This window comes from Sorghum bicolor, chromosome 7, assembly GCF_000003195.3.
Source record: "Sorghum bicolor cultivar BTx623 chromosome 7, Sorghum_bicolor_NCBIv3, whole genome shotgun sequence".
Classification (NCBI taxonomy): Eukaryota; Viridiplantae; Streptophyta; class Magnoliopsida; order Poales; family Poaceae; genus Sorghum; species Sorghum bicolor.
In genome coordinates, this window is record NC_012876.2 from 48,623,691 (window position 1) to 48,695,779 (window position 72,089).

The 72,089-nt window shown below is 45.3% G+C and overlaps 1 protein-coding gene across 1 annotated transcript; it reads left to right on the plus strand.

Moving 5' to 3' along the window:
• Nucleotides 19,037-31,157, plus strand: LOC8073076 (alpha-soluble NSF attachment protein). Its single transcript, XM_002444205.2, has 9 exons — nucleotides 19,037-19,408; nucleotides 20,093-20,142; nucleotides 20,246-20,318; nucleotides 22,908-22,987; nucleotides 23,219-23,370; nucleotides 24,865-25,024; nucleotides 25,109-25,156; nucleotides 25,280-25,360; nucleotides 30,736-31,157. Exons 1-9 carry the CDS (start codon nucleotides 19,264-19,266, stop codon nucleotides 30,814-30,816), a joined length of 870 nt encoding a protein of 289 aa, XP_002444250.1. The 5' UTR covers nucleotides 19,037-19,263; the 3' UTR covers nucleotides 30,817-31,157.

Below are 72,089 nucleotides of genomic sequence, written 5' to 3' on the forward strand. Positions count from 1 at the left end.
TTAAGTCACCTTTCTTGATCAAGAAGGACGACCCAGGTGTTCCAAGCATTGAATGCACAATCAATGGATATTCCTTCCAGAAGACAATATGCGACACCGGATCGGGCGTCAACATAATAGCCGCAGTCACCCATCAACTCCTGTACAGAACCATGTGTTGATGCAAAAACTAGTCTGCAAACACAAAGGGCTAATACCCGATTCAAACGTTAAGGCGTGCCAGCCGATTTGACCTTACTATCGGCAAAGGTGATAACTCGAATACTTTAGTCCTGACAACAGCGATGCGCCCGGATGTCACGGCTAAGAGGTACTCACGCGGAACTTGAGGATACGCCGAGCTTGAGTCGACGAATTCCTAAGAACTCGTAACAAAAAGAAAACGTATGACGAAGTCGTCGAAAAGTAAATGCTGGAATATGAGTAAAAACGTGTATTTGATTGGTTGATAGATGTTTGATTACAAGGTCCTAGGGCTTATATTTATACCCTGCTCAAAGAGCTATGACCAGACACGATTAGAATTCGAATTCCAAATTACACGGAACCCGTATACAAAACGATGCGAATAACTAAGGAAATAATAAAACCATCCTTCGTGACAAACCGAAACTCCTCCACATGACAACTGGCAGCTTCCGAACTCCTCCTTCGCGTCATCGGCAATTCCCTTGCCACAGTCATCGGCAGACCTTTTTACTTGGTCATCGGCACCATATTACTGCCTGAGGACTTAGTCACATTCAACCTTTCCCTCATCGGCAACCATCCTTATCAGCAACCCGCATCGTACTGCCACCCTATCCTGCCATCCTGGACACGTGCCCAAAAATGGTGTCAACACATGCCCCCCAGTTTCGGAGTATAAAACTATTAATGCTCTGAAATTCTGTGCAGTAATGATGTCTTCTCCGCAATTAATGCTTCTAATCTGGTAACCGACAACCTCAATCTGGACAACTCTGATCCTAATCCTCCGCAGATCCCTCGAAATCCCCAACTTCCTAAACGGGCATCTCTCTTAGTCGTACATCGGCAACAATACCGTTACAAAGATCTGCCGATGCTCTGCCCAGGAGATTCGCAAAAACGGTTACCTCCCCTCTATCCGCCCATCGGCAGGATGACCGTTATAGAATATCACCGATGGACCGACCAGGAGATCGCGCACAGTAAAATATCTTTAGATAATGACCGCCTCCTGTCAAATCACCTGCACAATCCCTGGATTATCGTGCGAACAGTTACCATATCCACTTGAATACCCTCGGGCTTCTCGGATGCGGCAAAGAAATAAGTCAGATTTGCCCTTGTCCATCTTGTCCTATAAATAGTTCCTTCTTGGGTACTCCTCCCCTATTGCATCATTCTGCCATCCAACTTCACTTTTCCAGCGGCGGCGCCATTCTCAATCCTCAAGATCTCCGACAAGCATTCTTCTTCATCAACTCCGGCGCCCTCCAGCGTCCTCTTCACGACAAGATGGCCGTCGGCTTCGTCGTCCCTGAGGTCAGACTTCCATCTCATCTGCTGTACCTTTTTCTTGCATTCCTGTTCATCTGCGATTCATTCTTACCGAATATTTTCCTTTTCCTTTTTCTTTGTATTTTTATTCCCCAAAACACTAGGAGTTATCCAACAAAATTGTCATCCCTACCGATCAACCACATCTTCAATGCCTCGGCCCTCTAGGGGATCCAGATCCAACCGACCTTATCAATGCAGAAACCAACAGGATTCCCTTTAGAGCTGAAAACTTTGCTTTAGATCTATGGAAAGACACCTTTCGCTCTTGGCCCAGCCCTACTGTAGGGTGGAAAGACTGGTTCTTGAGGGTCAGCAACTCTTATGAAGTTCAATGGGGTGAGAGGAAATTAGCTCAATGCATTAGGCTGTCCATTGCCGATATGCACAGGAACGAGTCATTGCTGATAGCTGCATCTTACTTTTGGTCAGACACTCTCAACGCTTTTGTTTTTGGCCACGGCCCTGCTTCTCCTACCCTTGCCGATGTAGCCATGCTTACTGGGTTAGATATATCTTCTGCCGATAGCACCCATTTTTTTGATACCGCCCCCAGTGCTAAAGTGGAGACTCGCGCTATCGGCGGTTGGTCAGGGTACATCCAGAAGTACCGCGGGAGAGGGCCTGTCACCATAAAGGAGCAAACCACCTTTCTGAACATGTGGCTAGACAAGTTTGTATTCTGTGGTCGATCGGCAGGACCGACTTCTGTCTATCTATCGGCAGCAGAAAGACTGGCTAGCGGCGGCCAATTTCCTCTCGGCCGTTATTTGCTCGGTGCCGTTTATCACCTTCTTCATCAGGTAGTCCAGAAACTCCTGCTTGGCCAACCTATCGGCAACTTGGGAGGTCCTTGGTAGTTTATTAATATGTGGCTCAATCTGCACCTGCACAAGCGCCTTGATCTCAACTTGTTCTCACAGCACTTCCCAAGAGATATAGCCGAGAATCATGTGTTGGGTGAAGAGGAATCGGCAACACGTGCCCCCCTGAACTTTGGCGAAGCTGTTATAGTCTTACCCGGTTCAGGGAACACTCCGGATCAGATCGGCCGATTCTTCGAGACGCTGTATGAGGGTCTGGCCAGAGATGAACGACCATGGCTGGCTTATGACGACCCAGACAGCATGCTCCCTCTGACCTTCAATCCATTTGATGAAGCTCTTGACAGGGACAATGAGGTGATGATGGCAATCGTGACCCCCAGAGCCATACCAGTGAATTTCTTCGGCAGCACGAAAACCTCTCCCCAAACCTATGAATTTTATAATCCATCGGCATTAGCTCGCCAGCTAGCTTTCGGCCAATTGCCGATTGCACTTCCTTATGCCGATGTAATAAAGCCCAGAGAGCCCATCGCCAACCTCCTCGAGTGGACTCGAGTAGCCCAGCTACCACCAAATGCCGATACGGATGTAGATCTGTCAGAATGGGTTCCAGCCGCCTTTATCACTCAGGCATACAAGCTATGGTGGGCAGAATGGAAAGAGAATGTGTTCTGCAGATCAGCCCTCTCATACCGCGGCATGATCGACCCCGAATATGAAGTCCCTGATGACACTGTAAGTATTTTAAACCGATGTTTCATTTTCCAATACCACTCCCATCGGTAACTTACCCCTGTATTCCTTTTGCAGATTGACAACACCCCCCCATCAGTTAGTAGGAGTGGCAAGCCGATCGACTTATTCCCATCAGGCCCGATCTCCTCAATCGGCCATAATGCTCCCACTCTGGCTTCCATCGTGCACCGGGGTGCGCGCCTCAAGAAAGTTACCACCAGGAAAACTCAGACATCACCACCGGTAACTGCTTCCACTCTGGCACAAGCTTTCAAGGCAATCTGTTAAAACCCTTTTTTCATTTACGCTGACTTATCTTTGTATCGGCTATCTGTACTCATAAACTCCTTTTTGTTGTTGCAGCAAACTGGTGCATCGGCAAAAGTCAAACGCCAAGGCGCCGATGCCCCCCAGTCTAGCCAGCCAAAGAGGAAGGGCATCCACGGTGCTAAGGCTGGAACAAAGCGCCAGAAAGTGGCAACTCCTCCTCCTCCTCCGGTGTTTCCAATCCCGGTGGAATCTTCCCCTTCTTCTCCAGACGTCCAGGCACAGCAAGTACTATCTCCACAACCAACACAGGAAGCACCACAGATGGAAGAACCCCAGCAGGAAGAACCTCAAACGGTAGGTATATCAGCTGATGTAGGTGAACAAACAACTGGCCCGGCAGGTACAGTTACATCATCGGCGGTTTCCTCGATTCAGGCAACTGTTGTTTCTCCTCCGGGTAACATATCTCAACAATACTCCTACCTATAAACTTATTCTCATTTATTCTTATAATCCTTCCTGTCTTCTTTCAGGCGATATCGCTCTATCGGCAACATTTGCCGATCAACCTGCAGCTCCATCGGCCTCTCTGAGTCAAAGGCAAGAAATCGCCTTGAAGCAAGTAAGTCATCCACTTTTCCATCAGTATCGTCTGCCGAAGTTTTGACCATAAAATTGACCTACTTCATTTTTATTTTCAGGAACAAGATTCTCCCAACAGCTTGTTCTCCTTCGCTATTGATATCTTCGAAGAAGAAGGCGAGGAAGCAAGCTCCTCTCGGGCAGTTGGAATTGTATCGGCAGAAGCCAGAGCTAAGCTGGAGGAGCTATCGGCCATACTCCATCAAGACACAACTCAACTGGTCAACGATTCTGACCCAGCCAAGGCCCTGTTCAAGACCCTTAGAGGCCAAATTCCTGCCGATGCTGAAGAAACACTCTTCCATGCTGCACATCTAGAAAGCCGCCAGCTACAGTACCAGAGAGCTACTCGACGCCTTGCCGATAGAGCTGCTCAAATCCAGCTTTCTGAGGAGATGATGAAAGAAAAACTCTTAGCCGATGAGAAACATAAGAACATCGGCACCTTAAAGTCCTCAGGTGATGCACTGAAGCAGAAAGTGTCTGATCTATCGGCAAAAAGAGAAGCTCTACTGGCTGAACTCAAGCAAGTAGAAGACGCTCTGTCCCAAGCCCAGCAAGAAGAGAGTCAACTGCCAGAGACCATCAAGCATCTTGAACAAGAACAAAACGTCCATGGTCGCAAAGCGCTGCAACTGAAGAGGAAGCTGAAGCCGATCGAAGGTTCTGTCGATGATGATATCAAAGAGATAGAGACAGCCAACCAGATTCGGCTGCGCGCCATATCAGCAATCCAAGCGCTGCTGAGCATCTGAAGCTTTCATCGGCGACACACCTTTGTTTTTCCGCCTTCAGCTTTTAGTCTAGCCGATAAGACTGTTATCGGCATCTTTTGAAACATTAAGTCTGCCCTCGAACATTTAAATCCAGCCGATAGGAGTGTTATCGGCACTTAAACTTTTATGCGTCGATCCATATGCTGGGGTAGTACTTCTTCAAATATTTGCCATTTAATGCTCTGGGAAATTCAACTCCTTCGAGAGTTTCTAGAATATAAGCATTACCAGGAGCTGAGTGTCTTATCCGATAAGGACCTTCCCAATTAGGAGACCACTTCCCAAACTTCGAACTTTTAGTCCCGACTGGCAAAATCAACTTCCATACCAAATCCCCATCGGCAAACTCCTTAGTCTTTACTTTTTTATCATACCATCTAGCAACTCTCTTCTTATTTTCTTCTATACTCATTAAGGCCTTTAACCGATGTCCTGCTAAATCATCTAACTCATCGGCCATCAAAGTGGCATAATCATCGGCAGCCAATTGATCTTGAAAAGATAATCGCCTAGATCCAGCCTTAATCTCCCAAGGCAATACTGCATCATGTCCATACACCAATTGATAGGGTGACACCTTGGTTGATCCATGGCAAGCCATCCGATAAGACCACAGTGCTTCATTTAACACTGTATGCCACCGCCTAGGGTTTTCTTCAATCTTTCGTTTAATAAGCTTGATAATTCCTTTGTTAGACGCTTCGGCCTGCCCGTTGGCTTGAGCATAGTAAGGCGAGGAATTCAACACTTTAATTCCCATACCGATTGCGAATTCATCGAACTCCCCTGACGTGAACATGGTGCCCTGATCGATAGTAATCGTTTGCGGAATCCCAAATCGGTAAATAATATGCTCCTTCACAAAATCAATCATATTGGCCGATGTGACTTTCTTCAAGGGAATAGCTTCGACCCACTTAGTGAAATAGTCAGTGGCAACTAGAATGAACTTATGCCCTTTGCTAGATGGTGGATAAATTTGGCCGATCAGATCGATGGCCCACCCCCGGAACGGCCAAGGTTTTATTATAGGATTCATAGCCGATGCGGGTGCTCTCTGGATATTACCGAACTTTTGACAACCTTGACATCCCTTGAAATATTTAAAACAATCTTCAAGTATGGTTGGCCAAAAATATCCATTCCTTCGAATCATCCACTTCATCTTGAAAGCTGACTGATGCGCTCCACACACTCCTTCATGGATTTCCCCCATTAAACTTCTGGCTTCATCATCACCCAAGCATCGGAGAAGAATTCCGTCGATAGTTCGATAATACAATTCATTTTCAAGGAGCACATACTTGGTCGCTTGAAATCAAACCCGTCTTCCAACTTTCTTAGATGGATCTTCTAGATAGTCGACAATCTCTTTCCTCCAGTCACCGGCACTGACTGCCGATGTTGCATTAATCATTGGCTGATATCCTGAGGCATGCTGGGCTAACCGATTAGCGTCCTCATTATGCAATCGGGGAACATGCTCCAATCGGAAGTTCTTGAATTCCTTTAACAGTTGCATACTTTTCTCGAAATAGGTTATGAGAACTTCACTTCGGCATTCATAGCTTCCGGCCAATTGATTTATAACCAACATGGAATCCCCGAATACCTCAACAGCATCAGCACGAACTTCTCTTAACAACTCCAATCCCTTGATCAGAGCTTGATACTCAGCCTGATTATTTGTTGATGTAGCAACAATCGGTAAGGAAAATTCATACTTCCTCCCCTTAGGAGAAACTAACACAATGCCGATTCCTGCTCCCCGGTCACAGGTAGATCCATCAAAGAAGAGCGTCCAGGGTGCAATTTCCAAGGTTTCCACTAGGCCGCAATGTTGAGTCACAAAATCGGCCATAACCTGCCCTTTGACCGCCTTAGCCGATTCGTAACGCAAATCGAATTCCGACAGCGCTAAAATCCATTTACCGATCCTTCCACTCATAATTGGCATAGATAGCATGTATCGGACTACGTCATCTTTGCAAACAATAGCACATTCGGCCGACAATAGGTAATGTCTTAGCTTGATACATGAAAAATATAAGCATAAGCACAGCTTCTCGATGGCTGAATACCTGGTTTCAGCATCAATCAACCTCCTACTCAAATAATAAATTACTCTCTCTTTCCCTTCAAATTCCTGAACCAAAGCTGAGCCGATAACCGATCCATCGGTAGATAAATATAATTTGAAGGGTTTCCCTTGTTGAGGTGGAACTAAAACTGGAGGATTTACTAGATACTTTTTGATTTCATCTAGAGCCAACTGCTGTTCTTCCCCCCACACAAACTCCTGATCGGCTCTCAATTTTAGAAGAGGACTGAAAGCACGAATTCTCCCAGATAAATTCGATATAAATCTTCTGATAAAATTCACTTTGCCGATCAAAGATTGGAGCTCGGTTTTATTGGTAGGGGCCACTATTTTATTGATGGCATCAATAGATCTTCGACTAATTTCAATACCCCTCTGATGTACCATGAAACCAAGAAACTGCCCTGCCGATACACCAAATGCACACTTGTTGGGATTCATCTTCAATCCATGCTTCCTTGTGCACTCCAACACTCTTCGTAAATCGGCAAGATGCTTTGAGAAATCTTCAGACTTGACCACCACATCATCAATATAAATTTCTACGATCTTGCCGATGAACTCATGAAATATAAAATTCATAGCCCTTTGATAAGTAGCACCAGCATTCCTTAACCCAAAAGTCATGACTATCCATTCAAATAGTCCAACATGACCAGGACACCTGAATGCGGTTTTTGGAATATCCTCTTCTGCCATGAATATTTGATTGTAACCCGCATTACCATCCATGAAGCTGATGACCCGATGGCCAGCCGCAGCATCAACCAGTAGATCGGCGACAGGCATTGGGTATCCATCCATCGGCGTAGCTTTATTGAGATTCCTGAAATCAATGCACACCCGAAGCTTCCCGTTCTTCTTGTAAACCGGGACGACATTGGAAATCCATTCGGCATACCGACACTGCCGAATAAACTTAGCTTCAATAAGTTTAGTGATTTCGGCCTTAATATCAGGTAGAATGTTAGGATTACATCGGCGGGCTGGTTGCTGATGTGGCCGAAATCCAGACTTGATGGGTAACCGATGTTCAACAATTGATCGGTCTAAACCAGGCATCTCTGTATAATCCCAAGCAAAGCAATCTTTATATTCCTTTAACAAACTAGTTAATTGCCGTTTACACTCAGGATCTAGTTTAGCACTAATAAAACTAGGCCTAGGCTTATCACCACTACCTATATCTACTTCTACCAAATCATCGGCCGATGTGAATCCCTGGCCTAATTTTCCATCATCGGCGAACCTATCCATTAAAAACCGTCGTCAGAACCGACTGCTTGGATCGGTGGAATCTCATAATCGGCAACTTTGAGAAAATCTTTCTCCCAAACTTCTCCTGAAATGCACCTAGTCTTTTCATAAGTATCCGCTTCTGCCGATGCGATAACATAAGAAGAATCCCCTGGGACGATCTCAATCTTGTCACCTACCCACTGAACCAAGCACTGATGCATTGTAGATGGGACACAACAATTGGCATGAATCCAATCTCTCCCCAATAATAAATTGTAGGCACCTTTTCCGCTGATCACGAAAAAGGTTGTCGGCAAGGTTTTGCTGCCGATGGTCAACTCTGCACATATCGCCCCCTTGACCGAAGACACGTTTCCCTCAAAGTCTTTGAGCATCATATCGGTCTTGGTCAAATCTTGATCCCCTTTCCCAAGCTTCCGATATACTGCATACGGCATAATATTAATAGCAGCTCCACCATCAACTAGGATCTTAGTCATTGGCTGCCCATCAACCCTTCCTTTGAGGAACAAAGCTTTAAGATGCTGCCTCTCGTTATCGGCAGGTTTCTCAAAGATAGCCGTCATCGGATCCAGAGCCAACTGAGCTATCTGATCAGAAAATCCCAACTCATCGTCACTGGCTGGTGCAAGAAACTCCATCGGCAACATGAATACCATGTTGACGCCTGCCGATGGACCTTCCTTCTTAGTGTCTGCCGGCTGCCGACTTTCAGAACTCTCTCCTTTATTTAACTCCTCTTGCCTTTCTCGTTGCAACCTCCTTTTCTGTGTCTTGGTTAATCCTTGAGGGCACCATGGAGGAAGTGGCCTTTGCCTTACTGCCGGGCGTCGGTTCTCCCTTGACTCCATATGATGTGTGTTAGCATCTCTGCAAAATATGAACTCATCGGGAACCCGTGCATTAGCCATTTCCTCAAGCTCTTCCTGGTTCCTGGGAAAATACTGGACACGGTCACCGAGCCGATCGCGAACACTAAGCCTGCCCCCCAGCCGATCATGAACTGACGCCCTTCCTCTGATTGGCCCATTAAATCGCCATTCATCATCATGATAACGCCGATCGTTTCTATCGTACCGATCATAACCGTTGCATTCAGGGCAGTCTCTGACAGTAGGAAGCTTGATATTTTCCTCCCAACAATGGATGAAGAATGGGCAATTCCAATGATCCCTGTGCCGATTCCACTCCTGTCGGCGTCTTTCTTCTTCCCGTTGATAATCTTCCTGCTGGCGCCGATATCGATCTTCCCGTTGTTGCCATCTCTCTCGAGGCCTTCTATGAGTTATGACAATACCAGACCGAGGAAGTCTTCCTGAGCTAGCTCCTTCCTGGACCAAGCCCTTACTTCTTGCATCGGCGGTAGTAACTTGATGCTGAGGATCTACCGATGCACTCTTCTCAGCTGTCTCCGACGTTAAGACCTTAGCCTTCCCCTTAGCGTCCAACATGTTTGTCGGGAAAGGATGTTGGTCTATCTTCATCGGCTTCTGGGCTTTAGAACTGTCAAACTTGACTCTCCCCGACTCTATAGCCGATTGCAGCTGTTGTCTGAATACTTTGCACTCGTTGGTGTCATGTGAAGTTGCATTATGCCACTTGCAATATCTCATCCTCTTCAACTCTTCTGCCGACGGGATCACATGGTTAGGTGACAGTTTGATTTGACCTTCCTGAAGTAGAAAGTCAAATATCCTATCGGCCTTGGCGGTGTCAAAGGCAAACTTCTCTGGTTCTTTCTGCCCAAAAGGACAAGACATCGGCTTCTTGTTTTTTACCCACTCTGCCAAACCGATTACTGGTTCCTCGTCGGAATCTGAGCTTGTTGCTTCGTCAACAAATGACACTTTCTTATTCCATGCCCTCCTAGGCTCGAAAGGCTTGATGTCTTGATCAGATATCCTCTGCACCAAATGACTTAAACTCTCGAACTCTTGAGATGCATACTTATCCCTGATATGTGGCAACAAACCCTGGAAAGCCAAATCGGCTAGCTGCCGATCATCCAGAACCAGGCTATAGCATTTATTTTTGACCTCTCGTATCCTCTGCACAAATCCCTCAACCGACTCATCATTACGTTGCCTCAACTTAACCAAGTCGGTGATCTTCTTCTCATGAACCCCCGAGAAGAAGTATCTGTGGAATTGCTTCTCTAGATCGGCCCAAGTAATTACTGAGTTGGGAGGTAACGATATGAACCAAGTAAAGGCCGATCCAGACAGTGATGACGAGAATAGACGAACCCTTAATTCGTCCCTGTTACCAGCCTCTCCACATTGAATAATGAACCTGTTGACATGCTCCATGGTTGACGTGTCGTCTTGTCCGGAAAACTTTGTAAAATCTGGTACCTTGTACCGATGTGGAAGCGGGATCAAATCATACGCTGGAGGATACGGTGTCCGATAAGAATAAGTGTTGACTTTGGGTTTTATCCCAAATTGTTCCCTCATTACTTCAGCAATCTTATCGGCCCAATAAGCATCGGCATCTTGCCGATGAGGCGGCTGCGGATCCGGCACTTGGTGGCGAACCTCCACGTGTCTGTTTGGGATGTGACCTGTATGGAACATCGTATTGGTCACCTGTCCTCCAATCTGCGGACTACCAAACTGCTGTCCACCGATTGGCTGTCCTCCGAGTTGCTGTCCAAAATTTATTGGCTGGTTGGGAATTCCCTGACCTTGGAACCCGGGATAAACCTGCCCTTGCTGGAACCCCGTAGTCTGATAACCCTGCTGGGGCGACTGTGGAAAGGCTTGCTGTCCAAGCCATCCATTATTAGGGTTCATCGGCATAGGTGCTGCCGATGATTGGTAATTGGGTATCGTCGTTGGATTGACATACCCCGACTGGGCCATAGGCCTCTGTTGCATCAGCATTGACTCTGCCGATGCGTTGGGCATCTGGAACATTGAATCTTGAGGATTTCCAGTGTGAGGCCTTGCAGTAGTAGTTGTGGTATACCGAGGACTCTGGTTCACCGGCACATTGGAAGGTGCCGATGTCATAGGAGTTTTGCCCCTCATGTCAGTTATCTGTGATGTTCCCGGCGTCAACTCTGGAGGCATACCATAACCCCACCAGTTGGGAGGAAGAGTTAACCCCGACATTGCCGATGCCAATATATCTGTTGTCAGTTTATGCTGCCCAACTGAAATTTGTGGGTTGGTTGCCATCGGCATAGATAGTGCACCAGTAGTCCACAATGTACTTGGAGGGACGGCAGACTGTGCACTTGCACTCGTCAAGGCAGCCGATGGAGCCGTGACCTCTGGTGCCGTGGGTTGATGATGGGAAGGGCCCACATAATCCGGCGGGATTTGTCCTTCCTTGAAGGTTCTTGCCACGGCGTTGAAAACTGTATTAGACAGTACACCAGCTTGGTTAATCAGCGCTCGATTGATGGCATTGTCAACCATGTCTTGAAGCTTGCCAGGATTGGCGTCAAAGGTGACCTGCCGTGGTGCCGGCAGTGCATCTTTCTGGACCACTTCGCCGCTCCTGTTTATGCTGAAAGACTTCAGGCATTGCTGCTTGAACTCTTCCATGGCTTGGGCAATAGCTTGCTTCTGCTCATCCTTGAGGTTGGCTTCCGTCACGGGGATGACGTTGTCTTGATCGAGGTCAGAGATCGACATGTTGATCTTGGTCTTGAATCAGTCCCACCGAGCGTGCCAAAAGATGTGTTGATGCAAAACTAATCTGCAAACACAAAGGGCTAATACCCGATTCAAACGTTAAGGCGTGCCAGCCGATTTGACCTTACTATCGGCAAAGGTGATAACTCGAATACTTTAGTCCTGACAACAGCGATGCGCCCGGATGTCACGGCTAAGAGGTACTCACGCGGAACTTGAGGATACGCCGAGCTTGAGTCGACGAATTCCTAAGAACTCGTAACAAAAAGAAAACGTATGACGAAGTCGTCGAAAAGTAAATGCTGGAATATGAGTAAAAACGTGTATTTGATTGGTTGATAGATGTTTGATTACAAGGTCCTAGGGCTTATATTTATACCCTGCTCAAAGAGCTATGACCAGACACGATTAGAATTCGAATTCCAAATTACACGGAACCCGTATACAAAACGATGCGAATAACTAAGGAAATAATAAAACCATCCTTCGTGACAAACCGAAACTCCTCCACATGACAACTGGCAGCTTCCGAACTCCTCCTTCGCGTCATCGGCAATTCCCTTGCCACAGTCATCGGCAGACCTTTTTACTTGGTCATCGGCACCATATTACTGCCTGAGGACTTAGTCACATTCAACCTTTCCCTCATCGGCAACCATCCTTATCAGCAACCCGCATCGTACTGCCACCCTATCCTGCCATCCTGGACACGTGCCCAAAAATGGTGTCAACACCATGCCCCTACAACTAACATACACGTAGCTCTAGATGGCAGACCAGATATTTCGCAAAGTCGAAGGTATAATAACTAATGTCCCTGTCAAAATCAACGACCATTTTATTCCAACAGATTTCCAAGTCATTGACATGGGAGAAGATGAGTATGATCCACCCATCATCCTTTGGAAGACTGTTCCTCAGCACCGTAAAGCCATCATGTACATTGGAATAGGAGAAGTCCACATGCACTTCCCCTCTGAGAAGGTACGTCGCTACTTTGATGATTCTAACTATATATTTGAGATTCTAAGCAGACCAGGATGAGAAGAAGACAACACAACCGCAACCAAAGGAGGTAAATCATCAAGGACGAATGGGCGGACTACGAAGGAGAGGTAATAAGATCTGAAGATATACATATCTTGAACAGGTTTGTCTTGAGGAGACCGTAGCACCAAATCAGGTACGAAAAGGGAAAAGAGTTGTAATAGAAGAGGAGGCGCCGTCGGAACCACCGTCTAAGCCATCCAACGAATCCCAGGACGACTAAGCACATAAGGAGTCCCGTTCGGAGGACTTAAAAGCACTAAACACCGTGCCAAGAGATAAACTTGGTAGTTATCACTTTTTCTTTTATTATTTACTTTCCTTAAATAAGCTTGTTTAGTTAATCATGTTCATACTACCCTGAAAAGAAAATAAAAATATTAAAAATGACAAAGCCCCATATGAGTATGCTAGTGGCATAAAACCCATAAGTACATTCACTGTGGTGGTATAAAAATAAAATAAATATATTCCTATTCTATAAAAATGAAAATGTAAAAATAAGTTTATGATCCTACCAAAGAGAATAACATTTATTGAGGAAACTCAACATGATAAAGGGCTAGAGATTTACACTAACACTTAACCAGTTCCACAAAGCTTTGTTGTCTATTTGAGCTCCATAGAATTCAAGGATCAAGAGGACTAGCAGACGGAGGACATCCTAATCGCTGTTAGGGTGCTGCCGACATTCAAATACACCTCTGCCACCTGCTAGCTACATCAAAAGAAATTACGTCAAAATCCAGCTTGGGGGAGAGCACCCCCATTTATCCAGCTAAATGTTTCTACTTGCGTTTATACTTTACTCAAATAATAAAAAGATACATAATCATAAAAAACCAAATAAAGATTTTGTGCTTATTTATGTATAAATATATCTTGCTTAGTTTGCTAAATAAATAAATAAATAAAGTGGTTATGCTAAACTGAATCTTAATAATAAACTCTTACATGGATATGATGAATAGTTCCTCTGCCAAGTACCTAGTTTTCAAAATTGAGCTCTCTCTCAAGTTTAGCCATAACTGTTATAATTTAAAACTTGCTCTAAACCTAAATTTGTGGGAAGAGTACTTGATCTAAAGTCTAAGTTGTTAACGGATATGATATGGGAAGGTTGAGCTGCTGTTTATCTGTTCCTAGATATGCTAGAATTCTGGAGAATTTTATCTTTGAAAATCTTTAAAAATGTTGCATGATGAGTTCCTGTATGATGAGAGTTTAAATTCCTGGCACAGCCATATATACATGCTTATTAGACTAAGAACCATACATTTACTGCTTATGAGCATTGAGTGTGGTCAAGACCCTTAGAAGCTTGTCATGCGGTTAAAATCAAGATTCACTTACACGTCCACTCATATATGCTACTTCTACTCTAGAAGTACGCATCCACATACATCCACTCATTTCCATCTCCAGATCCACCTAAAATTATTTTACTCCTATCCAGGAGAGAATAGCTAAAAACATTCTCCTATTCCTATTATTCCCTGTGAAATAAATGCTCGAGTTATCTTGGTTACTACCACTTGCTACATTATTCCAGAAGGGTGAGTGCTCTAAAAAAAGAAGTGAGTATGAGGAAATAAAAAGGGGCAAGTGCCCGGAACCTCGAAGAAAAAAAAGTGAGACGAGAGGTAAAAATGGACAAGTGTCCGACAGTAGAATTAGGGGTACAAGATACCCACCTGAGAGAAAAGAAAATATAGAGCATCTCATTTCCCTCAAAAAGCTTCAAAGTACAAGAAAGGTATGTATCCCCTCAAAAGAGCAAAAGTAGAATTAGACTTTCACCATGGTTTTCACCATTATCACCATCATCATCATACATCATTCATTCGCCACACATGCACATCTTGATTTGACTTATTGACTTGTTCTTCTGGATCCATAGTTTGACTATGCAATAAATGTCTTATAAGTATGTATACTTTATCTCCCACCTATGAGCTCCAGATATCAAAGCCTTATTACCTCGAGTAAGTTTTAAGTCTTAATAGTTTGCTCTAACTCAGAGATGAGACCTTGTTTGAAAGCATGTGTACCATCAACATACTAAGGCATTACAGGAACTCCTGATCCATCACTGAGTCTATCCTTGATCAGGGACGAGCAAGAGGTAATCTTGGGGGAGTTTGTTGATGGTCCTTAAGTATCAAATTTAATCATCGAATAAATAAAGAAAAGGATCTAAATGCAACCAACACCCAGACTTAGGGTTTTATCTGACAGAATTCCACGAGTTTTTGTGTTTGTCTATTTCTGCAGGGGGTTATCAGGAAATATGGAGGAAAGGCCCACACGTCGGGTTTACATAGAGATAACGTGTGTGGCAATTTTCCATCATCTAGAAGATTCCAGAAGCCACGGAAATGAGCGGGAGGCCGAGCGGGCCCTGGGGCAGGGCGCCCGCTCTCCCCCCTAGGACGCCCGCCCTGGCTTGAGAGCCAATCAGGCTCCGCCTCACGAGTCATGCTCCACCGACCTAAGGGATCAAGGAAAACTACGCGATTAAGGTTGGTTTGATCCGACGTCCCACGTTCATTTGGGAAGGCTATATAAGCAAGGCCCCTGGCCCCTAGAGGGGGCAACTCTCAAACCCTAATTCATTCATTCATCCAAGGAGAAGAGCCTCTAATCAAAACCTACAGCCACCACATCAACTAGATCTCTAGTTTAGCATAGCTACATAGGATTAGAACTAGAAGAAGTCAATCTTCGATTGGTTTCCGGATCTATCAAGAGGATTCTTGGTAATTCCTCTATTGTTCTTTATTTGTTCATCATTGTTCTTCAATATTATGAATATGACTTTGACTCTATTTCAATATATTGATTATGACTTTGCTCTACTTGTTTATATTTTCAATTATATCGTTCTTAGTTTATCATGGTTATATGCTTGGCTTAGTTAGATTGGAATTATATAAATGCTTAGGATCATATAGCGTTTATCCATGTGTACAGTGGGTAAATGATAAGTATTGTGTAGGTGTGATGCCTATACCGTATTTATCTGCGATTGTACCCTATATGTCGGATCATGGGGTGGTTCACAGTGGTGATAGCTCCGTTGATTCTTATATAGCCCCCCTCCCATGTATAGGGCAGGCAGAGCAACATTATTATAGGGGAGTGATTGCTATGTTTTTCATCTTCCTTGATAATATTACTATGCATGGGCGTAATCTTATCTCACAATGATTGCCATGTATAATTGCACTAACTATGATATGCTAGACTTTATAGTTAAGAATAAATTTGGAAATATTCTTGTAGTTCATCCTAATTCCATGCTAATGACTTACTAGAATATCTGTTGAGGTGCTTATCATTATCATATGTGGCTAGTTATGCTGATCAGAATAGTTATCTTTGTCACCATTCATATTTTATCTATATTTTATGTGACACTTACCCCTGTATTGATGAGATAGATGAATGCTCTCTATTACACATGCAATGATACTCAGTTCCATATTTCATTCCATCATTATTAGTAATCCCTTCCCAGTGGTAAAAATATAAATAACAATACCTGTAATACTTTTCGGTTAAAATACTGCATCGGTATTAATCTGTGTGTTTGCAGATCCCATTTATTATTTATCTAGATGAGCAATTGCATATTTCAATACCGCGTCTCTCATGTCATGCTGGGGATGACAATTTGGCTTAAGTGGCATGAGGGATAGGTTTAGCATTTTTGGCGCCGTTATCAGAAATAGAAAACTAAGGTCTACTTTTAGTAATGATGTTAAGAATGCGCAAAACTCTTCACAGCGTAGCTAGAGGACGCCTCTGTGCTTGTTGCGGTGCTCTCCGCGTGGGAGTAGAAGGACGCCCACGTGCTGGTTCGCACTGGGACGCTGTGCCGATTCATGGTGGTTCGGCAACGGGCACTAACCATCGGCGAACAAAGGGTCCGAAGTGGAGATAGAGGCCCGGATGCGGAGGCAGAGGACGGCCATAAGCTGCCGCGATTAGATGCCGTCGAGGAGCAGGTAGGAGACAACGTTTGCCTCGATCCGGCCTTAAGGCACCGTAGGAAATAGATGTCATGATTTTGTGCTAGGACAACACCTTCCTAATCACACGGGGGGTCGTTCGCACGATGAGGCGGTAGATAGACGAACCATTTTTTGTTGCGCCAAAATATATTCATCTTTTAGTCTTCTTAGTTGTGGGAGATTTTTGGATTCTATGATCGGTCTTAGAGCAACTCTAAGAGATTAGTCAAATTATTTTCTAAAGATAAATTTAGCTATTGTTGAAGGAAAACGTTTTTAAGACTCTGTAAACGACTCTTCAAATTTAGTAGCTCTCTATCTCACCTGAATCGCTCTATACTTTTGGATAGTCTAACTCACTAGCCATCCTTTATCTGTTGGAGTACTTTAATATTTTTTTTGTCAAATTTATTTTAAAGAGTAGCTAAATTAGTAAATTTGGCTAGTTTTTTTGACTAATCTATTGGAGATGCTACAGTTTTGCATTTTATTTTTGGCAAAATATGGAGTTTGTCAAGTCTTAAATCAAAATAGAAAGGAGAAAAAAGGTCACCTTCAGTGGTTTGGTAAAATTGAGTTCGCCATTCTACTACTCCCAGCTGGTCAAATCATCCTCCCAGATGGCCAATCTACTGCTCCCAGCTGGCCATATATACTACTCTAAGGTCCAAGCAACAACCGACACTAACATATAAACCTTAGGTACCATGTAAACCAGATGCACATAATGAATCCATGGTCATGACGTACGTATCTCCTCCACAGCCGGCTTGATGAAGATCACCTCTCCATAGTCGGTGTTGATGTCCAGCGATGTGCAGAACCAAAAGATCGCGACCTCCAACTTTCCGTGGGAAGAAAATAGCGACGACGCGTGTGGAAGGAAAACACGCGAAGCTATGCGATGCCAAGCGCAATACACGGTTCGCATATATACCAAACCTGGTCAGGATTTTGCCAAGTTAACCAAAATACAAATCTCATTTGCCGAACCGTTGAATAAAAGTTTTTAAGATTTTTTTTTGCAAAAACAAGAATGCAAAGCCCATTTGCAAAACCGTTGGAGATGCTCAATAGTTTGCAAATTTTGTTTGGCAAATAACAATATTTGCCAACTCCCAAAACGATATGGAGAGGGAAAAAGGCATCTCCAAGTGTTTGACAATTTTGACTTGGTAAAAAAATTCTGTTGCTTCCGGAGATCAACGAAGAAGTATCAGGTTGTCAACTTGGTATAAAAGCGCACGCATGCAGTATGCTAAGCCTATTCTAGACGCGCATAAATGCCAAGAAAGGAGGAGAATTTACCAACTTGCTATAAATGCCAAGTCCAATTGCCAAATGTTGGATACAAGAGATTGTGAGAGTTTTTGCAAAAAAACAAAAATGACAAACCTATTTTCAAAACTGTTGAAGCTCAAAGTGGTCAAAATTGGCCATCATAAATAATAATTAATTTACGTTTAGAAAAGGGGTTCAGCTAAGAGCAACTCTAATAGTTTGCTAAAACTCACTTACCAAATTTATAGTTTTGCCTTCTTTAACAATTTGCTATTTGGGCTTGGCAAAAGAACTTAACATCCTAGGATTTTTGCCAATTCACAAAATTGAGCCTCCAATAAGTTGGTAAAACTAGTTGTCAAATTATGATACACGTGATGCCAAGCGATGGAGGACTTAGCATATTGGCCAAATGAAGGGAGAATTTTGCCAAGTTCATAAAATTGTCAAGTAGTTTTGCTAATTTATTAGAGGCTATTTTTATGATTTTAACAAAAATCCTAAAATGCCAACTAAAAACTTACCGTTGGAGTCAAAAAAATTTCATCCATCCCATCGAATCTTTAGACACATGCATGGAACATTAAATATAGATAAAAAATAAACTAATTACACAGTTTGGTTGAAAATCGCGAGACGAATCTTTTAAGCCTAGTTAGTCCATGATTAGCCTTAAGTGCTAACCCACATGTGCTAATGATAAATTAATTAGACTTAATAGATTTGTCTAAGAGTTTTCAGATGAGCTATGTAATTTATTTTTTTATTAGTTTCTAAAAATCTCTACCCACATCCTTTCGACACATATGATGTGACGTCAAAAAATTTCATGTTCAATCTAAACAAGCCTGAGTCATCGAACCAAGTCAAAAAAAAAATCGAACCCGAACCCGGCCAAAAGAGAGACTGTGGACGTGTCCATCCGCCGCGGAGCCGCCCGCACGGTCGCGCCGACCCCGACTCGTCTACAGATCCGCACGACGAAGCACAGAGGCATCCCACCCTTCCGCGTGGTGTGCTCCGTTCCTCTTTACGCCGTTTCCTCTCCCGACTCTCTCCTCGCCGTGCGCCGGCGTCCGACGCGTAGGAGTAGGAGGAACAAAGGCCGAGGCGGCGGGCGCGGCTGCGGCTGCAGAGGCGATGGGTGATCATGAGGCGCGCGGTGACGACTTCGAGAAGAAGGCGGAGAAGAAGCTCTCGGGCTGGGGCCTCTTCAGCTCCAAGTACGAGGACGCCGCCGACCTCTTCGACAAGGCTGCGAACTCCTTCAAGCTCGCCAAGAACTGTGAGCGCTCCTGGCTGCCCTGCCCAGATCCCCCTTCCCCCCCTCGTCTCCCATTTACTTTTTCCCCAATTGGTTATGACGAGTCGCTTGGTGGCCTTGCCGCCAGATCTGTCGGCCGATCGGGCGTCAGGATCGCTACCTGCTTAGTTTGGCAAACTAGCGGATGGGTTGGATCCGGGGTGGATCTCGGGTTGCGGATCTACGGCCGAGCCGCGTGATCTTTGATGCACTAGGTTTCGTCTGAGGATGCTGCTTCCATGAGTACACAGATTGTGCTTTTGCTTCCTTATATCTCTGAACTTTGTTTAGGTGGCCTGGCCTGAAAAAGGTCGGTCCTGGTGTATCCTTCTCCCTCTTTCCAGTTCAGATCAGATTGTTTCATTTTGTTTCCTGTATATTCATCCAATTATATTTCTTTGATAGGATTTTTGCTGATTCACATAATTCACTGGGACAGAGAACTTGCCACTTAATAGATGTTCATCTTTGTAGTCATCTCATTTTAGTGTTGATTGGGCTGACAGCACTGTATGCTTGAATTGTTGTAGTGTATAGGGGATCCGTGGACTGCATGAAAGAATAGAATAAAGTTTTGTTTCAGAGATTGATTATAAATTGACGTGGGTCATTTCAGTGTCCCTTAACTTTATTATTTTCAGTGACTAAGATCAGTTTACTGTTCAGGGAGCAGAGCTGCATCAGTGTACATCAAGATTGCTAACTGTCATTTGAAGGTTGGTTCATTGGTTTGCTTATGTTTTGGGTTATTAGTTTGTCATCTTCACAAATCATGCTGTTGAAACAAGATGATGCTTACGGTTCTTACCTACCGAACAGGGAGATAGCAAGCATGAGGCTGCCTCAGCGTACGTCGAGGCAGCAAATTGCTACAAAAAGTTCTCACCTCAGGGTACCTCCAGTTTCTGAGTATCATGCATACTCTACCATTAACTGTCTGTTTTATCTTGATATAATTCATGTAAAATACTCGCATGTTCTTAGTCTTGTTTTCTCTGGACCACAAAATAAGTTATTCTATCATATTATGATGCCCTTCTGCTTGCTTAATGTTGAGTTATTGACTGTCTTTTTTTCCTGTTGTTAGCCATCTGTTGGTTATATTGTGTGAACTGTGGCATATTTCTATTAATAGCATTTCTTCTCTAACATGCATGAGAGCTGCATATTATTTCATGAGTAAAGTCCATTACCGATCCCTAAACTTGTTCGGGGATGTCATCTCGGTCCCTAAACTCGCAAAACGATCGTTTAGGTACCTAAACTTGTTCGGCTATGTCATCCTGGTCTCTAAACTTTGAAATCTCATATATAAGTCCTCAAACTTGTTCAATTATGTCATCCCGGTCCCTAAACTTGTTTTTAAGTGTCATCTGGATCAAAACATGGCGAATCTAAAAACTCTATATCAAAAAATAACTTATAACTTTTTCATATGAACTCAAATGAAGATAAACTTTATATCAAAATTGTAGCCAACAACGCAATCTACAACTTTGTAGTTGAAAAGTTTTTAAATTAAAATCATTTAGGGTCCCAAAATATTTTTTGTAAGTTTATAGATTTTGAAGTTTAAAATTTAAAATTAAACTTTATGACAATAAGTGACTTCAAATAAAAAAATTTTCAACTACAAAGTTGTAGGTCGCGTTGAGGGCTATAACTTTGATATAAAGTTTATCTTCATTCGAGTTCATATGAAAAGGTTATGAATTATTTTTTGATACAGAGTTTTTAGATTGCTTTGTTTTCACCAGATGAGACTCAAAACCAAGTTTAGGGACCAGGATGACACAAGTGAACAAATTTGAGGACCTAAACGGGTGATTTATACTTTTAGGGACCGGGATGATACAACCGAATAAGTTTAGGGACCGAGATGACACAGACGAACAAGTCTGAGGACCTAAACGGTCGATTTGCGAGTTTAGTACAAGTTTAGGGACCGGTGTTGGACTTTACTCTTATTTCATTAAGAAGAGAGGGAGAGCAAGAGGGCATAGAACTCTTAAAACCTCAGGCCACAAACAAAACACCCCCTCCACCTGATTCATTGCAAGAAATAGCCTGTGATAGGATGAAACGACCTGAGACAACCAATAACAAAGGATCACCTGACCCCATGAAGCGACCTGAGACAACCTAACATAGCATCACCTGGCCTCATGAAGGGACCTGAGACAGATCACCTGACCCCATGAAACGACCTTAGGAGCAATTCTTGTAGACATATTACACCAGCTGAATCTGAACATCTGGGCTCGCACCATTGAAAACACAATCATTCCGGTGTTTCCAATTTTCCCAAGCAAAGGATGATGAGAGAATTCAGCCCTTTCCTGTCTTTTTGCGCTTGCTTCATGTCTTGGAACCACGAACATGACAAATGGTTAGTATTTGGCTGTGGACAAATAACACTCAAACCTAGCTTCAAGAATATGAGGTGCCACACCTGCTGAACAAAGACTCAAGACACTTGCTGTACAGATTCCCTGTCCCTCAAACCTAACTACACAAGTTTAATTGAAGGATTCACACATCTTTTTTTTTTCTTGAAAACATAGTAGAGCTGCATATTGTTAATATTAAGATGAAAGAAAAGGGATAAAGATCCCTTACAAAAACACCTCAGACCCACATCATTACGATACACCTTAAATGTACACTTTCAATTCACAGCATCAAACAATCTGTAGTTGAAGCATTTTGTTTATTGACAATTACACACACACACACACACAACAAAAACAGAAAAAAAACCCTCAGACCTGTGGGTGGGTAAGACAGTCCCTGGGCATTTTGATAAGAAGACATTCTCATGCGGGTCGATAAAACCCTTGAACTCTTACCCCACCCATACACAACTACACTATATCCCATGTCAGAACGACCATGATCTGGACTGAACCATAGACGTGCTTTGCATGGGAAAGATGAGGGGATTTTTTTAACCGCAGACTGAAATTTGCTTCCATGGGGAGTCGAACCCAGGACCTGAGGAGTGCTACTAGAGCCACCTGGCCAACTTAACTAGAGGCCCATTCGCATAACATAATAGCTAAACTTGAGCTCCATACCTGGCTTAACCCTAATTTTTTTCCCTGCCATTGCTGACCTGTTATTTATATCCATTCTAGATCCTTACTGTCCATATGACTAGCATCCCCTCATCCAAAACTTTGATTCATGTGCAGCTGAGAATCAAACACATTAGGGCTACTTGTGCTCTGGTTGTGATTGATAATCTTCTTCCACAATCGTTACTATCTTAATCATAAAAAAGCCATGAATTTGTATTTACATCTCAAATGTTAGGAATACTTGTGATTTAAATTGTGTCTTATGCATACATAAGGTTGATTATTGTTACATATCCTTGACCATGTGTAGTCTCTACTCTTTTATGATTTTATTCGTAGTCCATTATGTTAACATGCTTAGCTAAGTAGCTAACTTGTGTACATTAACCCCTTAATTGCAGAAGCTGCTCAAGCGCTAAACCAGTCTGTTAATCTTTTCTTGGAAATTGGTAGGTTGAACATGGCTGCAAGATACAGCAAGGTGAATAAAGTTTTATTTTGTTTATAAATATGTTATTATATGCTACTATCTTATTTTTACCTTAGGCTATTGGATTATGAACTAAGATATCCAGCATTCTTCTTCTTTGTACTTTGTTTCCCAATGGAACTTATAAGTATATTTGAATGATGACCTGCTACAGAAGGAAGGATGTTTTGTTTCAAGAAGAAATATATCACTCACACTGCTGGAAATTTGATGCATTTTCAGGACATTGGTGAGATATATCAGCAAGAACAAGATTTAGAGAAGGCTACAGATTACCTGGAAAGGGCAGCTGACCTTTTTGACAGTGAGGGACAGTCATCTCAATCAAACACCATCAAACAGAAAGTAGCAGAAATTGCTGCTCAGTTGGAACAGTAAGATTAGCTTTATTTGCCTTATAGTAATTATATATCTCACCCCATCATATGTAAGTTGTTTAGGACATTGACATGGTCTCCAGCATGACAGTTTGATTTTTTTTTGGTCAGTCATGAGTTATCAATCTATGTAACTTTTTACAAATTGATGGGTAAAGTTAAAAAAGTTTGACCAACTAGAATCCTAATGCAGCCTATATCTGGAATCGGAGGGATATATATATATATATATATATATATATATACATATACATATACATATACATATACATATACATATACATATACATATACATATACATATACATATACATACATACATACATACATACATACATACATACATACATACATACATACATACATACATACATACATATACACATACACATACACATACACATACACATACACATACACATACACATACACATACACATACACATACACATACACATACACATACACATACACATACACATACACATACACATACACATACATATACATATACATATACATATACATATACATATACATATATATATATATTGTTTTGGGGTTCTTTACTTACATGTGATCAGCAATTTCATGCACCTGAGTGTGAACTGGGTATTATACCTCCTACTAGTAGTATTACTATTATTCTTCTTTTTGATGGTGATCAGCAATTTTGTTGTCTTTACTTACATGTCACCCTGTTTCATTTGATGAAATATTCTTAACACTGTAATCTGTCAACTTGATATGTTGTTTGGAAAACTGTGCTATCTTCCTGTTTTTGCCATTGCATCCCTGAATATGAAAATTATCCTTAATGGAGTATATGTATATATTCAAGAATTTGATTCAGATAGTGGGTAGCAGTATTATGTGTTCTTACATTTGAGCTATATATTCAAGAATTTGATTCAGATAGTGGTAGCAGTATTATGTGTTCTTACATCTGAGCGACAGAATTTCTTTTAACATTTGCCTTTGAATTCTGTTTTGTCATGGGTGACATACTTCAATTCGTTTATGTAAAATCACAAATCCTGAAGAAAATCTGGTTGCTAGTGGATTGCGGCAGCCTATAGATCAGCACTGGCTATATGCTCTAGAAGTTATGAGGCTTATTGATCTGCCTATTATCATGTTTTGATTAGTTTGCTTTGTTTTTGAATCTGGTTGCTAGTGGATTGCGTCAGCCTATAGATCAGCACTGGCTATATGCTCTAGAAGTTATGAGGCTTATTTATCTGCCTATTATCATCTTTTGATTAATTTCCTTTGTTTTTGTTCTTCTCTATTTCTCTATTTTCTCTTCAAATTGGCATATTTACACCATGAACATGTTTTTTCCTTTTTTGTTTAAGCTGGTAGCATGGCAGCTATCTTGTTGTTTCCATCATCTCTGTTTATGTCGTTATGCATACTTCATTATAGTAGTTTCAGGGTTACAACCTCTAGTGGTATTTCTTATGCAAATGCAAATTTTAATAATTTTAGGTACCCAAAAGCAACTGAGATATTTGAAGCGATTGCTCGTCAGTCAATCAACAATAATCTTCTTAAGTATAGTGTCAGGGGAATTCTCCTTAATGCTGGCATCTGCCAACTATGTAGAGGTGATCCTGTTGCCATCACAAATTCTCTGGAGCGATACCAGGTGTGTATTATTCTGTCATAAGATCCTAACCAGTTAATCTGTGCCTTGTTATCTTAATAAAGATGTTTTGTTACTATTTTGCAGGAAATTGATCCAACTTTCTCTGGGACACGTGAATACAAGCTTTTAGCTGTATGAATAATTATTTGCCCTTTTTGCTTGTATGCTGACTCGAATATAACATTATCTGTAGTACCAATAATGAAATATAATTTTAAAATCAGTCACCTAATCCATAAGCTATTTTTATTCCAGGATCTTGCTGCGTCTATGGATGAAGGCGATGTTGCCAAATTTACTGATGCCATAAAAGAATTTGATAGCATGACACGTCTGGTATGTTTTGCAGTCCCATCTTTTATTTTTAAATTTCAAGTCATTGGTGGCTAACCTGTTTATTTGTAACTTAAATGCTTTCTAAGTGTATATAAACAGTAAAATGGATGGGAGTTAGCTTAATGAGAACTTAAGAATAAATACTTCCTCGGGTCAAACTACTTGTTGTGTTTGAATTTGCACGGTCCTCATTGTATATCTGTGATTACTAATTTGTAATTTCTTCTTGAATATATCATAAAATCCTTCAGAGTCTGATTTTGCAAATATATTTGAATAAGTTTTGCAAGTATATATTCTTAAAAGTACATTGTTTAAGACAAAAAGATTTATTCAAACCTTAAAAACTACAAACATGAACAACTTTTACCTTTATAGAGTGCAGGCATCTAAAGATGTAAATATTTGTAGTTTTTAAGGTTTGAATAAATCTTTTGCCTTAAGGCAATGTATTTTTTATGACGGAAGGCAGTTTACAATTGTCACACCCAGTTTTAAGTATAAAACTGAATGCAATATCTTATGTGCGCCCAGAGATCAGTCACACATAAGCCAACAAATTATAGAGTATCACCACAAGTGCTTATTACATAATGAATAATATCACAGATTCTTTACATAAATATAGCGGAAAAGATAACTTTCCCGTATAAACTCCATAACACAGGTTCAATTGGTTGACCACAAGACTAGAAATCCTTAGGGAAGTAGAAGTAGTAGTCATTATCCGAGCCATCTGTTACCTATCTTGGATTTTTGTCTAAATAAAGAAAATAAACAAGCATAAGCACATCTCATACTTAACAAGTGTAACATCGGGTTCATGAGGCTCAAAAGGCAAGATACTATTTAACTGAATATAGCTTTTAGTTGTCACAATTTTAGCATATGAGTAACATCAAGTTGTTTTATCCCAAAGTAAACACATGATCAGGTAAAGTGAATAATGAATAGCATAAACAGAATAATAAACATTAGTGATCATTTATTTCGTAAGGGTTCCAAGGCCGCTCGTGACCGTGAGTACGCTTGATATTGTCAAGGGCCTCGACACCTAGCTCAAGGGGGCCTTGGCTGCGCAGGTTGTAGCTAGAGGTAGAGATGGGGGCGCCAGGGTGTGCCTGGCGCCTCGCAGCAGGGGGGTGAGATTAGAGATAGCAGGAGATGAGAGGTTAGAGATAATCACTTCATTGCTTGATTCATTCAACTGAGTTCAGGGTTACATATATAGGAGCTCAGCTCCTAGCTGCTGCGCCCAGCACCTAGTTACTGGAGCTAGCAATTACTTCCTTCAGCTATTAACTACCAGCTAGCTGTTAATCTCCTCATCTTCTCCTTAATTGCCTTCATAACTTAGGCCTCTTTAGCCAGACCAGCCTCCTCGGGCTGTGCCAGGCCATGCGCAGCCTTGGGAGAGGCACTGACTGCTCCTTGTCTACGGGGCCGGCGGCTATAATGACAGCCCCACATGACATCTCTCCCCCCCTCGACGAGCAGCTTGTCTTCGAGCTGGAAGGTGGGGTACCGGGCTTGAAAGCTGTCGAGGTCTTCCCATGTCGCTGAAGCTGCTGGTTCACCTTGCCAGTGGACCAGGACCTGACGGATGCCCCTGGCGAGGCGTGTGTGCGTAGCGCGCTCTGGTACTGGCTGACTGGCACCATTGTGAGTGGGAGACAGGGCCGGTGGCGAAGCTGGGGGAGTGCCAACGAATTTCTTGAGCAGCCCGACGTGAAGACAGGCGTGGGGAGGTAGCTCGAGGCGGTAGGCGACTTCGTTGATGGCAGCAGTGATGCGGTATGGTCCGTAGAAACGAGGACGCAGCTCGCCCTTCGTGGTGTCTGGCAGTGAAGCCAGAGTGCGGTGTTGAAGGTGGAGCCACACCCAATCGCCCACGCTGAAGCGGACGTCGCGGTGGTGTTTGTCGTAGGAGCGCTTGTACACGGCCTCTGCTTGTTCCAGCCGTGCCCGGGCGACAGCCAGGAGCTCGTCGTGTTCCGCCATGGTCTTGGCCACCGCTGCCACGCGAGTTTCCCGCGGGTCATAGGAGCGGATGGACGGTGGCTTGCATCCATACATGATCTGGAATGGCGTTGTCTTCAGGGCAGACTGGTATGCAGTATTGTAGATGAATTCTGCCCACAGTAAGCAGCGCAGCCACTGCTTGGGACGATCTCCAGTCATGCAGCGAAGGTACATGACAATGACCTTGTTGGCGGCCTCTGTCTGTCCATCAGACTGCGGATGAAAGACTGCGGATGAAAGGCTGTAGTCATATGGAGCTTGATCCCTGCCAGCCGCATCAATTCCTTCCAAAACAGTGAGGGCATCAGCCACTGTGTCAAGGGCCTCGACACCTAGCTCAGGGGGCCTTGGCTGCGCAGGTTGTAGCTAGAGGTAGGAGATGGGGGCGCCAGGGTGTGCCTGGCGCCTGGCAGCAGGGGGGTGAGATTAGAGATAGCAGGAGATGAGAGGTTAGAGATAATCACTTCATTGCTTGATTCATTCAACTGAGTTCAGGGTTACATATATAGGAGCTCTGCTCCTAGCTGCTGCGCCCAGCACCTAGTTACTGGAGCCCGCAATTACTTCCTTCAGCTATTAACTACCAGCTAGCTGGTACTTAATCTCCTCATCTTCTCCTTAATTGCCTTCATAACTCAGGCCTCTTCAGCCAGACCAGCCTCCTCGGGCTGTGCCAGGCCATGCGCAGCCTCGGGAGAGGCACTGGCTGCTCCTTGTCTACGGGACCGCCGGCTATAATGACTGCCCCACATGACAGATATATTAGTTTTACACTCTGCAGAGGTTGTACACTTTCACTGCAAGTCGTGATTCCCATATGCCCGGGGTTGTGACTCTCTAAAACACTACCAAGGTGAGCAGATAGGGTTCACTATGAAGTCTTTTCAAGGTTCGTCTAACAAGTTAGGGTTGCTAGTTTTTCAATTGGCAAACAAATGTAGAGCTCCCCTTCTAAATGGCACAATGACACGCAGCCTATACACAAAGACAGATTTGTCAAGCCCCTATTGTGCCATAACGGTAACCACTATCAAGCTAGAAAAGGTCCTCTTATATGACTAAAGACAGCCATGTGCCCCCTATTGCACCATAAAGGTAACCACTAACAAGCTAGGAAAGGTCCTCTTGGAGAGAAACTAGAGCATCATAAAGATAGCCCAATGCTCTAGCCCTCTTTATCAATGTTGCTAAAAATTCATATTTTAATGTTCATTGCGTATTCCATTAGTCAAATTATAAGACCATGGTTTAAGTGAAGCACTAGCAATAGCTACACAATGCAAAACCCATAGCTGACAAGGTATAAGTTCAAAATTAGGAAATCCTTAACAAGGTGACACATGCAATATGAATTAAGTGTAAGGATGATACCATGCTATACTTGCCTTGATCAAACTGCTCCTGTTGATCCTGCTTGTAGAAGTACTCTTGGTCTCCCAGGAATTGCTCACCATATATACTCGATCATCAGATCAACAACAATCATCCAGAAACAATTATACAAAGCAAACAAGTCTATAATTAGAACAGTACACCAATAGTAGAAAATCAAGATGAAAAGTATGTAAAACGAATCTACGTCTCGCTATGTTCACACAGATACGAAGATCACGAAAAATTGAGCTATAACGAAAAAGATATGATTTAAACAAGATTTCCTATAGTAAAATAATAGATTAAATCTAAACTCGAATTTTAAAAGTGGAAATCATGTATAACAGTGGTAGTAAGACGTAGTTTACGCGATAGCGAATCTTACGCAATTTGAATCGGTCAAATCAGAGTTAAAACGAAGATTTTATGGCCAAAATGAAATCAGTGGCAATTCTATGAATAGTGAAAACAAAATTTTTGAATCTAACTAAAAGAAATACGCTGTTGGAAAAAGAAAACATATTCATGGAATACGCTAAAGGACTGTGGGTTCTATATATTAAAAGAGCAGGGACTCTTTAGAAAAATTGATAGCTGAAGGAGTATTGGCCACTCGTGGCGGTTAGATCTAGATTGGATGGCTAGGATTAGATCATGGGGTGAAGGGCGGCCGGCGGCGCTAACTTTGCCAGAATTGTTGAATTCGGCGCTACGAGCCTCTATTTGATGAACCGAGATCATGGGGATGGAGAGGAGGGACGTGTGAACTCACCAAGTTCAAAAACGAAAGCGAGGATGGCTTGGAGATGACCGGCGCTCGGGATGGTGGGCGGCTTCTTCCTGCACATGTCCGACATCACGAGATGAGCATTCCGAGGCAAGAATAAAAGAGGGAAAGGACTCAGTGACTTTGCAAGGGCTTCGCGAAGCACGGCAGCGGCTTATGGAGGCGACCGAGGAGATGAATCTTGAGGCGAGTCCAGCGTCGGCGAACTAGGGCTTGTGGCTGCTGCTGCTTGGATTGAGGGCGACGCTGCAGGCTAGGGCTTGATGGGGAGGCAACAGACGCTTGTGGGAGTGAGCGCGAGTGTGGGACCTGCTCGTTAGCTGGGGAGAAAGGGAATGCCTGCACGGGCCTGTTCTAATTGGGCTGAGGAATGTGCAGCGGGCCGAGAGGGAGATAGGGGAGGGAGTTGGACCGCGGCTAGCTGCTGGGCCAGCGGGAATGGAAACCCGAGCGGGCGAAAAACCAGTAGAGAGGGAGAGAAATAAATTCCTTTTCTTTTTCTTTCAAAGCTTTTCCAAAGAAATTTTCAAATGGTTTTGAGCTCCCTTTTCAATTTGAATCAAACCACACAATACAAAATTTAAATGTGCACCAGCATGAATGCACATACATGTAGCTACACCTTATAGTTGATTTTAAATTATCAAAAATTATTTTTTCTCTACATTCAAATGCTTCACAAAAATACATAAATAAATCATATTTTCCTATTTTCAAAGTTTTAAAATTTTAGGGTGTTACAACAATTAACTTGATAAATCACATCTATAGATTTGGCTGGAAAAATGTCAGCAAACATGCAATGTCTATGGCACATGGTATTCTACTGTTTCTCCGGTCACCAACCTCGGTGCAGGATGTCTGTTTTATTCTGCATTAGACATCAGCCTACCTAAACATAAAAGAATTTTAAGGGCTAAGCCTGTTCGTTTGAGCTTATCTGTCGAATCTGACAACCATTTAGTAGTGTTTTTCTTTCATAATAAACGTTCGAACAATATTTTCAGCCATGACTTTTTTGTCAAGCGAACAGACTCTTTCTCTTTAGGATTCTCAACCTTTTATAACAATCATGAGCTGCAATGCGTAAACTTAGAGACTGCTCCAAAAGGGATTAATGGACACAATTTGTATTTTATTTGGTCCTTCTCTGTTTTCTCCCCTCTATCTAATCTCTCAAATATTGTGTCAGGATCCTTGGAAAACCACCCTGCTGCTCAGGGCGAAGAATGAGCTGAAGAAAAGGGAGGACGATGAGGACGACCTTACATAAGTATTGTTGTAAAAAATGGCACGATATGTTTTCGTTTGTGGCTCCATTGCATTGGAGGCATCGTGTTCCTTACAAACGAGCATGATGATAAAATTAATCGCTGGTCTGTGGTTGTACAGAACGTCAATTTGGGTTGTCCTGTTGATGTGACTGCCAGTTTCATTGACTTCATGATTTGCTGTCATTGAAAATTAGTACCGAATGCTTTTTCTGCGGTTCCTGCTCTTTTCCATTTGCTATTGTAGTTCTATACCTTATTAATAATCTAAGCGGTTTCCGCTGGATTGTATCACCGGTCTGCAAACGTACCAGCTTTACCAAGTGAACTCAACTGTTCGAAATCGCTGCTGTTGTTAAATTACTGTTACTTATCCCTGAGTGCATGAACTGTTGCCTGTTTTTAACTGTTTTAAATCCTGGTTAAGACGTCTTGAGGGATTCCACAGAAATACTAACCCCCCCTAAAAAAACTAATTAGGACTTGTTGACGACGCCGCCTCCTGCACGACAGATCTGTGGTGACCCTCAACTCGTCAAGGCAGGGGTGGAGGTGGAGTGTTTGGGCCGTGCTTCCTCATGTATGTAGATCGGTCACTTTCTGATTTTCTGGGCGTGTTGTAGAGGGGCCTCTCCTCTGTCCTTGGACGCGGTTCAGGTATGCCTTACCTCTGGAATACTAACCTCTGTCTCCGCTACCAGGACGACTACTACATGAGTTTATCTCTGTGTCCCCTCTCCACATTTCCATCTTTTATTTGGATCATACTCCACTTCGTGTGTGCGGCAACTGCAGGCAAAGATCCTTGTTGAAATGCCTTAGTGTAGCTGTTAAGGTATACCGTGTACGAGTATTTGTTAAAAAATTCTCCTATTTAAGACAACCACTCATTCAAATCAATCTGTTAAGCAATATTATGAAGTGTATATGGACTTTTCTCGTAGAGATATATACTTCCAATAACAGGAATTGGACCGATAACACAAATTGCAGTCCTTACAGGCCATATGATTCTGTCTAGATTACTTGCAATTTGCAAAGCAGTTGTTTGTCTGCAGCATGCAGCCATGTTCACATGAACAAATATCCAGTCGACTACAATATTAGCAGGTTGCTTCAATCACTAAATGCTTAGTGGGAGGTGCGATCAGGCAATCACACATAAACAAGCGGGTTGCCTAGGCAGCTTATGCTTGGTGGCTTTCATCACGAACAAATAAAGCTGTAGAGGTCTATCTGTAAAGGGAGCAATGCAGTGATGATTGATGAAGCATGTCGCACATAAACAAATGTTTTCTTTTCTTTTCTCGAATACGCATCAATGACATCAGATGGAGCCAACTGGATGACCATGGCACCAGTCACCAGCCACCTGTGCGAGCCAACCGGATGACAGTGGCACCAGCCACCAGTGCGTGGTGGACGATGACGACCGTTTGTCAGACAAAATGAGGCCACCTGAACTATCGATTATGCAGGCCATAAATCGTTAGCGAATCGGTCATGCAAGCTTCTCTTCCGACCTCAAGCAAGGCGATCGTGCAGCGGCTCATTGACGACGACGCCAGGCGCCAACGGCGACATGGACACCGAGTACGCCAGCCCTCGCCGGTCGCCGCCACAATCCGACAGCGCGTCCGGTGGAGGGGTTTCTTTTCCCCTCTCTTTGGAGAATGCATATGTGCGTTTGTTGTGTTCATATTTTTGTGCATTTGTGCTACTGAGATTTTTGTACTACTCATTGGCATTCAGTCCATAGGACTGATTAAATATGAAATATAGGATTTTCTTTTATTGTTTTGCTTGGTATAATTACTGACTAGCTACTGTTTCACAGGGTTCTTCCAGCGATCAAGTTGGTTACAGGTCAAATAGTTCTCTGCAAATACCAGAACCACAACAAATCCAAGAAGAAGAAGAAGATTACCATGGCTGCAGAAAATTGCACCTAATGCAAGGAAGAAGCCAAGGAGCCACCTAAATCAAATACTGCAGAGGAGAATGCAAATAAATATAAGCAGTTCAAGCTGTTTGATACTGTTCAGAATTTCTCTGACCATCACTAGGCTAAGAATTATCACGGAGAGATGAGAGCATGCACCTAAGTTTGCTTCCGCGGCCAAACTCTGATTCTCATAGACTAATAGATTATGCTAAAGACAGAATCAAGCAGAAGCGTCATGAATAGCAGGTCCGACGTACATGCTCTTTGCTACAGCTGCTAGCATGAAAGTAGTAGCTTTTAACAAATTATAGGATTTAGTGAATTTAATTAACATGAAAACTTTGATACTGGTCTTTGATGCTACAGGTTTTTGGCTGAATAAAACATCTTTTTGCATTGTAGGAATGGAACAATCGATGGCTTCTGAAGCTTTCATTCATTGAAATTAGCTGTGCATGAAACACATGTGGGGTACAAATGTCACCTGTTAGTCAGCTACATGGTGAGTTCACTATCCAACAATATCAAGATTGTTGAAATGGAAATATAGGTTTATGTGAAATATGCAAGATAAGGGGATATCAGTGAGGATGGTGGAGAAATTGCACTCCCTCTCCCTCTCCCCCTCCCCACCGTCAGAACAAAGCAAGTGGTTAGCAACCTAAAGGGCGAAATGCAATTCTGCTCTAGCTAGGGTTGCAAGCCAGCATCCAACAATTCTAGTTGCTAAGATCGCTAGACACAATCAATCGCTATGTCGCTACTCACTAAATTAGTGTGCTCTCCAAGGACTAACTAAAAGAGCCACACTAATGAAACTAACACGCTCTCACGACTAGCTACACTAAAGAGCTTGACAACTAGTTTGCAAGAATGTAAAGGGGCGAGTAGGAGATTTATACCGCTGTGTAAGGATGAACCAATAATAATATGAACCACCAGGAGAATACCAATCACAAGATGGACACTGTTGAGGACACCAAGATTTTTCTCCCGAGGTTCATGTGCTTGCCGGTACGCTAGTCCTCATTGCGTTGACCAAATCACTTGATGGTTGAACGGCTAAGAGGTGTTGCACACGAAAGCATCTAGACCCCTAATGGGTTTCGGTGATTAATGACAATGTTGATTACTATGACTAACATGTGTTTTGCAGAGACAAAGTCATTTGTGTTAGGTCATGGTAATGATGATCGATGGACTAGGTCGTTCATGCCGACTTAATGGTGGAAATCGTTTTGATTTTTAAAGGATGGTTGGACATCGTCAAGACTAGACTAGGTCTAGGTGCCATATGGTATTGAAGGGCACTTAGAGTAGTTTAGGACTTTGTTTTTCCTTTGACCGTACTATTAAGGGGGGCATTGAGCCGGTAGCTTGACCTAGGCAAGGCTTTAGGTTTAGGTGTGGTGCACACTTGGTAAACCTAGCACTAGGCAGCTCTGAGAAAGTCCTTAGATCGAGAGAATCAAACTTCATTTTGGGAAATTTGTGATTCGACGAAGTTTAGGTGCTGAGACAGCACCGGACGCAGGCACTAGACGCTCTGGGAGTGCGTCTGGTGAGTGCTGACTTGGGTCAGCGCGTCCAGGTGCCTAGGGTTCGGCACCAGACGCACGCTCTGGACTCGCCTGGGTGCGTCCGGTCCCGTACCCAAAGAGGGTTGCAACTTGCCCTCTCACCGGACCCGCTGTTGGTGTGTCCAGTGTGTGGCAGTTGCAAGTTCAAGTAGCCGTTAATGGGGCACCAGACGCTCTGCGGAGCGCATCTGGTGCAACATTGAGCGCGTCCGGTGCTCCCGTTTTCTAAGAAATTCAGGTGGCCGGCCCTTGGACTTGATGGGGAGTATTTATACTCCTCCACCTCGTCCATGGGAGGTTCCTTACCCATTTGATCCGTTGAGAAACACCTTGTGGTGCAAGAGAGAAGCAAGAGCCTAGAGAGGATTGAGAATTGAGAGATTTCTTGAGTGAATCCTTCTCTAGTGAGTTCCAAGACTTCAAGTGTGCATCCACCACTCTCTAGAGCCTTGTTTGGGTCAAGTGAGAGTTCTTTGCTTGTTACTCTTGGTGATCTCCATCACCTAGATGGTTCGGTGGTGATTGGAGGCATGAAGACCGCTTGGAGTTCTTGTGGGTGGCTCGTGTCAAGCTTGTGAGCGGTTTTGGGTGATTCACCGCGACAGAGTGTCGAAGAATCAGCCTGTAGAGAGCACTTGGTCCTTGTGCGAACCAAGGAGGAGCAAGGCCCTTGCGTGGGTGCTCCAACGAGGACTAGTGGATAGTGGCAACTCTTTGATACTGTTGGGTATTTTAAACGCAAACAGAAAAATCCGCAAGCGCACGGATACCGATGTAGCCTTCACTCGGGAGTATCCCAGAGTATCGATTTTCCACAGAGAACGTGAGTGTACTAATTAAGATCCAAGATCGCCCAAGGATAACTATATGAATATTTTTGGTGGGAAGAGAGGAAGTTTCCTGAGAGTTCTCTAGTTGATCTAAGAATCAAGAATTACTTCAAGATTATCTATATCGGGACATCAGAGCACTAACCACAGAAAGAGATGAGAAGGGGGCTAGGAAGGTCTGACTACGGTCCTACAGACACCGATCCGAACGTGGTGGAATACGTCGACCGTTAGGGCTGTCACTACCCTAAGGCTACCATAACAATCCGCAGGATTGGGTGCAATTCCAGGTAATTGCAAGACTAAACACCACGTCTAATCTATTAATTACTACTCTAGCGTTATAAAGACTAGAGCACTTGATGCAAGCGGGAATCCAATAAATAACTTGAATGTAAATAAAAGTAATTAAAGAACTCAGGAATTATGAGTTGAAGAACCTGGAGAACGATGAAGAACGAACCAGATGATGCAAAAGTATAATGTTGAGGAAGATCCGACAAATCCGGCTCCTCCTCCGCTCTCCTCTTCTCTCTCCCTATTTTCTAGATTACAACTAGAACTAGAACTAGAAGAACTAGAACTAGAACTAGATGAACTAGAGGGATCCTCTCTACTTGGATGAAGAATTGAAACCCTAGCTTTGATTCTGTAGAAGAGGTATGATCTCCAGGGGCCAAGGGGGTCTTGTTTTATAGTCCCTTCAAGTGAATCTGGGCCGTTGGATCAAACCGACATTGATCGTGTGGTTTTCCTTGAAGTATTAGGTCGGTGGAGCATGATCCCCGAACTTCACCCTGATTGGTCCAGGGGGGAGGGCGGGCGCCCTCAGGACTAGGGCGAGCGCCCTGTCCCTGAGGCCTCTCGGCTTCCGCTTCGGTCCCGTGGCTTCTGGAGTCTTCTAGATGATAGAAAATTGCGCGGCACGTTAATATCTCTATGTAAACCCGACGTGTGGGCCTTTCCTCCATATTTCCTGATAACCCCCTGCAGAAATAGACAAACACCAAAACTCGTGGAATTCTGTCAGATAAAACCCTAAGTCTAGGTGTTGGTTGCATTTGGATCCTTTTCTATGATTAATTGATGGTTAAATATGTGCATTAAGGACCGTCAACAAGCTCCCCCAAGCTTAACCTTTGCTCGTCCCTGAGCAAAGATGAACTTAAGAGTTTCTGCAGTGGTTTCATAACTTAAAGATACACATGCATTTAAACAAGATCTCATCTCTGTTTAGAGTAAACTGTTAAGACTTAAATCTTACTCATTTACCTTTCACCATGGGACTTGAAACTGTTGACGTTCCTTAATGCTCACATTTAACCATCAACTAATCATGGAAAAGGATCTAAATGGAACCAACACCTAGACTTAGGGTTTTATCTGACAGAATTCCACAAGTTTTAGTGTTTGTCTATTTCTGCAGGGGGTTATCAGGAAATACGAAGGAAAGGCCCACACGTCGGGTTTACATAGAGATATTAACGTGCTGCGCAATTATCTTACATCTAGAAGACTCCAGAAGCCACGAGACCGAAGCGGAGGCGAAACGGGGCCACAGACAGGGCGCCCGCCCTGTCCTACTGGGCGCCCACCCACCTCCTGAGTCCAATCAGGACTCTGCTTTGCGGGAGATCTCCACCGACCTAAAGGATCAAGGATAACCGTTCAATCTAAGTCGGTTTGATCCAACAGCCCATATTCACTTGAAGGGACTATAAAACCAGACCCCCCTGGCCCCTGGAGATCATACCTCTTCTACAGAATCAAAGCTAGGGTTTCAATTCTTCATCCAAGTAGAGAGGATCCCTCTAGTTCATCTAGTTCTAGTTCTAGTTCCTCTAGTTCTAGTTCTAGTTAGTTCTAGTTGTAATCTAGAAAATAGGGAGAGAGAAGAGGAGAGCGGAGGAGCCGGATCTGTCGGATCTTCCTCAACATTATACTTTTGCAGCATCTGGTTCGTTCTTCATCGTTCTCCAGGTTCTTCAATTCATAATTCCTGAGTTCTTTAATTACTTTTATTTACATTCAAGTTATTTATTGGATTCCCGCTTGCATCAAGTGCTCTAGTCTTTATAACGCTAGAGTAGTAATTAATAGATTAGACATGGTGTTTAGTCTTGCAATTACCTGGAATTGCACCCAATCCTACGGATTGTTGTGGTAGCCCTAGGGTAGTGACAGCCCTAACGGTCGACGTATTCCACCACGTTCGGATCGGTGTTTGTAGGACCGTAGTCGGAGCTTCCTAGCCCCCTTCTCATCTCTTTCTGTGGTTAGTGTTCTGATGTCCCGATATAGATAATCTTGAAGTAAATCTTGATTCTTAGATCAACTAGAGAACTCTCAGGAAACTTCCTCTCTTCCCATAAAAAATAATTATATAGTTATCCTTGGGCGATCTTGGATCTTAATTAGTACACTCACGTTCTCTGTGGAAAATCGATACTCTGGAATACTCCCGGGTGAAAGCTACATCGGTATCCGTGCGCTTGCAGATTTTTCTGTTTGCGTTTAAAATACCCAACAAGCTTTCTGGCGCCGTTGCCGGGGAACGGTAGCTGTGCTAGTTTCGAACCAAGTCGTCCGTGTATCCTTTTTCTTTTCTTTTTTTACCACACTCACCTTATCATTTTCACCATACCACATGGATTTCACTCTAAGCATTAATGAGCATGGAATTTATTTCATAGCCACTTCATTTACTCCATGCTCATATGCAACATCTTCACAATCCATCGGTCTCTCCAACATCACCACATTCGAGATCTCCAACCCCCACTTCCTTTCTATTCATAAAAACTTTAAAAGGGCGGTTGTCGATGCATATGTCTATAATAAATTTTGCAGATCTCGTTGAGTTGATCTTGATATAGGTCAGCGTTGGAGGGGAAACCACTTCACTGACATAAATTGATGGTTTCCCAAGGACAAGCTTAGCGTCCTAAAATAAGCACTGATCAGATCGTAACATAAGCTTTTAATTATTTGCAACACTACCTTGTGTATTGAGCATATAAGGATAATTGTAAAAATATTCCTTCGGGTATTCTTGTCACTAACCTTTGCAGGATTGGAGCAAGAAGATCGGATGAATGACAAGGACAAGGTATGTCCAACCAATCATCATACAACATTGAATTAAATTCATCCAAACTTGAATTTTGCAAAATTCTAGCTTGGGGGAGTACTTTACATAAAAACATCCTTTGCCATGTTGCTATGTTGGTTGTCCCTACCTTTGAGACATGCTCAATTTGTTAAATACTAATCACACTACTTCATCTCCACTTGAGTAGATCTCTATAAATGCTCTCATGCTACCTTTATTTGCTTTAGTATATGTCTAGGTTTGGAGTAGTTTCATATATCTCTTAATTAAGCATGGTGCTTAGCTAGGAATGATGATCTTACTTCCAAGGGATTTTAAATTAAGCATGGTGCTTAGGTTAAAATACCCTCCTGAATCAAATTAGACATGGTGTCTAGGTTGATTTTTGAGCTGATAGTATGCTATAGTAGATATGGGATATTTTGTTGGATTAACCCCTGCAGGAAAACTTTCAATATCGACCTGGGAAGTCCTGAGATAAACTCACATTGGAGACAAAGAGAGAGACACATAAAGTTTAACAATTTACACAAGGAAGGCATAGCTCACAAGAGATGATTCATGGAGGGTGCCACAAACACGATGCACAACCGCTAAGAAAGGAAAGCTTCCACAAGGTGATACTGTACCATCACTCTTCAAGTAAGGTAACATCTTAAGGTACTTGACTATCACTTCTATAAGCTTTTCCTTGGTTCTGGCATTCACATGAATAAAAGAGACAAACATGTATGATTTACAACTTTAGATTAATCAACCCAATCGATTCAACATGTTTAGTCTTTCTACCTTCGTGATCCCACACTCCTAATCATATAAGCTAAAACGTTGCACATTCAATCTTTGGAAGATATAAACAAAACATAAGTATACATAGATTATCTTTCCATTAGGTTGAGCGATGTGATCTGACAAATGTTTTAAATATTACACTCATGATCTTATTATCCATCAACTTGGTCTTGCTCATTATGCTTAAGGATAGAGAAGAATAAATACACTTTTGGTTCTGTTGGTGTTTTCCACCAACAGGGCCCATGCACTTGATCTCTGCCTTGTCTCTATGAGCAGGTACACTTTAAGCAAAACATGGAAGAGTTTTACAACTCCCAGACTCCACCAAGTGAAGAACCTAGATCTACGAGCACAAACACACTGGAGAGACTGGACACTCAGGCAATCACTGCCCTAAGATGCTTGAGGACGTAACTACTGGAGTAACCCATGGAAGTAATTACTGACCTTCTGCCGGTCAAGAGAGACAATCCAGGACGCCCCGTCATCCCGATCTCCATCAGGCATGGTGGACTTCCTAGAAGCACTCTGCGACTATGGCTCCAGCATCAACATTATGCCCAGGGTACTCTATGAAAAATTCTTTACACATCCTTTACTAGAAACAACCATGTGTTTGCAGCTTGCAGATCAGACACTAAGTTTCCCAAAGGGAATATTGAAGAACCTCTGCGTCCGAGTTGGTACCTTGTACGCCCCAGCAGACTTCGTGGTGATAGAGACTAGTACTGATGAGAGGGCACCCATCCTAGGGAGGCCATTCCTGAACACCTTAGGAGCTGTCATCTACGCTAGTGCTGCCAAGATCAATTTCTACATCAAGGAGAGGAAGGAGACGTTTTCCTTCAAGAACAAGACTACACAAATCTCAGAGCAATCCCGACATGAACCAAGGAAGAGGATCAACAGGGGGAGCAGGAACAAGCAAATGTGGACTGAGTCAGCTAAGATGGTCACTGCAGCTCAACGAGGTCAAGATCGTCGACTTAAGTCACCGTTCCTGACCAAAAAGGATGCCGCAATCACTTAACAGCTCCTGCAAGGAACCATGTCCCTACAACCAACATACATTCAGCTCCAGATGATTTTAAGGTTATTGACATGGGAGAAGACAAGTACGATCCATCCATCATCCTTAGGAGACCGTTCCTCAGCACCGCTAAAGCAATCATCTACATTGGAATCGGAGAAGTCCACATGCACTTCCCCTCTGAGAAGGTACGCTGCTATTTTACTGACCCTAATTATATAGTTGAAGACTCTAAGCAGGTCAGGGCAAGAAGAGTACGACGCAACCGCAACTAGAGGAGGCAAATCATCAAGGACGGATGGGCAGACTATGAAGGAGAAGTCGTAAGGTCTGAAGACATACAGCTTGAACAGAACTGTCCTGAGGAGACCGTAGCACCGAGTCAGGTGTGCAGAAAGAAGATAGTTATACACGAAGAGCAGGCGCCGCCGGAACCACCGACTACGCCATCCAGCGAATCCCAAGACGACTGAGAAAACGGAGAATCCCGTTCGGAGGACTTAGAAACACCGAACGTCTTGCCAAGAGGTAAACTTGGTAGTTATCCTTTTCTTTTCAATTATCTTAAAATAGTTTGCTTAGTTAATCAGGTTCATATCATCTCGAAAAGAAAATAAAAATGTTAAAAATAGTAAGCCCCATGTGAGTATGCTCATGGCATAAAACCCATAAGTACATTCACTGTGGTGGCATAAAAATGAAATAAATATATTCCTGTCCTATAAAAATAAAATTATAAAAATAGATTTATGATCCCACTAAAAAGTGTAATATTTATTGAGGAGACTCAACATGATAAAGGCTAGATATTTATGCTAACACTTAACTAGTTCCACAAGCTTTGTTGTCTATTTGAGGTCCACAGAATTCAAGGATCAAAGAAGACTAGCAGACGGAGGACATCCTAGTCGCCGTCAGGGTGCTGCTGACATTCAAATATACCTTCGCCACCTGCTAGCTACATCAGAAGGAATTACGTCAAAATCCAGCTTGGGGGAGAGCACCTCCATTTATCCAGCTAAGTATTCTACTCACGTTTATATTTTACTCAAATAATAAAAAGATGCATAATCGTAAAAACCCAAATAAAGATTTTGTGCTTATATATATATCTTTGATTAGTTTGCTAAATAAATAAATAAATAAAATTTGCTATGAACCCTCATGATAAGCTCTCACATGGAAATGATGAATAGTTGCTCTACCATAATTAGTTCTCAAAATTGAAATCTCTCTCAAGTTTAGGCATGACTGTTATTAATTAAGATTTGCTCTAAACCTGAACTTGTGGGAAGAGTACTTGATCTGAAGTCTAAGTCGTTAACGGATATGATATGGGAAGGTTGAGCTGCTGTTTATCTGTTCCTAGAGATGCTAGAATTCTGGAGAATTTTATCTTTGAAAATCTTTAAAATGTTGCATGATGAGTTCCTGTATGATGAGAGCTTAAAATCCTACCACAGCCATATATACATGCTTGCTGGACTTTGAGCCACACATTTACTTTTTACTGCTTATGAGCATTGAGTGTGGTCAAGCTGTGTAGACCCTTAGGAACTTGTCATGTGGTTAAAATCAAGATTCACTTGCACGTTCACTCATATATGCTGCTTCCACTCCGGAAGTACCATCCACATATATCCACCCATTTCCATCTCCAGAACCACCCAAAAATATTCTACTCCTAATCCGGGAGAGAATAGCCAAAAACATTCTCCTATTTCTGTTATTTCCCGTGAAATAAATGCTCAAGTTATCTTGGTTACTACCACTTGCTATATTATTTCAAGAGATGAATGCTCTAAAAAAAAAGAAGAAAAAAAATACGAGGAAATAAAAAGGGGCAAGTGCCCGGAACCTCAAAAGAAAAAAAAGTGAGACGAGAGGTAAAAATGGACAAGTGTCCGACAGTAGAATTAGGGGTACAAGATACCCACCTGAGAGAAAAAAATATATATATAGAGCATCTCATTCTCCTCAAAAAGTTTCAAAAGAGCAAGAAAGGTATGTATCCCCTCAAAAGAGCATAAGTAGAATTAGACTTTTACCATTGTTATCACCATCATCACCATACACCATTCTTTCGCCACACATGCACATCTTGATTTGACTTATTGACTTGTTCTTCTGGATCCATGGTTTGACTATGCAATAAATGTCTTCTAAGTATGTATTAGCTGTCTCCCACCTATGAGCTCCAGATATCAAAAGCCTTATTAGAGTAGGGTGAGAGAGAAGGCAATACCACTATGCCTTATACCACAAATACCACCTTTTTTCTTTCGAGGTTCCGGGCACTTGCCCCTTTTTATTTCCTCGTATTCTTCTTTTTTTTCTCTTTTTTTTTCTTTAGAGCACTCATCTCATGAGATAATATAGCAAGTGGTAGTAACAAGATAACTTGAGCATTTATTTCACAGGGAAAAAATAGAAATATTTTTGGCTATTCTCTCCCGGATTAGGAGTAGAATATTTTTGGGTGGTTCTGGAGATGGAAATGGGTATATGTGGATGGTACTTCCAGAGTAGAAGTAGCATGTATGAGTGAACGTGCAAGTGAATCTTGACTTAACCATATGACAAGCTCCTAAGGGTCTACACAGCTTGACCACACTCAATGCTCATAAGCAGTAAAAAGTAAATGTGTGGCTCAAAGTCTAGCAAGCATGTATATATGGCTGTGGTAGGAATTCAAACTCTCATCATACAGGAACTCATCATGTGATATTTTAAAGATTTTCAAAGATAAAATTCTCCAGAATTATAGCATCTCTAGGAACAGATAAACAGCAGCTCAACCTTCCCATATCATATCCGTTAACGACTTAGACTTCAGATCAAGTACTCTTCCTCCCACAAGTTTAGGTTTAGAGCAAATCTTAATTAATAACAGTGATGCCTAAACTTGAGAGAGATTTCAATTTTGAGAACTAGTCATGGCAGAGCAACTATTCATCTTTCCATGTGAGAGCTTATCATGAGGGTTCATAGCAAATTTTTATTTATTTATTTATTTAGCAAACTAAGCAAAGATATATATATAAGCACAAAATCTTTATTTGGGTTTTTATGATTATGCATCTTTTTATTATTTGAGTAAAATATAAACGTGAGTAGAATACTTAGCTGGATAAATGGAGGTGCTCTCCCCCAAGCTGGATTTTGACGTAATTCCTTTTGATGTAGCAGGTGGCGGAGGTGTATTTGAATGTCGGCAGCACCCTGACATTGATTAGGATGTCCTCCGTCTACTAGTCTTCTTTGGTCCTTTAATTCTGTGGAGCTCAAATAGACAACAAAGCTTTGTGGAACTAGTTAAGTGTTAGCATAAATATCTAGCCTTTATCATGTTGAGCCTCCTCAATAAATGTTACTCTCTTTAGTAGGATCATAAATTTATTTTTATATTTTCATTTTTATAGGACAGGAATATATATATTTATTTTTACGCCACCACAGTGAATGTACTTATGGGTTTTATGCCATGAGCATACTCACATGGGGCTTACTATTTTTAACATTTTTATTTTCTTTTCAAGATAGCATGAACCTGATTAACTAAGCAAACTATTTTAAATAATTGAAAGGGAAAGGATAACTACCAAGTTTACCTCTTGGCAAGGCGTTCGGTGTTTTTAAGTCCTCCGAACGAGACTCTCTGTTTTCTCAATCGTCCTGGGATTCGGTGGATGGCGTAGTCGGTGGTTCCGGTGGTGCCTGGTCTTCGTGTATAACTATCTTCTCTCTCCACACCTGACTCGGTGCTACGGTCTCCTCAGGACAGTTCTGTTCAAGCTTTATGTCTTCAGACCTTACAACTTCTCCTTCATAGTCTACCCATCCGTCCTTGATGATTTGCCTCCTCTGGTTGCGGTTGCGTCGTCGTCTGCTTGTCCTGACCTGCTTAGAGTCTTCAACTATATAGTTAGGGTCAGTAAAACAGTGGCGTACCTTCTCTGAGGGGAAGTGCATGTGGACTTCTCTGGTTCCAATGTATATGATTGCTTTAATGGTGCTAAAGAACGGTCTTCCAAGGATGATGGGTGGATCGTACTCGTCTTCTCCCATGTCAATAACCTTCAATCTTTCAGAATGTCTGATCTGCCATCTGAAGCTGAATGTATGTCGGTTTTAGGGGCATGGTTCCGAATAGGAGCTGATAGGTGACTGACGGCCATTATGTCGACGCCTGACCCGATGTCGCAAAGCATCTTCTGGAAGTTGTATCCTTCAATGGAGCACTGGATGCTTGGCATACTTGGGTCGTCCTTTTTGGTTAGGAACGGTGACTTAAGTCGACGATCTTGACCTCCTTAAACTGCAGTGACCATCTTTGCTGACTTGGTCCACATTTGCTTGTTCCTGTTCCTCCTGTTGGTCCTCTTCCTTGTTTCATGTCGGGATTGCTCTGAGATTTGTGTAGTCTTATTCTTGAAGGGAAATGTCGACGAAAGCTAGTCGGCAGTCTACCTTGGGGTATACCCACGGTAGTAGTTTATCGGTAGACGGTGCGCGAACTACGAACTCGATGGTGACGCAAGACACGGACAAGCTTTTTATCCAGGTTCGGCCGCCGAGTTGGCGTAATACCTACGTCCTGCGTCTGGTCGTATTGATTTGTGTTGAGAGAATATGATGTCCTAGGGGGTCCCTTGCCCCTCCTTATATAGTCTGGAGGGCAGGGTTACAGATCTGGAAACTAATCCTAGTCGGTTACAATTGCCACGGATAATTCGATATCAATTCCTATTCTAACCGACTAGAATCCTGCTTGATCTCCCCATCTTGTTTCCTTGCGCGAAACTCCAGGTTGTCGGATCAAGCCTTGAACTCGTCTCGTAATGGGCCAAGCTTCCTGGCCGAAGTCTAGCCGTAAGGGTATAGGGGTTTATACCCCCACAGCTAGTCCCCGAGCACCATGTATTGTGATGTAACACGCCGTCTTGAGCTTCTTCGATCAGTGAGGCTTGACGTCTTCAATAAGCAGGAAAGTCGCCCGAACAGTTGCAACGGTATTTTGACCAACTCAAAAGACAGTTGATCAACATTGACATCGAAGAAGCAGGTTGTTCGAAGAATGCATGGTGCTCTTAATTAAAAAAGATTTCTTTCCTGTTGAAGTGTGCCCACTTTACTTTTCTGAAAAGTATAGACCTCAAAATAGCAAGCATATTCACCGCAAGGTGAAGTGTGCCCACTTAGTCCCCGAGCCTGGTAGTAGGTGACGTAGGCACGTGGTGCCAGGGTCAAAAGAAAATTCCCCAAAGTAGTTTTGAGACTGAGATGCATCGCTAGATGCATCGTACCGATGTAGTCCCCGAGCTTGCTGGAAGGCGAAGTATGAGCCTTGTAGCAAGGTCTAAAAAATTGAATTTACCAGTCTGACTGCAATTGAATAGATTAATCGACCAGTCACCAAGCACCAAGTGTTTTTTAGAATCCTGTGTCGCTGTACTGTACAACCAGTCCCCGAGCATCGAGTGCTCGGTGGTTGGTGCAGTTTTTTAAAGCGTCTAGCTGATAGACTGGGCGACCAGTCCCCGGGAGTCGAGTACTCGGTGGTCGGTGCAGTCCTTTAAAGCTTCCAGCTGATAGACTGGACGACCAGTCCCCGAGCGTCGAGTGCTCGGTGGTCGGCGCAGTCCTTGAAGTTCCGAGCTGATAGACTGGACGACCAGTCCCCGAGCGTCGAGTGCTCGGTGGTCGGCGCAGTCCTTGAAATTCTGAGCTGATAGACTGGGCGACCAGTCCCCGAGCATCGAGTGCTCGGTGGTCGGCGCAGTCCCCGGATTGTTGACTTCCTGGCGTATGTGTCGTCTTGTTTTTTTTTTTTTTTTTTTTGAAAAGATCTTCCCAGTTAAAATTGACGTGACGAGGCCTCCTGACGGGGTGTCAGACGGATGCATGAAAAGTTGCGCCTGGCAACTTGTGCAACCGCCTTTGCATGGTTTGAGAAAAGGAAACCATCAATTGGTACGAAAAATCCGCCGCATTAATTGTCTATAATCATTGTAAACCGAAACGCCGCGTCCGCCGCATGGCCTGCCCACTTCCCGAGAATACAGGAAGTGGGAGAGGTGGAGTCGCGGGTTTATAAGGGCCTAATAGGTCCGCCTGTACCGCTTCGCCTGCCATTGCCTTCGAACCTTCCGCTCTCATCTTCTCCAATCTCCTGCATCTTCCTAACTCCAGCCCACATTCGCACCTCTAATGGCGAAGAGCGACTCCAGGAAGAGGGCCGAACTGATGGCCAAGGAGTGGAAGAAGTCTCGCAGCACCACAAAATCTCTTGGTGACCTCGTCGATATGGGGCTTCTGCACGGCGCGGAGCTCGGCGGCTGGAGGGCACCGGAGGGGGAGAGCTACCCCGACCCTCGCGCCGGTGAGATCGTCGTTTTTGAAGATTTTGTTAAGAGAGGCTTTGGTGTTCCTGTTCATCCTTTTCTTCAAGGTCTTCTTTTGTACTATGAGATCGGGATTTGCAATCTGCACCCGAACTCAATTCTCCTTATTTCCACCTTCATCCACCTGTGCGAGGCCTATGTTGGCATAGAGCCGCACTTCGATCTTTTCCGGTATCTTTTCTGCTTGAGGAAGAAGGGAGCAGTTGGAGGCTCCAAGGTTGCAGGTGGAGTATACCTCAACCTTCGTGATGGGATGAAGAATCGCTACCTGCATTGCCCATGGAACACTTCCTTGACCGAATGGTACAGGAAGTGGTTCTACATCAGGGAGGAACCGGGCAGCTCCACGTTCTGCGACGTTGGATACATTCCTGAGAAGAGGACGAGCTGGACCGACCGCCCGGAGTTCGACGGACCAGTGGCGGATCTCATGAAGCTGATCGACTGGTCGCGCCTGGACGGGCTTGGCGTGGTCGGCAACTTCATTTGCCGCCGGGTGATGCCCTGCCAGAAGAGGGTGCACTCGGCGTACGAGTATGCCGGAAGCGCAGACCCGACCAGGATGCGGTCGGAGATCTTGGAGAAAGCGGAGGTACAACAGCTGTTGAACGAGCTGTTTAACTTCGCGGACGGAGGCTTCATCCGTGGCAGTGATCGGGTGCAAGCCTTCAAGTTAGGACGACCAGCACCAAAGGTATGTAGCAGATTCTGTTTTAGCATTCGTATATCGTCGGCAGTTGACTCATCTCTGTTGCTTTTGCAGATCGGCGGTGTCGACCGGTGCACAGTGTATGTATCACTGGCACCGGGGATGGAAAATCCTGCGGGAGAAGATCCGCCAGAGGAGGACGCTGCTCGGTGTACTCATTACACCAGCAGTGAAGAGGACCAAGCCCGCCCCATCCCGACCTCCGAGGAGAGGGTAGCGGGGAAGAGGCCATTGCCGGCAGATCCTTTGCCGGCGGATCTTCCGGCGGAGAGCAGCCAAGCACCGAAGCGTCGTCGGCTCGTGCGGATCGTTGACGACGACGACGACGACGAGGAGGCTGCGCCGTCGTTGGTCCGACGGCCCCGGGGTCGCCCAGATAATGCGCCGGCCGCAACTGATCGAGTGGCCAGCGACGCCCCTGCACCGCAAGTTGTCGGGACGGGGGCGCAGGTGCCGACCGGCCGGGCGAGGAGGAGGTTCACCGCCACCCACCGTCGATCAGACCTGTAAGTGTTCGACTTACGTATTTTTGGACTCCTCTTTGATTTTTTTTTTGAAATTTGACTTTTGTTCCTGTAGTGCGGCGTCGGATGTCGACCCCGGCCAGGTTGCCAGCCAAGGGACGGGCGAGCCTGCCCGTGGTTCTGGGGATGCGGCCCCCCAGACCACAGAGCAGCCGACAGCTGCAGTCGCGCCTGGGAGCACCGAGGGGCTCCCGAGCGCGGCACCGACTACGACAAGCAGCCCGACCAGGGCTGGAGAGGCTCCCCCAACTGACTCCTCAGAGAAGGGAAGATCTCCGACCGCTCCTCCTGCCGGGGGGAGTGAAGTCCCCACGCCGCCCCGAGCAGGAGCCTCTTCTGCTGCGGGCTCCCCAGGTCTGGTCCAAGGGCCAGTAATGCCTGGGACCACCACCGGGGGTGACGCAGCACAGGAGGAGGAAACCCGGGCGGCCTCCGATGATGAGGTGGAAGAGATCGAGGGTCGTCCCCGTGATGGCCGCCAACACGTGTATGTGTGGCGCCAACGCGGGGATCACTTTATCGGGCATGAGGAGCTCGCCGAGACCGAAGAGGCCGCCAGGGTGGAGCGCGCGGCCAAGCGCCTTGTCGACGAAGTCAAGGTAAGCGGCTTTTTGCACTGCTGCACATTCTTTTGCCTTGTCTTGCATGGTCGTTATATGCTTGCTTTGTAGGACACAATGAAAACGGCGAAGTACCGGAAACGGTGCTTTGACCAGATAGAAGGCATCATGGCTGAGAACAAGGCCCTTGCCGCGGAGGTAGACCGGTTGCGGGCGGAGGTCGGGGAGAAGGTGGTCGAGATGAGTGCCGAAAAGGAGCGTCGTCTCGACCTCGCTCGTCGTTTGGCCGACCAGTACCGGCTGCAAGAAGGTTAGTCACACGCTCCGAGCAGCTTTGCGTATTTGTATAGTTTGCTTTGCTGACCAGTTTAGGATTCACGCAGACTTGGAGGAGGAGGTGGCGAGCCTCCAACAAGAGAAGGAGCAGCTCAGCCAACAGCTCGCCGGTGCGCTGGAGTCCGGGCGGCGAGCAGGAGAGGAGTTGGGTCGAAAAGACCGGGAGCTATCTGGTAATGGTTGCCGCCTTGTTGGTTACTGCCTGCTCCTTTTTTATGCCGAAAATAACGCTTCGTTTCGTTTGCAGTGCTCAAGGTGAACGCCAAAAAGCACCTGGACGATCTGACCAAGGACCGGGACTCCTGGAAGGTCAACTGTTGCAGGATCTGGAAAGGAGTGTCCCCGGTCCTAGACCTGATCACTCCCGAGCTCCCGGAGAGCCAGCCCCGCGCGCCGCAGTTGACCCCGGTCGAAAAGGCGCAACGGGCGTGGGACTGGCTCCAGCAGTTTGTGAAGGACGCCGGGGAGTTTGCCGGCGCGCACGTCCTCAGCATGGTGCGCGCCCACTACCCCCTGGTCGACTTGAGCAGGCTGGAGAAGGGGTACCCGAAGGAAGTCGGCCCGCAGGACGCGGACGAGCTTCGGAGTAGTCTGCTGGACTTGTCGTCGACAGTGATCGGCGACATCAATCTGTGCGGAACGGCCACTCCTCCAGACTAGCCGAGCTCAGATAGGTCGGCCAGGGAGTTGTCGGGCGCGTCCGTTGCTGGAGATGGGCGGTCGACGCCTGCGGTCTCGACCAGCCAGGCGCCGGTGGCCCCGACCCCTTCGTCCGGGCAGCAGGCCCAGGCGGGTGATCAGCCCGAGCAGCTAGGCCAATAAAGTAGTCTGTAGGAATAGACTAGTGTCTGCCCGTCAGGGTATTTATTGTAAACTTTGTATGTAAAGTTTGTAATAAAGTTTACTTTTTGTCATGACTGTTGTTTTGAGCGCTGTAAAAATATCTGAGTGACGTGTCACCGTATTTGTCTTGGTTGTCACTAAGAGCATCCATTGCAAGAGTTTTGCCGAGTGCTGTGTGTGACAAGGTATAGGCAAAAAATAGAGAATTTCATTATCAAAAATTATAAGATACTTACAAAAGAAAGTCATTAAAACTTTATGGATAGAAACGTCGTAGTTTGTCGATGTGCCAAGAGTTAGGCACTCGTGTTCCGTCTGGGTATGCCAATCTGTAGGACGTGGGTCGTGTGACCTCGGTCACCACGAAGGGTCCTTCCCAGGGAGTGGATAGCTTGTGCATTCCTCCTGGCTTGTTTTCCATCGAAGCACCAGATCGCCGACCACGAAGGAACGGTCCTTGACGTTCCTGTTGTAGTATCGCCTGACTGCCGCGAGATATTTTGCTGTTCGGAGACATGAAACTAAACGCTTTTCCTCCATGCAATTGATTTCGAGTTCTCTGGCGTTGTCGGCGGTCGCCTGGTCGAAGTGCTCGATTCTAGGGGATCCGAAGTGTATGTCAGACGGCAGGACCGCCTCTGCACCGTATACCATGAAGTAGGGAGACACCCCTGTGTTTCGACTGGTCTGAGTTCGGAGGCCCCAGACCACTGCCGGCAATTCTTTCATCCATCGACCGGGTGCTCTGTCGTTTTCGGTGTACAGCCTTTTCTTTAGGGCGTCAACGATCATTCCGTTAGCACGTTCGACTTGACCGTTGGCACGTGGATGTGCCACTGACACATATTTTATGACTATGCCTCTGTCATCGCAGAAATCCCAAAAAGTGGTGCCAGTAAACTGGGTGCCCAGGTCGGTGATTATGCTGTTCGGGATGCCGAATCTGTGTATGATTTGATTGAGAAACTCCACAGCCTTCTCGGAGGTTGCCTTGACCAGGGGCATGTATTCGATCCACTTGGAGAACTTGTCGATTAACACGAAGACAAACTTGAAATTGCCCGGGGCTGGTTTAAATGGTCCGATCATGTCAAGCCCCCAGCAAGCAAAGGGCCAAGACGACGGGATGGTTTGAATTTCATGGGCAGGTACGTGGGTCCTCTTAGCGAAAAACTGACATCCTTCGCAATGCCGAACCAGTTTTTCTGCGTCGCCGACCGCGGTTGGCCAATAAAAACCTGCTCGGAAAGCCTTTCCGACCAGTGTTCTAGATGCGGCGTGATTGCCGCAGGATCCAGCGTGTATGTCCTCCAAGAGCTTGATACCATCATCTTGGGGTATGCACTTGAGCAGTACTTCGGAGCTTGCGTTTTTCCGCATGAGTTTTCCGTCGACCAGGATGTAGTTCTTTGATCGTCGGATGAGGCGCTCGTTCTCTGTTTTGTCCTGAAAGCCTGTCCCGTCTGATATGTATTTGATGAACGGGGTACGCCAGTCACGCCCGCCGGTTGTCGGAGTGGCGTCATCTATGAGCATTGCCTCGGTGGGTTGCTTGTCGACCAGAGGGGAGCTTACGCTCGGCTCATGGATGTCCTGGACGAAAATACCCCGCGGGATTTGGGCCCGAGATGAGCCTAACTTTGACAACGCATCTGCTGCTTGGTTCTTATCCCGGACCACGTGGATGTACTCTATGCCGTAGAAGTTAGTTTCCCATTTGCGAATTTCTTTGCAGTAGAGATCCATCTTCTCGTGGGTTGTGTCCCACTCCTTGTTGAGCTGGTTGATGACCAAAGCGGAGTCGCCATAGACGTAGAGGCGCTTGACCCCCAGTTCAACGGCTAGTCGTATGCCATGCAAGCATGCTTCGTATTCGGCGACGTTGTTCGACGCCGGAAAAAGGATCCGAAGGACGTAACGGAGTTTGTCCTTGTTGGGTGATACGAACAATATCCCAGCGCCTGCACCGTTGATGTTCAAGGACCCGTCAAAGAACATTGACCAGTGGTCTGAGACATCGGGAACGGAAGGCTCGTTGAGATCCGTCCATTCGGCAATGAAATCGACCAGGGCTTGAGACTTGACAGTGGTGCGACTCTGGAACTCCAGGGAAAATGGACATAATTCCATTGCCCATTTCACGATTCTGCCATTGGCGTCTTTATTGCGCAGGATGTCCCCGAGAGGGAAACTGGTTGTCACCAGGACTCGATGACCGTCGAAGTAGTGCTTCAGCTTTCTTGACGTTATCAGGATGGCGTATATAAGCTTCTGTATTTGTGGGTACCTGGCCTTGGACTCGTTTAAGACTTCGCTTATGAAGTAAACGGGTCTCTGGACCTTGAAGACGTGACCTGGTTCATCTCGCTCGACCACTATTGCCGTGGAAACAACCCTGTCGGTTGCAGCAATGTAAAGGAGTAGGTCTTCATTGGGCTGAGGCGCTGTGAGGACAGGTGGTGAAGTGAGGAAGGTCTTAAGCTGAGTGAACGCAGCGTCGGCTTCCTCTGTCCAAGAAAATTTTTCTGACGCTTTCAATAGTTTGAAGAAAGGGAGGCCTTTTTCTCCCAGCCTTGAGATGAAACGACTGAGGGCGGCCATGCATCCGGTTAGCTTCTGAATATCCTTGACGTTCTTCGGTGGTCGCATGTCGAGTACGGCTTTGACTTTTGAAGGGTTTGGTCGTATGCCGTCGCGACTGACGACGTTGCCGAGCAGTAGACCGGAAGGAACGCCGAAAATGCATTTCTTGGGGTTGAGCTTCCACTTGTACCTATTGAGTGCCTTGAAGGTTCGGTCTAAGTTGTCGATTAGGGTGCTCGCGTCCCTTGTTTTTACGACCACGTCGTCCACATAGGCCTCGACGAGGTCATCGCGAATCTCGTCGTGGAGGCATTGCTGGATGGCCCTTTGATAAGTGGCCCCGGCGTTTTTAAGTCCGAAAGACATGGTAGTGTAGCAGTATGCGCCGAAGGGTGTGATGAAGGATGTTTTGATCTGATCTTCTTCCTTTAGCGAGATCTGGTGATAACCAGAGTAGCAATCTAGAAAGGAGAGTAGTTCGCATCCGGCCGTTGAGTCGACCACCTCGTCGATGCGAGGAAGACCAAAAGGATCTTTAGGACAGTGTTTGTTGAGATCGGTGTAATCAACGCACATTCTCCATTCATTATTCTTTTTGCGTACAAGAACCGGATTGGCGAGCCAATCGGGGTGATACACTTCTTTTATGAATCCGGCTGCTAGAAGCCGTGTTATTTCTGTCCTAATAGCCTCCTTTTTGTCACGAGCGAACCGTCGCAGTTTTTGCTTGATTGGTCTTGCGGTCTTCGAGACATTTAAGGAGTGCTCGATCAGGTTTCGTGGGACACCGGGCATGTCTGCGGGTTTCCATGCGAAAACGCTCACGTTGTCCCTTAGAAACCTGACGAGCACGTCTTCCTATTTTGGATCCAGGTTAGCCCCGATGTGGGCTGTCTTCTCGGGGTTGCCTTCGACCAGCTGCACTTCTTTGTATTCCTTGGATTTTGAGTTCTTTCTGGCTGTCCCCTGCTCGGGTAATCGGAGCTGATCGGGAGGCAGCTGTGCGGCTTGGTTTGCTGTTTCCGCCATGCGGATTGAGAGGTCGATTGCCTCGGTGATCTTGAAGCTTTCTTCTTCGCAGGTGTACGCGGTGTAGACGTTGCCTCTGACGGTTAGGACACCCTTCTCCGTGGGCATCTTAAGGACTAGGTATGAGTAGTGCGGGACTGCCATGAACTTTGTCAGCGATGGGCGGCCCAGTATGGCGTGATAGGTCCCGTCGAAATCCGCGACTACGAAGTTGATGAACTCCGTCCGGAAATGATCGGGTGTGCCAAATTGGACAGGCAATGTTATCTGTCCGAGGGGCACCGAACTTTGACCTGGCAAAACCCCCCAGAATTGGGCGTCGTAAGGTTTTAGTTGTGCCGGTGATATCTTGAGGGCGGGCAGGCTGTTGCGGAAGAGGATGTCGATGGAGCTTCCCCCGTCCACGAGCACGCGCTCGAATCTGATGCTATTGATGCAGGGATCAAGAATCAGTGGGAAACGACCCGGTTCTGGGATAGCGGCCCACTGGTCCTTCCTGCTGAACGAGATCTCCCTGTGGGACCACGCGGGAAATTTCGGATCTGCGATCAGCCCGTCCGTGCTGTCTATGTTGAGGCAGGCTCTCTTTAACAGCTTTCTTTCTCGCTTGGACTCAGTGGAGACCTTGCCCCTGAAAATGGAGTGGACCACGTCGGTGGGGCTGACGTATTGGTGTCGGGGGTCCCTGTCTTGGTCCTCATCCTCATCTTCGTGGTCGTGCCCGTCGCGCTTATTATTTTTCTTGGCGGAGTCCTCTTGGGCGGCCCGCCGTGTATAGATACTTTTGAGGACGCGGCACTCCTCCATGGTATGGTTAGACTTTGGGTGTAGCTGGCACGGTCCCTTCAACGTTTTGTTGTAGTCGTCTTGGTAGTCCCGTCGTCCACTGGGACGTTTGACCGTATTTACTTCGTGGTCGTATTCGCGAGGGCGCTTTCCTCTGAAGTCGTCGCGGCTGTCGCGCCGCCGATCCCAACCCTCTCGGTGATCGCGGTTGTCGGAGCGGCGGTGATTTCTGTTGTCGTAGCGACCACGACCGTCATCTCGCCGGGAAGGCTGGTCGGGGCCTCTCGCATCGTCTCGGATTAGTTTTTCTGCGTCATCAGCATCGGCGTAATTTTTAGCCGTGGCGAGGAGCTCTGCTACCGTTGATGGGCGCTTACGCAACAGCTTGTTCCTCAGCGCTTCATGGAAACGCAAGCCCTTGATAAAGGCTGATATGGCCTCGTCGTGAGAAATCTTCGGGATTTTGAGGCGCATATCCGAGAATCGTCGGATGTAATCGCGCAGAGGTTCATTCTTCCTGTCCCTTATCCTTTCAAGGTCATACTTGTTTCCGGGCTGCTCGCATGTGGCGATGAAGTTGTCGATGAAGGCCTGGCGTAGCTCTTCCCAAGAGTCGAAGGAGTCCTCGGGCAAGCCGAGAAGCCACTGATGACCAGCCTGGTCGAGGACTACGGGGAAGTAGTTAGCCATGACGTGCTCATCTCCTGCCGCTGATCGGATGGCGATTTCATAGAGAGTGATCCAGTTCTCTGGATTTTCCTTGCCGTCGTATTTTTTAAGTTTTTCGAGCTTGAAATTGTGGGGCCACACGACCTGGCGGAGGTGTGAGGAGAACTGTCTTAGGCCCGGAGGACCGTGGGTCGCATCGTACTCGATGCGGCGCAGGTTTTCGTGGACTGCTCTCTCTGCGGCGCGCCTGTTGATGCGGTCCCGATTATCTTTGGGAGGGATGTTGTGGCGGAGATCCCTGTGTTGGTCTTCTTCTTGGCCGCGTACGCCGTGAATTTGCTTGCGGCGGCCATCGGCGTCCCGACCACCATCGTCGCGCCGCGAGTCCCCTCGACGGTTGTCGGGGGAGCGGCTGCGGTGACGCCTGCTGGGTGAGACCTGGCTACGATTAGTCTGGTCGGAGGCGGCTTCCGTATAAGAGACGTCCTGGACTCTCTTGAGTAGAGTGGCTGTCTGTCCTATTGCGGCGATCAGGTGTGCTCGGATGCTGGTCCGGACTCCCTGGCATTCGGGGGTGTCAGGAAGCCGATCCAGGTTGGCCATGGCGACAGCCACGTTGGCGCTTGGCGTTTTGTAGACTGGCTGGTCCCCGACCATGTCAAAGGCATCGTTGAGGTTACTTGGTGGCATCTGTTGTTGCTCGTCCGCACGCCGTCGGGCGCGATCGGCGTTACGCTGTTCGCGGAGTTGCCTCTGGTCATCTGTTTCTCCGTCAACAGCCGGTTCGTCGGCGCTGACATTGAACACAATATCCCCTCGCCGGGGGGGGGGAATATCGGGAATCGGTCGAAACCCGGAGGGTGTGAAGGAAAATCCAGGTCGTAGCCCTCGTCTTCGGTGTTTATAACCTCGGTGGGGACGGAGCCGGTGCTTGAGTTGGTGCTGGAAACCTGGCCGTCCCGTAGCTCTCGGATTGTCACCATGTTGACATGGTGACGATTGTTCCTTGTCGGCGACCAACCCGCCTTGCTGAAAACGGATTGGACATGCTGTGAGTAAACAGAGGCCGAGTTGTTCAGGCCGCGAGGATAGTCTTCCTTTTTGAGCTCGACGGATCGTCCTGAGGGGGTTGAGGTTATCGTCAGGGACGTTCCCAGCCGTTCGTGTGTGGCGACACGAGTTGGCCGGCGGGATTTCGAAAAATCCACTCGAGCAGCTTGGTCGAGCCGGCGCAAAACTCCATCTATTAGTTGGGAGACTTCGAGTAGCTTGGAGTCAGTACGGTCGAGCGCCTGGAGGAGGTCCGAGCAGTCGATCTCCTTTCCCTTGTAGAGTGGGAACGGTGGTCGGGCGCTTGGTGCCGTCATGCGTGTGGTCGGAGACGGCGTGATCTCAGATTGGATCTGGATCTCCTTCGGAACCGTGGTCGCGAAGCCGCCGCTGCACGTCGTCCACGTGATCTGGCCGACGGTGAACGTGAGGCCTTCGGGCACGGTCGCGGAAGCTGGGATCGTGACCATCTTGTTCGCCGGAAAAGTTGCACGCACACCCCCTACCTGGCGCGCCACTGTCGACGAAAGCTAGTCGGCAGTCTACCTTGGGGTATACCCACGGTAGTAGTTTATCGGTAGACGGTGCGCGAACTACGAACTCGATGGTGACGCAAGACACGGACAAGCTTTTTATCCAGGTTCGGCCGCCGAGTTGGCGTAATACCTACGTCCTGCGTCTGGTCGTATTGATTTGTGTTGAGAGAATATGATGTCCTAGGGGGTCCCTTGCCCCTCCTTATATAGTCTGGAGGGCAGGGTTACAGATCTGGAAACTAATCCTAGTCGGTTACAATTGCCACGGATAATTCGATATCAATTCCTATTCTAACCGACTAGAATCCTGCTTGATCTCCCCATCTTGTTTCCTTGCGGGAAACTCCAGGTTGTCGGATCAAGCCTTGAACTCGTCTCGTAATGGGCCAAGCTTCCTGGCCGAAGTCTAGCCGTAAGGGTATAGGGGTTTATACCCCCACAGGAAACGTCTCCTTCCTTCCCTTGATGTAGACACTGATCTTGGCAGCACTAGCGTGGATGACAGCTCCCGAGGTGTTCAGGAATGGCCTCCCTAGGATGATGGGTGCCCTCTCATCAGTATCAGTCTCTATCACCATGAAGTCCTGGGCATAATGTTGGCACTGGAGCCAATGTCACAGAGTACTTCTGGGAAGTTCACCATGCCAATGGAGATCGGGATGACGGTGCGTCCTGGATCGCCTCTATTGACCGGTAGAAGGTCAGTAATTACTTCCACGGGTTACTCCAGTAGTTATGTCCTCAAGCATCTCAGGGCAGTGATTGCCTGAGTGTCCAGTCTCTCCAGTGTGTTTGTGCTCATAGATCTAAGTTCTTCACTTGGAGGAGTCTGGGAGTTGTGAAACTCCTTCATATTTTGTTCGAAGTGTACCTGCTCATAGAGACAAGGCAGAGATCAAGTGCATGGGCCCTGTTGGTGGAACACACCAACAGAACCAAAAGTGTATTTGTTCTCTCTAACCTTAAGCATAGTGAGCAAGACAAAGTTAATGGATAATAAGATCTTGAGTGTAACATTTAAAACATTTGTCAGATCAGATCACTCAACCTAATGGAAAGATAATCTATCTATACTTATCTCTTTTTTTATATATATCTTCCAAAGATTGTGTGTGCAACATTTAGTGTGGGATCACAAAGGTGAAAGGACTAAACATATTGAATCGATTGGGTTGGTTAATCTAGAATTGTAAATCATACATGTTTGTCTCTTTTATTCATGTGAATGCCAGAACCAAGGAAAAGCTTATAGAAGTGATAGTCAAGTACCTTAAGATGTTACCTTACTTGAAGAGTGATGTACAGTATTACCTTGTGGAAGCTTTCCTTTCTTAGTGGTTGTGCATCGTGTTTGTGGCACCCTCCATGGATCATCTCTTGTGAGCTATGCCTTCCTTGTGTAGATTGTTAAACTTCATGTGTCTCTCTCTTTGTCTCCAATGTGAGTTTGTCTCAGGACTTCCCAGGTCGATATTGAAAGTTTCCCTGCAGGGGTTAGTCCAACAAAATATCCAATATCTACTATAGCATACTATCGGCTCAAAAATCAACCTAGACACCATGTCTAATTTGATTTAAGAGGGCATTTTAACCTAAGCACCATGCTTAATTTAAAACCCTTTGGAAGTAAGATCATCATTCCTAAACTAAGCACCATGCTTAATTAAGAGATAAATGAAACTACTCCAAACCTAGACATATACTAAAGCAAATAAAGGTAGCATGAGAGCATTTATAGAGATCTACTCAAGTGGAGATGAAGTAGTGTGATTAGTAGTTAACAAATTGAGCATGTCTCAAAGGTAGGGACAACCAACATAGCAACATGGCAAAGGATGTTTTTATATAAAATACTCCCCCAAGCTTGAATTTTGCAAAATTCAAGTTTGGATGAATTTAATTCAATGTTGTATGATGATTGGTTGGACATACCTTGTGCTTGTCATTCATCCGATCTTCTTGCTCCAATCCTGAAAAGGTTAGTGACAAGAATACCCGAAGGAATTTGTTTTACAATTATCCTTATATGCTCAACACACAAGGTAATGTTGCAAATAATTAAAAGCTCATGTTATGATCTGATCAGTGCTTATTTTAGGACACTAAGCTTGTCCTTGGGAAACCATCGATTTATGTCAGTGAAGTGGTTTCCCCTCCAACGCTGACCTATATCAAGATCAACTCAACGAGATCTGCAATATTTCTTATAGGCATATGCATCGACAACCGCCCTTTTAAAGTTTTTATAAATAGAAAGGAAGAGGGGGTTGGAGATCTCGAATGTGGTGATGTTGGAAAAACCAATGGATTGTGAAGATGTTGCATATGAGCATGGAGTAAATGAAGTGGCTATGAAATAAATTCCATGCTCATTAATGCTTAGAGTGAAATCCATGTGGTATGGTGAAGGTGATAAGGTGAGTGTGGTATAAAAGGAAAAGAAAAAGGATACACGGACGACTTGGTTCGAAACTAGCACAGCTACCGTTCCCCGGCAACGGCGCCAGAAAGCTTGTTGGGTATTTTAAACGCAAACAGAAAAATCCGCAAGCGCACGGATACCGATGTAGCCTTCACCCGGGAGTATTCCAGAGTATCGATTTTCCACAGAGAACGTGAGTGTACTAATTAAGATCCAAGATCGCCCAAGGATAACTATATGAATATTTTTGGTGGGAAGAGAGGAAGTTTCCTGAGAGTTCTCAAGTTGATCTAAGAATCAAGAATTACTTCAAGATTATCTATATCGGGACATCAGAGCACTAACCACAGAAAGAGATGAGAAGGGGGCTAGGAAGGTCTGACTACGGTCCTACAGACACCGATCCGAACGTGGTGGAATACGTCGACCGTTAGGGCTGTCACTACCCTAAGGCTACCATAACAATCCGCAGGATTGGGTGCAATTCCAGGTAATTGCAAGACTAAACACCATGTCTAATCTATTAATTACTACTCTAGCGTTATAAAGACTAGAGCACTTGATGCAAGCGGGAATCCAATAAATAACTTGAATGTAAATAAAAGTAATTAAAGAACTCAGGAATTATGAGTTGAAGAACCTGGAGAACGATGAAGAACGAACCAGAAGATGCAAAAGTATAATGTTGAGGAAGATCCGACACATCCGGCTCCTCCTCCGCTCTCCTCTTCTCTCTCCCTATTTTCTAGATTACAACTAGAACTAACCAGAACTAGAACTAGAAGAACTAGAACTAGAACTAGATGAACTAGAGGGATCCTCTCTACTTGGATGAAGAATTGAAACCCTAGCTTTGATTCTGTAGAAGAGGTATGATCTCCAGGGGCCAGGGGGGTCTTGTTTTATAGTCCCTTCAAGTGAATCTAGGCCGTCGGATCAAACCGACATTGATCGTGTGGTTTTCCTTGAAGTATTAGGTCGGTGGAGCATGATCCCCGAACTTCACCCTGATTGGTCCAGGGGGGAGGGCGGGCGCCCTTAGGACTAGGGCGGGCGCCCTGTCCCTGAGGCCTCTTGGCTTTCGCTTCGGTCCCGTGGCTTCTGGAGTCTTCTAGATGATAGAAAATTGCGCGGCACGTTAATATCTCTATGTAAACCCGACGTGTGGGCCTTTCCTCCATATTTCCTGATAACCCCCTGCAGAAATAGACAAACACCAAAACTCGTGGAATTCTGTCAGATAAAACCCTAAGTCTAGGTGTTGGTTGCATTTGGGTCCTTTTCTATGATTAATTGATGGTTAAATATGTGCATTAAGGACCGTCAACAGATACCTCCGCAAAACATCACCACATTCTTCTTGCTCTCATCCTTTACATTCTAGCATTTACTTTGAGTACTTTACATTCCTAGAATTGCCATCCTAGAATAGGATTGGAACTAGGTTGTAAAACTTTTATCCGGTAGCTCTCTAGAACACACTTAGGCACAAGGGGTTGAATTGGAGCTTATAGGTTGCTTAAATTTTTAGAGAAGTCCAATTCACACCCCCTCTTGGGCATCTTGATCCTTTCAATCAGTATCAGAGCCTAGTGCTCATTAATTAGGCTTCACCGCCTAGAGAAAGATGTCTAACAGGGATGGACCGCCACCTATGTTCGATGGTGATGACTTTCCGTATTAGAAAATACAGATGGAGTCATACCTCAAAGCTTGTGATGTCAAGTTCCTAAAAGCCGCGACTGAAGGTTCACCCCTCTAGCCAAGAACGCCACTCTTACTCCAATAGAGCAAGAAAACGAGAAGTGGAATGCAAAGGCCAAAAACCACATCTTTAGAAGCCTTTGCAAGAAGGTGTTCAACCGCGTGCGGAACCACAAAACCGCCCATGAACTTTGGACAGAACTTTGTGCGCTCCATGATGGATCCAAGAGCGAGCGTGAGGAGCGCTTTCATATTGTCATGAACAAGCTTAATACATTTGAAATGCTTCCTAAAGAAAATGCTAATGAAATGTATTCTTGCTTGAATGTGATTGTAGAGGAGCTAAATGGACTTGGGCTCAACCAAATCAGTCCGGCGGATGTGGCAAGGAAGATACTATGTGTCCTCCCCATTGAGAAATATGGGCACATAGTCACCGTGCTTCACCAAGCCGATCTCTCAACTGCCACACAATATCCATCTTGGGGAAGATCAATGCTCATGAGATGTACATGCACATCAACCCCCAAGATAGCTCCTCATCAGCCAAGAAAGAGAAGGACTTAGCCCTCAAGGCTTCTCACAAGGGCAAGTCGACCCATTGCCCAGGCTAAGGATGAGGGAGAGTTTGACTTTGCTACAGACAGCTCAGATGATGACTATCAGCTGCCTAGTCTAGATCTCCCTCCCAGGTAGCATGATCATGAGGCTGGCGGGTCTACTTCTACTACTGACCCTGCCCTTCTTGCCATACTTGAGGGCATGAGAGCCGATCAGCAGAGAGCAGCTGAGGAGCAGGCACGATGTGATAGGGAGCAGGTTGCCACCAATGCAGCGATGCAGGCCAGACATGATGAGCTTTAATGGCAGCTACTTGCTTTCCAGGAGTAGCAGTTAGCATTCTAGGCCTAGCAGACCGCTTGGATGGCAGCACTGATGGCTGCAACAGGGATCACACTTCCACATGTGCAGCTACCAGGCACTTCCCTTGTCAGGCCCCTGACTCCAGGTGTACAGCCTAGTGGGCTTCCGAGTTAGTCACAACAGCCCCTCCAGCTACCTGCTCAGAGCCAGCCATTTACCACTCCACTGCACCACGTATCTTAGGGTGCTATCTCCTCTGGTTTTGAGCAGATGCCACAGTTTACACCTCTACACATAGGATTCACACCACAGTCCACCTCAGCTTCACACTTGGTTCAGGATTCTTCAGCTAGGCAGGACTTGTCCTTTTCCTATAGTGCTCTGACTGGCATGCCTACTCCACCTCCTCAGTAGGCTCCTACAGCTTTCACCTTACCAATCACCACTACCGAGTGTCTGTCTTCGTCTGTGGCTTCGTCTGAGCAGCTCGTTCCCTCTTCTATAGTGCCAGAGTCCTCAACGACAGCCACCGAGTCCGTGCCAGCCACTTCCACAAGGATTAGGACTAGGTTGAGACATAGATAGCTACAGAGCATATAGAGCTGACCCAGACTGCTTCTCTAGCACGTGCACCTTCTGAGGGTCAGACACCTTCTTCAGAGTCGACCGATGATGGCACAGATGATGATACAGATCAGTTTGAGGCAGTGCCACGTGACTCCTCCGCTCCATCTCCGCCTGCAGATTCTTAGGTTTTTGGGTGCTTGATGCCAAAGGGGGATAGGGAGAGTATGCTAGACTTAGGGGGAGCTAATGAGTGGGTTTTGATTCTTTGTGTGCTACTCTTCATGCATCATGTTTACTTTATGTATTTGTGAGACACACTACTTTATGGTTGTGAGACATGACTTGTGCTTTATGATGATATATCTATGTCATGTGATTTTGGCTCATCGGGTTTAGCTTCCACATTTTTACTCCGATATCTTATGAGCCATATGTTGTTGTATCCTGTTGTACACATCTCACATTTTTGGTGTAGGATATTAGGCTTGGTTGATATAAGCATGACTAATCCCTTTTTGATCTTATTGTCACATGCTTATATAAACCAAGTCATTTGAAAACCTCACTTCAAACATACTCAAGGTTGTTGTCATCAATCACTAAAAAGGGGGAGATTGAAAGCATCTAGGCCCCTAATGGGTTTTAGTGATTAATGACAATGTTGATTACTATGACTAACATGTGTTTTGCAGAGGCAAAGTCATTTGTGTTAGGTTATGGTAATGATGATCGATGGACTAGGTCGTTCATGCCGACTTAATGGTGGAAATCGTTTTGGTTTTCAAAGGATGGTTGGACATCGTTAAGACTAGACTAGGTCTAGGTGCCATATGGTATTGAAGGGCACTTAGAGTAGTTTAGGACTTTGTTTTTCCTTTGACCGTACTATTAAGGGGGCATTGAGCGGGTAGCTTGACCTAGGCAAGGCTTTAGGTTTAGATGTGGTGCACACTTGGTAAACCTAGCACTAGATAGCTCTGAGAAAGTCCTTAGATTGAGAAAACCAAACTTCATTTTGGAAAGTTCACGATTCGACAAAGTTTAGGTGCTGAGACAGCACCGGACGCAGACTTTGGCCAGCGTGTGTAGGTGCCTAGGGTTAGGCACCAGACGCACGCACCAGACACGTCGGGGTGCGTCCGGTCTCGTACCCAGAGAGGGTTGGAACTTGCCCTCTCACCGGACGCGGTCTGGGTGAGTCACCGGACCCATTGTTGGTGTGTCTATTGTGTGGCAGTTACAAGTACAAGTAGCCATTAATGGGGCACCAGACGCTCTACGGAGCGCATCAAGAAGTACATACTTGGTGGCTTGAAACCTAACGCGTCTCTCACCTTTTTTAGATGGATCTTTTAAGTAATGTTGACACCGTTTTTGGGCACGTGTCCATGTTTGGTAGAGTACAGGCCAGCAGGATAGGACGGCGGTGTTTTGTCTACAGGATGAATTGCCGATGAGGATGGTTGCCGATGAAGGAGAGATTGAACGTGACTAAGTCTATAGGTGGTGTGGTGTCTGTGCCGATGGCTACGACAAGGAAGTCTGCCGATGACTATGACAAGAGAGTCTGCTGATGATACGGAAGGAGAGTCCGGGAGTTGTCGATCGGTTTGTGGAGATGTTCCAGCTTGTCACGGGGGGATAGCTTTATGTTTTCCTTAGTTATTTAAATCGTTTTGTATACGGATTCTATGTAATTTGGAATTCGAATTCTAGTCGTGTCTGGTTGTAGCTCTTTGAGCAGGGTATAAATATAGACCCTAGGGCCTTGTAATGAGATATCTATCAATCAATCAAACACACGTTTTTACTCATATTCCAGCATCTACTTTTTCCTTTTTATTACGAGTTCTTAGGAATTCGTCGACTTAAGCTCGGCGCGTTCTCAAGTTCCGCGTGAGTACCTCTTAGCCGTGACATCCAGGCGCATCGTTGTTGTCAGGACTAAAGTATTCGAGTTACCACCTTTGCCGATAGAAAGGTCAAATCGGCTGGCACGCCTTAACGTTTGAATCGGGTATTAGCCCTTTGTGTTTGCAGAATAACTTTTGCACCAACACATCTTTTGGCACGCCCAGTGGGACAGATTCATGATCAAGATCAACATGTCGACTTCTGAGTTTGATCAAGAGAACGTCATCCCCGTGACGGAAGCCAATCTCAAGGATGAGCAGAAGCAAGATATTGCTAAAGCCATGGAGGATTACAAGCAGCAATGCCTGAGGTCCTTTAGCATGAACAGGAGCGGTGAGGTGATTCAGAAGGATGCACTGCCGGCACCTCGGCAGGTTACTTTTGAGTCCAATCCTGGCAAACTTCAAGAGATGGTTGACAGCGCTATCAACCGTGCTTTGATCAACCAAGCTGGTGTACTGTCTAATACGGTTTTCAATGCCGTGGCAAGAACTTTCAAGGAGGGACAATTGCCACCAGATTATGTGGGCCCCACTTATCACCAGCCAAAGTCACCAGTGGTCACAGCTCCATCGGCTGCTACGGCCGCTGCGGGTATGGAGATTCCTGTTCCGCCAAGCACGTTGGGAGTCACCAATGGACAGTCTATGCCGATGACAACTAATCCACAGACTTCAGATGGGCAGATTAAACTTGCCACAGATCTGTTAGCATCGGCAATGACAGGACTAACTCCTCCTCCCAACTGGTGGGGTTATGGTATGCCTCCAGAGTTAACGCCAGGTACATCACAGACGACTGATATGAGAGGCAAGACTCCTATGGCATCGGCACCTCCCAATATGCCGATGAACCAGAGTCCCCAGTATACTACAACTACTACTGCAAGACCTTACACTGGGAATTCTCAAGCTCCATTGTTCCAGACGCCTAACACATCGGCAGACTTGATGTTGATGCAACAGAGGTCTATGACTCAATCAGGGTATGTCAATTCAATGATGATGCCCAATTACCAGTCATCGGCAGGGCCTATGCTGATGAACGCTAATAATGGATGGCTTGGGCAGCAAGTCTTTCCGCAAACACCCCAACAGAGTCACCAGGCTACAGGGTTCCAGCAAGGACAGATCTATCCCGGGTTCCAGAATCAGGGGATCCCTAACCAGCCAATGAATCTCGGGCAGCAGGTCAGCGGACAGCAGATTGGCGGGCAACAGCTCGGTGGTCCACAGGTTGGAGGCCAGATGATCAACCCAATGTTCCGTGCAGATCGTGCACCGAACAGACACGTGGAGGCTTACCAGCAGGCACCTGATCCGCAACCGCACCATCGGCAAGATGCCGGTGCATACTGGGCCGATAAGATTGCTGAAGTAATGAGAGACCAATTCGGGATAAAACCCAAAGTCAATACTTACTCTTATCGGACACCGTATCCTCCTGCATACGACTTGATCCCGCTTCCGCATCGATACAAGGTACCGGATTTTACTAAGTTTTCTGGGCAGGATGACACGTCGACCATGGAACACGTCAACAGGTTCATCATTCAATGCGGAGAAGCTGGTAACAGAGACGAGTTAAGGGTTCGTCTATTTTCATCATCATTGTCTGGATCGGCTTTTACTTGGTTTATATCACTACCTCCCAACTCAATGATTACTTGGGCCGATTTGGAAAAACAATTCCATAAATACTTCTTTTTTGGGGTCCATGAGAAGAAGATCACCGATTTGGTCAAATTAAGGCAGCGTAATGATGAATCGGTTGAGAGTTTTGTACAGAGGATACGGGAAGTCAAGAACAAGTGCTATAGTCTGGTTCTGGACGATCGGCAGCTAGCCGATTTGGCTTTCTAGGGTTTGTTGCCAAACATCAGGGACAAATACACATCTCAGGAGTTTGAAAGCTTAAGTCATCTGGTGCAAAGAATCTCTGATCAAGACATCAAGCCGTTTGAACCCAAGAGAGCATGGAACAAAAGGGTGTCGTTCGTTGATGAAGCAACAAGCTCAGATTCTGATGAGGAACCAGTCATCGGCTTGGCCGAGTGGGTGAAAAACAAGAAGCCGATGTCTTGTCCTTTTGGACACAAAGAACCAGAGAAATTTGCGTTTGACACCGCTAAAGCCGATAGGATATTCGACTTTCTGCTCCAGGAAGGTCAGATCAAACTGTCACCTAATCACGTGATCCCATCGGCTGAAGAATTGAAAAGGATGAAATATTGCAAGTGGCACAATGCAACTTCTCATGACACTAACGAGTGCAAGCTGTTCAGACAGCAACTGCAATCGGCTATAGAATCTGGGAGAATCAAATTTGACAGTTCCAAGACCCAGAAGCCGATGAAGATTGACCAACATCCTTTCCCAACGAACATGTTGGATGCTAAGGGAAAAGCCAAGGTCTTAACCTCAGAAGCAGCCGAGAGAAGTGCATCGGTGGATCCTCGGCATCAAGTCACTACTACCAATGCAAGAGGAAGGATCTTGGTCCAGGAAAGAACCGGCCCAGGAAGGTCTCCCCGATCTGGGATCGTAATAACTCACAGAAGGCCTCGGGAAACTTGGCAGCAACGAGAAGATCGGTACCGGCGCCAGCAGGAAGATTATCGTCGGGAAGAAGAAAGACACCGACAGGAGTGGAATCGGCATAGGGATCACTGGGATTGTCCGTTCTTCATCCATTGCTGGGAGGAGAATATCAAGCTTCGTACTGTCAGAGATTGCCCTGAGTGCAACGGTTATGATCGGTACGACAGGTCCGATCGGAACTATCGTGATAATGATCGGCGCTTTGATGGGCCGATTAGAGGGAGATCGTCCGTCTATGATCAGCTAGGGGGCAGACTCAGTGTGCTTGACAGGCTTGGTGATCGTGTCCAATATTTTCCCAAGAACCAGGAAGAACTTGAGGAGATGGCTAATGCACGAGTTCCCGACGAATTCATATTTTGCAGGGATGCCAATAGGCATCAGATGGAGTCAAGGGAAAATCATCGCCCGGCAGCAAGGCAGAAGCCGCTTCCTCCATGGTGTCCAGAAGGGTTGACCAAGACACAGAAAAGGAGGTTGCAGCGCGAAAGGCAAGAAGGGCTAAGCAAGGGCGAGAACTCTGGTCAGCCTGGAGGTCAGCAGCAATCAGATCCCAAGGAGGAAGGTCCATCGGCAGATATCAACATGGTCTTTATGTTGCCGATGGAGTTTCTTGCGCCATCCAGAGATGATGAGTTGGGATTGTCCGACCAAATAGCTCAATTGGCTCTGGATCCAATGACAGCTATCTTCGAGAAACCTGTCGATGATGAAAGACAACATCTCAAGGCTCTGTTTGTCAAAGTGAGGGTTGATGGGCAGCCGATGACCAAGATTCTAGTTGATGGTGGGGCTGCTATAAACATCATGCCGTATGCAGTATATCGGAAGCTTGGGAGAGGGGATCAGGATTTGACCAAGACCGATATGATGCTTAAAGACCTTGAAGGGAACGTGTCTGCAGTCAAGGGGGCAATATGTGTAGAGTTGACCATCGGCAGCAAAACCTTGCCGACAACCTTCTTTGTGATCAATGGAAAGGGTGCTTACAACTTGCTATTGGGAAGAGATTGGATTCACGCTAATTGTTGCATCCCGTCTACAATGCACCAATGCTTGGTTCAGTGGGTAGGAGACAAAATTGAGATTGTCCTGGGAGATTCTTCTTATGTTATTGCGTCGGCAGAGGCGGACACCTTTGAGAGGACTAGGTGTATTTCAGGAGAAGTTTGGGAGAAGGATTTTCTCAAGGTTGCCGATTACGAGATTCCACCGATCCAAGCAGTCGGTTCTGACGAAGGTTTTTAATGGATAGGTTCGCCGATGATGGAAAATTAGGCCAGGGATTCACGTCGGCCGATGATCTAGTAGAGGTAGACATAGGTAGTGGTGATAAACCTAGACCCACTTTTATTAGTGCTAAGTTAGATTCTGAGTGTAAGCAACAGTTAACTGATTTGTTAAAGGAATATAAAGATTGCTTTGCTTGGGATTATACTGAGATGCCTGGTTTGGACCGATCAATTGTCGAACATCGGTTGCCTATCAAGTCTGGATTTCGGCCGCATCAACAGCCAGCTCGCCGATGTAATCCTAACATCCTCCCTGATATTAAGGCCGAAATCACCAAACTTATTGAAGCTAAGTTTATTCGGCAGTGTCGGTATGCCGAATGGATTTCCAATGTTGTTCCGGTCTACAAGAAGAACGGGAAGCTTCGGGTCTGCATTGATTTCAGGAATCTCAATAAAGCTACGCCGATGGATGGATACCCAATGCCAGTTGCCGATCTGTTGGTTGACGCCACGGCTGGGCATCGAATTATTAGCTTTATGGATGGCAATGCAGGATACAATCAAATATTCATGGCTGAAGAAGATATTCCAAAGACTGCGTTCAGGTGCCCTGGTCATGTTGGATTGTTTGAATGGATAGTTATGACTTTTGGCCTTAAAAATGCTGGTGCTACTTATCAAAGGGCCATGAATTTTATATTTCATGAGTTCATCGGCAAACTGGTAGAGATTTATATTGATGATGTGGTGGTCAAGTCTGGGGACTTCGCAAATCATCTTGCCGATCTACGAAAGGTGTTGGAGTGCACAAGGAAGCATGGATTAAAGATGAATCCCAATAAGTGTGCATTTGGTGTATCGGCAGGGCAATTTCTTGGTTTCATGGTGCATCAAAGGGGGATTGAGATAAGTCGAAGATCTATCGATGCCATCAATAAGATAGTGGCCCCTACCAACAAGACCGAGCTCCAGTCCTTGATCGGCAAGATAAATTTTATCAGAAGATTTATATCTAATTTGTCTGGTAAAATTCGTGCTTTCAGTCCTCTTCTGAAGTTAAAGGCCGATCAAGAGTTTGTTTGGGGAAAAGAACAACAGTTGGCTCTGGATGAAATCAAGAATTATTTAGTAAATCCTCCAGTTCTAATTCCACCTCAGCAAGGAAAGCCCTTCAGATTGTATTTGTCTACCGATGTGATGGTCATCGGTTCGGCTTTAATTCAGGAGTTTGAAGGGAAAGAGCGTGTAATTTATTATTTAAGCAGGAGGTTGATTGATGCCGAGACCAGGTATTCGGCTATTGAGAAATTGTGCTTGTGCTTATATTTCTCTTGTATAAAGTTGAGGCATTACTTGCTATCGGCCGAATGCACTGTTATTTGCAAGGATGATGTGGTCCGGTACATGCTGTCCATGCCGAATATGAGTGGCAGGATCGGTAAGTGGATTTTGGCGCTGTCGGAGTTCGACTTGCGTTATGAATCGGCTAAGGCGGTTAAGGGACAGATTATAGCCGATTTTGTAACCCAGCATTGCGGTACATTGGAGGCTTTGGAAATTGTGCCTTGGACTCTTTTCTTTGATGGGTCTACATGTGACCGGGGGCAGGAATCGGCATAGTACTAGTTTCCCCTCGGGGAAGGAAGTATGAGTTTTCCTTGCCGATTGTTGCTACATCGACAAATAATCAGGCTGAGTATCAAGCTTTAATAAAGGGATTAGAGTTGTTGAGAGAGGTTCATGCTGATGCTGTTGAGGTCTTCGGGGATTCTATGCTAGTTATAAATCAGTTGGCTGGGAGCTATGAGTGCCGAAGTGAAGTTCTCATAACTTATTACGAGAGGAGTATGTGACTGTTAAAGGAATTCAAGGATTTCCGATTGGAGTATGTTCCTCGATTGCATAATGAAGAGGCGAATCGGTTGGCTCAGCATGCTTCGGGATATCAGCCTATAATTAATGCAATATCGGCAATTGGTGCCGATGATTGGAGAAAAGAAATCGTTGATTACTTGAAAGATCCATCTAAGAAAGTCGAAAGACGAGTTCGGTTTCAAGCTACTAAGTATGTGCTCCTCGAAGATGAATTGTATTACCGAACTATTGATGGAATTCTTCTTCGGTGCTTGGGTGATGATGAAGCTAGAAGCTTGATGGGAGAAATCCACGAAGGGGTATGTGGAGCACACCAGTCAGCTTTCAAGATGAAGTGGATGATTAGGAGAAACGGATATTATTGGCTGACCATACTTGAAGATTGCTTTAAGTATTTCAAAGGGTGTCAAGGCTGTCAAAAGTTTGGCAACGTTCAAAGAGCACCCGCATCGGCCATGAATCCTATTATCAAACCTTGGCCGTTCCGGGGATGGGCTATTGATTTGATCGGCCAGATTTATCCACCATCTAGCAAAGGACATAAGTTCATTCTAGTTGCCACCGATTACTTCACTAAGTGGGTTGAAGCTATTCCTTTGAAGAAAGTCACATCGGCTAATATGATTGATTTTGTGAAGGAGCACATTATTTACCGGTTTGGGATTCCTCAGACAATTACTAACGATCAAGGCACTATGTTCACATCAGGGGAGTTTGATGAATTCACGATCGGTATGGGGATCAAAGTGTTGAATTCCTCTCCTTATTATGCTCAGGCTAATGGGCAAGCTGAGGCGTCTAACAAAGGAATCATTAAGCTTATTAAACGAAAGGTCGAAGAAAATCCTAGAAGGTGGCATGCATTGTTAAATGAAGCCCTGTGGTCCTGTCGGATGGCTTGTCATGGATCAACTAAGGTTGCACCTTATCAATTGGTGTATGGACATGATGCGGTATTGCCTTGGGAAATTAAGGCTGGGTCTAGGCGACTATCTTTTTAGGATTAGTTGGCCGCCGATGATTATGCTACTTTGATGACAGACGAGTTGGATGATCTAGCAGGGCATCGGCTAAAAGCTTTGATGAACATAGAAGAGAATAAGAAAAGGGTTGCTAGATGGTACGATAAGAAGGTAAAGGCTAAGGGATTTGCCGATGGAGATTTAGTGTGGAAATTAATCTTGCCGATCGGGACTAAAAGTTCAAAGTTTGGAAAATGGTCTCCCAATTGGGAGGGTCCGTATCGGATAAGTCGATTGGCTCCTGGTAACGCCTACATTCTAAAAGCTCTCGCAGGAGTTGAATTTCCCAGAGCATTAAATGGCAAATATTTGAAGAAGTACTACCCCAGCATATGGGTCGATGCATAAAGATTTAAGTGCCGATAACACTCCTATCGGCTGGATTGAAATGTATCTGGGGCCGGACTTAGTGTTTCAAAAGTTGCCGATAACAATCCTATCGGCTAGATTAAAACAGCAAGAAAGCTAGAAGTGAAGATAAGTAAAGACGTGTCGCCGATGAGAGCTTCATATATTCAGTAGCGCCTGGATCACCGATATGGCGTGCAGCCGAATTTGGTTGGCTGTTTCTATATCTTTGATATCGTCATCGGCAGAACCTTCTATCGGCTTCAGCTTCTTCTTCAACTGCAATGCCTTGCGACCATGGATGTTTCGTTCTTGCTCAAGGAGCCTGATGGTCTTTGGCAGTTGGCTCTCTTCCTGTTGGGCTTGAGATAAAGCGTCTTCCACTCGTTTGAGTTCTGCCAGCAGGGCTTCTATTTTTACTGATAGGTCAGAAATCTTCTGCTTCAGCGCGTCTCTTGAAGATCTCAGGGTGCCGATGTTCTTGTGCTTCTCATCGGTCAGGAGTTTCTCTTTCATCATTTCTTCAGAAAGCTGGGTCTGAGCAGCTCTGTCGGCAAGGCGCCGAGAAGCCCTCTGGTACTGCAGCTGACGACTTTCCAGATGTGCAGCTTGGAAGAGGATTTCTTCGACATCGGCTGGAATCTGGCCTCTGAGAGTCCTGAACAGAACCTTGGCTGGGTCGGAGTCATCGACCAGTTGTGCCGTGTCCTGATGAAGGAGAGCCGATAGTTCTTCTAGCTTGGCTCTGATCTCTGCTGATGCGATCCCAGCTGCCTGGGAGGAGCTCGCTTCATCGCCTTCATCATCGGAGATATCAATAGCAAAGGAGAATAGGCTGTCAGGAGAGTCCTGCTCCTGAAAAGGAAAATAAAGTGAGTCATTCCATGATCAAGATGCCGGTAAAAATATTGATGGGAGCTGGATAACTTACTTGCTTCAAGGCGATCTCTTGCCTTTGACTAGAAGATGCTGATGGAGCCGCGGGATGATCGGTCAGAGATGCCGATGGAGCTACAGATTGATCGGCCAGGGTTGCCGATGGAACGACGTCAGCTGAAGATTAATAAAAGTCATTATGAGATGAAAAGATGGGTTCATCAGTATTAACTTTGTAAATATGTTACCTTGAGGAAGGACGGTACTTGTCTGAACGGAGGAAACCACCGGTGCTATAATGGAACCTGCTGGATCGGTGGTTGGTTCATGAACATCAGCCGATGTGTCTTCTGGCTGAGGTACTTCTTGTTGGAGTTCTTCCAGTTGAGTTTCTTCTACCTGTGGTGCTTCTTGCATTGGAGGGGGAGATGGTGCTTGCTGAGTCTCTACGTCTGGAGGAGAAGGTGAAGATTCCACCAGAATGGGAGGTACCGGAGGAGGAGGAGGAGTTGCCATTTTCTAGCACT

What these genes read in the sequence shown, in the direction of transcription:
- LOC8073076 (XM_002444205.2), top strand. Translation starts at nt 19,264, where the DNA reads ATGGGTGATCATGAGGCGCGCGGTGACGACTTCGAGAAGAAGGCGGAG. An exon ending in TGGCTGCAAGATACAGCAAG is followed by an intron (nt 22,988 to 23,218) that starts GTGAATAAAGTT and finishes ATGCATTTTCAG; the next exon opens with GACATTGGTGAGATATATCA. An exon ending in ATTGCTGCTCAGTTGGAACA is followed by an intron (nt 23,371 to 24,864) that starts GTAAGATTAGCT and finishes TAATAATTTTAG; the next exon opens with GTACCCAAAAGCAACTGAGA.